Here is a 72089-nt window from a genome sequence, read left to right on the forward strand (position 1 = left end):
TGTATGTATGCATAATTGTTCTTCATTCCCCAATCAAGGAAGGTCACCTAGAAGAAGGGAACACATGTGTCTTTTGAGTCAACATGAGAGAGACCAAAAGAGATCTCAATGCTTTGCATCGTTCTCAAGTAGACAACACTAAGGACAACAAATAGAAGAATGAGAATAACACATAGAAGAAGTAGCAAAAGAGATCAAGAGAGGAGGAGAGAGTCTGCTATGCTAATGAACTAGTCTAGCACGTCATCTACCCCCCAACCTTGCTGATCAATATTTCAGGAAGGTAGGAAACACGCTAGAGGAGGAACATCCAACACAGCAGATGGAGCTATCACAAGATCCAAACAAGGGCTATGTTCATATCCCAAGCCACAGTGTTCTTGTCTAGGAGCTAGGATAAGTGCTTTAGAAAATTCGTTAGATAAATGGTTATCAACATCAACATATTCATATTCACTATCAGAATGAACAGAAGTAACATTTTCATCATGAATAACATTTTCATCTATATCATCATCAAGATTTATAAAAATAGGATCTTTAACTCGCACAGGATCAAGACCATCATGCATCTTATGTTTAGGAGATTTTGGCTCAATCGTCGGCTAAGGAGAAAATGGAATAATACTGGCTGAAGGTGTTTTTGGGGATTGCAAAGTTTGAGAAGCAGCTGCCTGAGCTCTAAGACGACGCTTTCGTTGGTGTTCACGTGCAGAATGATTTCGTCTAGTCTTAGTAGGAAGTTGCGAAGATTGAGGAGGAGGAATATTCTCATCCTTATCACTTGGGTGTTTAGGTTGTGGTCTCTTAGGTTGAACAATAGGAGAAGAGGAAGGTCTCTTCTCTCCATAAGAGGAAGGAGGAGGAACTGCTCCATATAAAGGAGGAAAATTTGGTTTAGGAAGGAGACCAAGTCCATCATGACGAGGAGGTATAGGTCTACTTTTAGGAAGTTTTTTAGTCATAGGCATAGTCATATTCATAGGGATGGGTTGGGAATCTTCTTGAGGAAAGACATTAGTTTTATCTTTCAAAGGAAGAACTTCCTTCTCAAGAACGATAGGAATATCAAGTTTGGGTGTTCTAGGTTCACTTAGAGATAGGATCATATCTTTTTTCCACTTTTGATAAGATTTGAAAAGATGATCACTTCGCGGAGGAAGAGATTGGAATTGTTTAGGCCAAAAATAATCAATAGGAAGGAAGGTCACCAAAAATAATTGTTCTTCATTCCCCAATCAAGGAAGGTCACCTAGAAGAAGGGAACACATGTGTCTTTTGAGTCAACATGAGAGAGACCAAAAGAGATGTCAATGCTTTGCATCGTCCTCAAGTAGACAACACTAAGGACAACAAATAGAAGAATGAGAATAACACATAGAAGAAGTAAAAAAAGAGAGGAGGAGAGAATCTGCTATGCTAATGAACTAGTCTAGCACGTCATCTACCCCCCGATCTTGCTGATCAATATTTCGGGAAGGTAGGAAACATGCTAGAGGAGGAACATCCAACACAGCAGATGGAGCTATCACAAGATCCAAACAAGGGCTATGTTCATGTTTCGAGCCACGTTGTTCTTGTCTAGGAGCTAGGATAAGTGCTTTAGAAAATTCGTTAGATAAATGGTTATCAACATCAACATATTCATATTCACTATCAGAATGAACAGGAGTAACATTTTCATCATGAATAACATTTTCATCTATATCATCATCAAGATTTATAAAAATAGGATCTTTAACTCGCACAGGATCAAGACCATCATGCATCTTATGTTTAGGAGATTTCGGCTCAATCATCAGCTGAGGAGAAAATGGAATAATACTGGCTGAAGGTGTTTTTGGGGATTGCAAAGTTTGAGAAGCAGTTGCCTGAGTTCTAAGATGACGCTTTCGTCAGTGTTCACGTGTAGAACGATTTCATCTAGTCTTAGTAGGAAGTTGCGAAGATTGAGGAGGAGGAATGTTCTCATCCTTATCACTTGGGTGTTTAGGTTGTGGTCTCTTAGGTTGAATAATAGGAGAAGAGGAAGGTCTCTTCTCTCCATAAGAGGAAGGAGGAGGAACTGCTCCATATAAAGGAGGAATATTTGGTTTAGGAAGGAGACCAAGTCCATCATGACGAGGAGGTATAGGTCTACCTTTATAAAGTTTATTAGACATAGACACATCCATAGGGATGGGTTGGGAATCTTCTTGAGGAAAGACATTAGTTTTATCTTTCAAAGGAAGAACCTCCTTCTCAAGAATGATAGGAATGTCAAGTTTGGGTGTTCTAGGTTCACTTAGAGATAGGATCATATCTTTTTTCCACCTTTGATAAGATTTGAAAAGATGATCACTTCGCGGAGGAAGAGATTGGAATTGTTTAGGCCAAAAGTAATCAATAGGAACGCTAGAAGTTCTTTCAGCTGGTTTAAAGAGACTATGATTGATAGTAACAACTTCACCATTATGGGGAAATTTCAAACACTTGTGAATAGGAGAAGCAATAGCTTTCATGGAAGATAGCCAAGGATAGCCTAGCTTCACACGAAATTGTTTAGATGATGGAATAATAGCAAAGTCCACATCAAGGGGTTTGTTATGGACCTCAATAGGTAATGTAATAGAACCAATTGCAGGAGAAGAAAATGCATCAAATAGTTTCACAACCACATTTGTTTCGTCATAGATCACTTGATTCAATTGCAAAGTAAAAAGAAATTCTTCAGTAATGACATTAACCATGCAAGAAGGATCAATAAGCACTCCACGGCAAGGTCTATTTTTTACTTTTGCAACTATATATAAAGGACCATCAGGTGCCCTGATAGTTTCACTAGAATCAAATGTGATGGACACAAGATCATCAGGTGAGACAGAGGAATCAGTAGTATCAATTGCATTAGAGGTATGAGAAGGCAATGGATCAGTGAAAATCTTAAGATTTTGGTTAGGAGGAGCTACAGATGTGTTGCCTTTATCATTCACACTAGAAATAGAGATAGTATTATTATCAATCAAATCTTGAATTTTACCCTTTAAAGCAAAACATTTTTCAGTATCATGCCCAGGATGACGATGAAATTGACAAAAAGATTTGCTATCAAAATAGGGTGAATTAATTTTTGCAGGATCTATTTGCCTTATAGGAGGAAGAGTAAGCACATTTTGTTCCAATAACTTATTCATAATACTATGCAATGATTCATTTAAAGGAGTAAACTTTCTTTCTTTCTTGAAAAACTTAGAAATAGGAGGCACACCTGATGGTGCATTCACATTGTTGTTGATGATGTTTTCATTGAATTTAATGGACTCTCTGTTCGGTTTAAACTTCCCAAATGGTTGTTGACTACTATCACCCTTATCACTTGGAGCCATAGGATTTGCTTGTTCTATTTGACTCACAGTCAGTTGATAATTATGAAGAGTTGCGCACAACTGTTGGAAAGAAGTAAACTCAGAAAACAGAAGTTTTTCTCTAATATCTTTTTGTAAATTAGAAATAAAGATTCTTTGAATATCATTGTCAGGGACTGGAAAGGAAAGTTGAGCATACAAATGCTTATATCTACCAATGAAATCAGTCACTTTTTCTTTAACACCTTGTTTACAATGCATTAAATCAATCAAAGTAACTTTAGGACTTATATTGTTTTGAAATTGTTGAATGAAGGCATTTGCAAGTTGTTCGAAAGAAGCAATAGAATAGGAAGGCAACGAGAAATACCATTGTGGGGCTTTATCTCTTAATGTTCTAGTAAACAGTTTTGCAAGCAACCTTTGGTCATAAGCAAAATCAGTACATATTGTTTGAAAGGTCTTAACATGTGTTAGAGGATCACCCTTACCATTATAAAGCTCCAAATGCGGAATTTCAACATGTTTAGGGGGGATAGCTCGAACAATGTCAAGAGAAAGTGGGCTCGCAACATCAAATGTGGGCACACTAAACTTAGATTGATTCATAGAGGCAATTTGTTGCTGTAAACAAGAGACAATCTGTGCAAGATTGTTGATAGTCGCTTCAGTCGAAGAGTTCATATTAGACGTGTTAGGTTGTGATGGAGGTGTTATGTTATTGAAAGAAGGTAGAGAGTAAGGTGGTGGGACACTATGATAGTTAGTCATAGGAGATGATTGGAAAGGAGGAACACTACAAGGAGGAATGGAAGGGTTAAACAAATTGCCCCCTTGCGTCATGTTCATTTGTGGTGATATAATAGGAACACTTATTGAAGGAATGAATGAAGAAGTTGGATTGAATGAAGGAAGAGGGTTGATTGAAGAAGAAGGGTTGCCCCCATGACTGGTGATCATAGGCAGAATGTCTTGTGTTGAAGTAGTCATTATGTTTGATGTAAAAGTAGGTATACTAGCAATAGGAGTCATCAAAGGAATAGAATGATTAACTTGAGTAGGAGGTTGTGTATAACCTAAGGTTTCGGCACAACTTTTCATAGGCATCACATTCGAATCCACAATGTGTGCAATACCACGCAAAATATCAATTCCATTCTTATCACTTTGAACCATACGTTTTAGACCCTCAATTAAGGAAAGAGCTTGACTATCAGGGTATTCTTGAGACATCCATTGTCGAAAATCATCAAATTGGTTATCCAATTTTGAAAGTTGTTCTACAGAAACCTCGTGGAGAGCTTCTTCATCATTAAGAGGATTAGAGGAATTACCCATGTCCTCGTTAAAAAGGCCATTCAAATTAGGTTCCATCTCCTCGATAATTACACCTTGGAAAGACTTAATTCTAAGGCTTCGTCTAACGGGAATAGTGTAAGTAGGGCTTATTGTTGTAAAACTCATGCACTAAAGAAAGAGAGAAGATTTTGAATTTTAGAGGTAGAAAATTTCAATAAAATCAGCCAATCTCCTAGATTTAAGCTGTTAAATGCAATCAGGACAATCTTCCGAAATTTCAGAAAAAATGTTCGGGACCGTGGCGAACGGAGTGCACATGGTCCTGGCAACTTTTTTCGAAATTTTCAAGGATGAAAGTTATGATGATTTTAAAGCTAATCTGAAAAATTTGAGTGATTTTACGATCTGTAGATAGGCCAAATTAAAGTTGCAATCTCAAAATTGAACCCTACCAAGATTGTTGAAAAATGTAAAATTTGAATTTTGAAAAAGAAAGGGAAACTGAAATTTTGAATTTTATGATTTTAGAGGGAATACTGAAAGCAATGCAAGCTTTGAAATTTAAAAGTTGACTTGATTTCATGCAAAATTCGAATTTGAAAGCGGAAATCAGAGTTGTTGCAATTAAACACTTAATTTCAAAAGTCACAAATTGTAAAAATTTGAATAAAGCACTGAAATTTCGAATGAATGCCAACACACTTTTCAGATTTAGGACAGTAAGAAACACAATTTTGATATGAATTTCAATTTCAATGATTTTTGAATGATTAGAAGCCTCAATCCAAGCAATCGCTAGACCAACATTGACTTTAATTTTGAAAGTGTTAAAATTGATAAAATCAGCCAAAATTCTGGATTTTAGCAGAAAAATACAGTAAGATCTAGCTCCCGAAATTTCGGAAAAAATGTCGGGGACGATAGCGCTCGGGGTGCACACGGTCCTCGCAACTTTTTTCCAAATTTTTAGGGATGAAAGATATTATGATTTTATTGCAGAATCCAAAGTTACAGCCGATTTGGAGGTGTTTTGATCAGTCAAATTATCAGTCAAAGGTTGAATCAAGAAGGTTTTAAAAATTAGGGTTTTGACACTTAACCACTTAATTTTCAGAATTAAAGCACAAATATGAATTGATAATTTGCAATAGAAGGGTAGATCTGAAACAAGCATTAACAATTAAACATTTCACAAGCTTAATTACTAAAAAGAAAATTTTAGGGTTTTTATGCAATTAACCTCTAAAATTTGCAAAAGATCAAACATGAAAATGTAATTAAGGAAGCAAATTTTTTAGATCTAACCATGAATAATCAGAATGAGGATGTTCATGTCGGGTTCACCAAAATGTAAAGCGGAAAAATCGAACCCTAGTTGTTCTCCCCTCCCCAACTTCGAGGAGAGAGAAGGGAGAGTCACTAGGGTTAATGGTTTTCACTTGGGAGAGACTTTACATTCAAAAGAGGGGTTGAAACCCACAAGATCCAATCCCACGCAATGCAAGATTGGATTCTAGATGAGTTTCAAGGGGTAAGACATCAAGGATACCCTCTTTTGTAAAGAAATGTAGATAGAATGATTGAACTAAGAATGCATGTAAAGTAGGAAAGATTCGCTTATAAGCAGAGATAGGGATATGGGATGAAGCTGCGGACCTGGAATTAGCAGTAAAATGTCGAGACGGTGCTGTTCTGCAAATTTGAGTGAAAGTTGAAGGGACGATGGCGCCCGGCGTGCACACAGTCCTCCGAAAAATCCGCGAAACGAAGGTGGATCTGTTCGTCTCTACACAAGGATTCCAGATCTTCAATTATAGCCGCATACCTGCAACCTACACACAAAAAAGAGAGGACGATTGGGGGGTTAGGGATGAGGGGTTTGCCTTTAGGTCAAACCCCAGTTTTGGAATTAACCAAGAAATGAGAATGTTGTAAATGTAAATGTTTGTAATGTAAACAAGTACTGATACCTTGTTGTAAGAATGTTTGTATTCTTACATGCAAAGGTGTAATGTATGTAGTATGTAATGTGTTGTAAGTGATCTCCTCTTCAATGGTTGAATCCTTGTCTTGAATGCATCACTTCGCCTTGAATGGAGACTTAGAATGATCAATTGCTTGAAGGAATGCTTTAATGTTGCTTTCGCGCCTTTGCTCACATATGTCCTCCTCTTTCTCTCCCTTTCTAGGAGAGGAAAAGTAGTTTATATACTTGTCAATTTAGGGTTGATAGACTGATTTTCTTGACCTTAGGCCGACCAGGAAACAATATTTTCCAATTTGCAAACTTAAAGACCCAAAGCCCCATAAGAGACCGGGCCCAAAATAGGGCCAGGGACCAGGGCGCTGGGCGCCATGGTCCTGGGGGACCAGGGCACTGGGCACCCTAGTCCTGAAGGACCAGGGCACTGGGAACCCTAGTCCTGAAGGACCAAGGCACTGGGCGCCATGGTCCCACCTCCAGGGACAGCAGGGTGCAAGGAGGATCAGGCCAGGGTGCTGAAAAATGCAGTTTTTGATGTCATGATCAAGTTTCGGGGTCTCCGTTCAGGTTCCGTGTTGCATCACCATCGTGAAAACCCAAATGTAGTCAAAATTGCAAGTGTCACAATTTTAGGACGCTACACTTATTTACAACTTTACAATCCAAATTAATAAACTGATAAGCAAATAATGGAGTAAAGAGAAACAAAAGAATAAGCATCAATGCACACCATAACACAGATATTTCTGGTGAGGAAACCCAGCAAGGGAAAAACCTTGGTGGGATTTGTGACCCACAATATTTACTCACTGGCCAATATGAATAAATATTACTTAGTACAATAGGGGTCTACACATGCAGGAAGACCAACTGCCTAGAGCTCACTGCTCAATATAAAAATGGAGTCTCACTGACTACACAATTGGATGGTTGAATCCAATAACAATGTACTTATCAAAATAGCATCTACAATACTGAATTTAGTACTGGTTTAAGCTTTGTCTCATACCTCTGTCAAAACCTTGCTTTGATCTACTCTGCTTCTTATTCACTCTCAAGATAAATACATCAAAGTGCATAAACAATTATTCCCTATCATAACCTATCACATATTACCGCTTCCTTACATTACCTATCATATCCTTACTTACATTACAAATGACCTACAAGATCTCATACATATATGAGTCTTTACAATACATCATTTCGGCCATACAAATATAATATTACATTAGAATACATTTCTCATAAATAATATTATTTCCAAGTCGGCTTGGACTGCTAGTATAATCTATTGCCGGTGTAACTGGATGTCGGTGTGAATAAACCTTGTAGTGACTACCGGTGCCGGTAGGTGAAGTTTGTTGCCGATAGAACCTTGTTACCAGTTGGTTGTCATCAATGACAACATCAACCATTCTCATCTGTGTGTATAATGCCAACAATCTACCCGTTTGGCATTGATTGCAACACTCATGACAAAAATAAAAACTGATATCCAAAATTTGAAGTCCAAAAACTAAGAGAACTCCCCCTGAGAAAGTGATCTCCTTCTGTATATTTTTCTCATTACACCACTCCTATTTTGACATCAATGACAAAGGATGTCAAAAGTATAAAAAATTCAAAAATTACTTGGAAACATGTAGCCGGTTATGTACAATCTGAAAGATGTCTGCCAAAACCAAGTTAAGACCTTGCAAAAACTTTGTACTATCAAAAATTATAGTCTCTGTCTGCTAGATCATCCTGGTGAGATAATGCATCTGTTGCTCTGGTGATCTTTCCCCTTGAATAGTATCCTTAGATAGCTCATTCTGATGTGTTAACAAATTATCCAATCTAGGACCAAGTTTGTTCTTTAACTCTCGGGTTTTCATCTTCAACCTTTCTTTCTCTCTTTCCAATTTCTCAATCTTCTCTTCATAAGTAGCCATCTCTTGATCCAGAACTGATGTTAGTTTTGAAGAACCAATCATATTGTCAGCAATGTCATTAATCTCTTTTTGTGTTTTCTTTATTTTCTCATCAATATCTTCTTTTAGATGGTGAGCTTTGCATGCTTCCCTATACAATTCCTTGTCTTCCAGAATGGTGGAATTCAATGTCGGTAACAATGAATCAATCTGTCTTGTAGAATCCTTTCTTGTTTTGTTGAAGAATTCATCCTTCTCCTTATTAACTCTTTCCGTAATGGTCTCCTCATTTATCTCATCTCCAGGTTGAATAATAGAAGAAATGAATTTGGACAATGTGTCCAATTTACCTATAGACCCAACAATGTGATCCACCTTGCACGCCGGTGCAATCATCTACAAAATTGGTAAAGAATCATCAATAGCCTTAAATGCTAAGGCATTGCATTCTGTTATATTCTTTATGGAATCTAATAATACATCAGTAACATTTGTCGGTCTGTAATTCATAGTAAAAGTATTGGGAGGAGAGCTAGGTTCTGCAATAACTTTCTTCTCTTCTCCGGATACCTTAACCACTTCTTTATCCACTTTCTCTTCCTTATTTTCACTCTTATTCTCATTCTTATTTTCTGCTAGTTCATATTGTGTCTATTCTGGTTCTTTTTCTGTTTCAGCCGGTATCTCAATATTCTGCTGAGTGTCAACAGTATTGACCAGTGATTCAGGTTTCTCAACATTTTAGCTTCATATTTCTTCTCCTCTACAGTTTCCTTGTCCAATACAATATTGATGTCCTGAGCGTCAACATTCATTGTGAATAGAATGTTTGACTCATAATCAACATTATCTGTTTTCACTTCCTCTGATATCTCTTCAGGCTCATTTTGCATTTCTGTCGGTGCCTCTGATACTACCAGTGGGGTGTCCAGTGCCGGTGGCAGTAAGTTGTCCTTAACTATGATGTCAAGTACACTGCCAACCTTACTCTTACCTTTATCTATTTTCTGATATAATTTAGTAAATGATTTATCAAATTTCTGTCTATCTTTCTCTTCTCTCTTTTCCTTCTCAACAAAGAATATATCCCACTTATCCGCTATTTCATCTGCAATCTCTTTTACTTTGTCAGCCATAAGACTAACTTGTCAGTGACCACTCACACAAACAGTCTTGTTATCTTCAGATATTAAATCATCTATTTCTTTCTTATAATTAACATGATGAATGGTTAACAGTGCCTAAACCTTTATTTTCTAATCTAACTCCATAACGAACATTCTCTTTGCTTCGAGTCTCAAGTATAAATCATTAGGAAGAACATCTACAACCTTAATAAGAACCTTCTTATATATATCCAGATACAAATAAATTCTCTCCTTAATGGTATCCTTATCATAATCAATAAAAGAATGATAAAACTTACTAACATTATTAAGATTTCCTTCTTGAGTTATTTCATTTATCAGCTCTGCCGGTGAAAGAGTGTCAAGTTCTTGTTTCTTTCTCATGGCCTATTATTTCTTTCTAAGTGTTCTTGATTTCTTTGGAGATGGAGAAGGTGCTGGTGAGGGTTTTCTCTTCTTTCTGTCCACCCTTTTGAATTTTGTAGCCTTATCATTGTCAGAATCAGATAAGGTAGCCACGGGAGAAATATGTGCTACCGGTTGTTGTTCTGATTTTATTTCTTGTTCAGTAACACCTCTCATCGGATCAAGTTTCAACAAGCCCTTCTTAACAACTTCAACGAATTTTGAAGCATCTTTTATTACTTTGTCTCTTTTCTTCCTCTGCTTCTGCATAGTAACATCACTCTCTATAGTTTCAGCATTACCAAAGATATTCTCTGTTGGTTTCGATAGAGCATCTTGGCATAATATTCCAAGATGTGTGAGTCCACTTCATAACCCATCTTTGTTATCCAGACAGTTCTAGCTCTAACTTCCTCCATCCATACTTCATCTGTTTTAATCACAAAGCATATCTATTTGTCATATTTGTCTACAATGCTCTTAGGGATTCTTTCCCTTTGCCTCATTTTCGCTTGAAAGTCCTTGAAATACTCTTTTACCAGTTTGTCACAATCATAACCTATGTCAGTAATAGCCTCCTTAATATATTTTCCAATAGAAATATCATAGGCAAAGTCCTTGTGTCCAGTACCGGGAATCTCCTTTGAGAAATATAGCATTAAGCATACAATTAAATTCCCAAACTTGAATGTTCCCTTCTTATCACCTTTAATTCTATCCAAATTTTGTAACAGTTCATCTTTCAACCATTCACAGATGTCAATTTTAGCATTATTCATAATCATCTCATAGGCACTATGAATGCATAAACTTGAAACAAAATTCACCCTATTAGTATGAGCAAATTTGTATCCAATAACCATACTAGCATATTTGACATTTTTATCAGTTATATCACTAACCCTAAGTGATCTGTTATCTGATGTTGTGCCGGTTAAGTTCATACCCTCTTTATTTGAAATTTTATTTTTCTTGTCAGGCCTAGTGTCGATAGAAGGTAAACCAGTAACAGCCTTAATTGCTTTCTTAGTGATCTTAAAAAATGAATCTAACAACAAAAATTCACCATGAACTCTGCTAAGAACATACCGGACAATCTCATCTGAAAATTTAGGCATGTGAAGGATGTTAGTGAACCCTAAATCTTCAACAACCTTGTGTTCTGGATTGACTTCACCTTGTTTGTCAGTGATAACATTCATGAACATGTTCTTTAAATCCTTGAACCCTAAATCTTCAATGTTATAGTGAATGTATGCCCTAGGGTCTTCACCAAACACAACTCCTTTCAGAATTTTTGAAAATGCACCAATGGAGTCATCCAACTTTTCTATCTTAGGGATTATCTTAAAGACGGGTCTAGGATGCTTGATGTTTTCCACAATAGTAGGGTTTGCAATGAATTCAGGAATAAAGGATGAAGAAGCCATTTCGTAAGATAAATACCTTTGACTGTTGAATGCAAGTGAAAACCTTGGATGCCTTGACAAACCTTTGTTGCTTCACTTCCTGAATGTTGATGCTCAACTCCTGTGTTCTTCGAATGCTTGAATGCTTTGGTAAGTCGAAATGAGAAATTCAAGTGCTTTATAATCAAAAAGTTAACTTACAACCGCATTAAATGATTTGTTGGTGAAGTGAATACTCAACATATGTGTCGCTAAAGAAGAATTGTGACTTCTTACCACCAACTGAGGGTAAATGCATGATCTTCAATTAGTTTCCTTGCCCCTAAGGATTATTCCTTAGTTAGATGAAGAATATCCTGTCGGTGCAGGATTGCTCTGTTATGCCGGTGCAGAGACAGATTCATCATTTCTCTAATCTCTCTTCCCGATCCATTGTTTAGTGAATTCTTTCTTGATTTCATTTACCTTTTCTTTGCCTTTGTCATTATATCCTTTGTTGTTCATCGATACACTCTTGCTTCTATAAAATCTTGCAATATCTATAAAATCTTGCAATATGCCCAATCTTGTTGCATGCATAACAAGTTACATTGTTTCTTTGAATAGCTTTTCCATAACCTTGACCAATTTGAGTTCTACATTGATTAGATAGATGTCCAAATATACCACAAACATAGCATTTCATATTCATTCTACAATTGTCTGAGTTATGACCATTTTTATTGCATTTGGAACATTGACCAGTGGATGAGTTTGTATTCTGATTATTCCTAAATCTGCACTAACTTGCTCTATGACCAAATTTGTTGCAATTTAAACATTTTCCATTGAATTTATAATCATTAGGTTTCCTTACCGATTTATTGTGATCATGATTGTTTGCAGTTCCAGAACTTTCTCCATGTTCAAATCCAAGTCCAACCTTTTCTCCATCAGGTTTTTGAATTTTCAGCATATCATCAAGCTTATCTGAACTTTTCTTGAATTTGTCTTTGTATTAATTTGCAGCAACCAACTCACTTTCCAAAGTACTAACTTGTCTCATAAGTTCCTCTTTGTCATGTTGCATGTGAATCAAATCTATTTTAAGCATATCATTTTCATAACTAAGCCTTAGAGATTCATCTGATCTTTCATTAAGTCTTCTGGCCAAATCTTCCTCATTCCTCTTTCTATCTTCAATATTCTTACATAGTCTCATGGTTAAATCTTGCATGTCATTCCTCATGTTACTATTCTCTTGTCTCATTTTCTCTGCAATATCTCTAAGAGTTTCCTTTTCTTCATCATCTTGGTTTTGCAGTTGCACATGTAATTATTTTCTCTTATTCTTTGCTATAACCAGGTTATCTTGAAGTGAAGATGAATTCCCAAACAGATCTGAGTTCATCTTCCAATTTGATATTCTTTAATTTTTGTATCAAAATATTCAAGAGCTCCTTCCAACTATTGTCTCAAACTTTCCATCGATACCGGTTTCAGAATCTTCCTCAAGTTGTTAGGCTTCTGCAAATAGAGGACCAGACTTTGATACCAATTATTAGATACTTGGTTAGTCCCAAAGACACTGAGAGGGGGGGTGAATCCGTGTCTGACTAGTAGATGAAAGATTTAAACTTATTTGCAACTTTACAATCTAAATTAATATATCGGTAAGAAAATAATAATGCAGTAAAGAGAAACAAAAGAATAAGCATCAATGCACACCATAACACAAATACTTTTGGTAAGGAAACCCGATAAGGGAAAAACCTCGGTGGGATTTGTGACACACAATATTTACTCACTGGCCAATATGAATAAATATTACTTAGTACAATAGGGGCCTGCACATGCCAGAAGGCCAACAGCCTAGAGCTCCCTGCTCAATACAAAAATGGAGTCTCACTGAGTACACAATTAGATGGTTAAATCCAATAACAATGTACTGCTCAAAATAGCATCTGCAATGCTGGATTCAGTACCGGTTTAATCTCTATCTGATACCTCTACCAAAACCTTGCTTTTCTCTGCTCTGCTTCTTATTCTCTCTCAAGATAAATACATCAAAGTGCATATACAATTATTCGCTATCATAACCTATCACATATTACTGCTTCCTTACATTACCTATCATATCCTTACTTACATTACAAATGACCTACAAGATCTCATACATATATGAGTCTTTACAATACATCATGTCATCCATACATATATAATATTACATTACAATACATTTCTCATAAATAATATTATTTCCAAGTCATCTTGGACTGTCGGTATAATTTGTAGCCGGTGTAACTGGATGTTGGTGTGACTAAACCTTGTAGTGACTATAGGTGCTAGTAGCTAAAGTCTATTGCTGGTAGAACCTTTAAACCTTGTTACCAGTTGGTTGCCATCAATGAAAAGATCAACCGTTTTCATCTGAGTGTATAATGCCAACACATTTATCTTTACACCTCTTAATCTTATGCCTCTATTTCTTATAGTGTTCTCTATATAAGAGGATGCTCTCTTCCTTTTCAACCCTAATCAATGTGTCTAATCATCTAATTGTCAAATCAATCCTGTGCAATCAAGCCTTCTTGCGATCAAGCTATCAACCACATTTCCATTCTTTGTTGAGCTCTTGTGCACATATAAAATATGAGAGAAAATATATAAAACAAGATCAATGGAGATAGGAGACAATGGATATTGAAACCCTACTAGACATGTGAATGGTAATATTGTTTTATTTTATTGATTTGCATAGTCTTAGGTATTTCTATTAGTATTGGTGAATGTTTCATTGTAGGACCTATATTGTTTGTGGTTGGATATTTATGGTTTTACAATAGTTTATCATCATCACTTTTTGCCATATACAGTAATAAATTTGGTCATATGGCAAGTCAATGCAGAAATAGAGCTAATCAGAATACTACATCATTCTCTGGTCAATGTTTCAATTGTAATAAATATGGTCATAAGTCAGTAGAATGCAGAAGTGTGGTAAATAGGAGAAATGTAAGATGCTATGCTTTTGAAAGATTTGGACATATTGCTAACCAATGCATATCATACGAAAATCAAGGTAATTTCAGGCCTAATCAGAGAAACAACATTGTTTGTTATGCTTGAAACAAATCCTGTCATATTGCAAAATACTGTAGAAGCAAGAATGCGAACAAGAATGCTTCGATAGACAAGAACAAAGCAAATGAAAAGGGAAAAGTAAAGGTTGAAGAGATAAAAGAGTAGCACAAGAATATGTGGGTTAAAAAGGAAGATTCAAATGCAGTAGAGAAGTCCACACCTAATTCTAGTGTTGGATCTTCATCTAGTAACTAAGGCATTTTGGCCTTAGGGGGAAGTTTTTCATGCAGATCCTTAAAACCCCCCTTTCAGAGATTTGTAATCAGCTATGAATGGTTGCAGATGATTGTAGATGGTTGTGCAAAGGATCCTAAAAGATATCTAGAAGAGTTGATGCTGATTTGATGCTCTGGTACAATGTTCATGAGTTTCAGGGCATCTCGAAGGACTTTAGGGTTGAGCATTTATTGCACCTTAAAGTTAGGTATTCAAACGATAAAAAGGCATTTTAATATTCATTTTTCACATTGTGTACAAAGAGAAAGAGAAGAATAGTGTGGTAAAGAAGTTTGTGTAGCTAAAACAGAACTTGTGAAGATTCGGCGAAGATTCATTGCATCCGGTTGAAGTCAAAAAGGTATTTTCTGAAGTTCAAAGCTATTTGTTCATAACCTATATTGCAATAATGGCATCTTTTGGTTCTAGTGTGATGACACGACTTGTTGTCGAGATAACTGATAGGCTAAGACCTCAATTCAAAAAGTATCCATACAAATCAATGGAAGATGATATAAATGGCACATTCTCATCTGTTTCGTATAGTGTATTGCATGTTGAGGACATTAGGGCATACATCCACTGCAATATTGAGGAGATTGGAAATGCAAAAATTTTGTCACTTTACACCAAGCACATGATTGACGGTATGGGCAATCTTAAATCTGATTTCAAATCTTTGCAGGATAAGGGTTTTATTCAGTTCGTGAACTTTCCGGTTTTCGATGAACCCGAATGGGAGATATATTTTGAGCAAAGTACATGATGAATTCATATGGCTAGAAAAACCATACAAGATTACTAGGAATGTTATCCAGGCGATAACATATTTGAATACAATTGGTGAGGTCCCTGGTCTGAGAAATGTGAAGAACACAATTTTGACAAAGGTAACTGATTCATAACTTGACAATAGATCGATGACAATTAGTGATATCATTGAGTATGATATGAGATCCACGTCCAAAGTAAGAGGATATAAGATATATCAATCTAGCAGAGCTAACTCAGACTTTGGTACAACAATTTATGCAACATATGAAATTCTAAAGGACAAGTTGTATGACTTGTGTGGAGTACTGCTGAGTGAATTGATGAGTAATTTGAAGAAGTTTAAGTAGGATAAGAAGCATGTCCTTAAGTTTGGCACTTTGATTGTCTGTTTGGCCTTCTATTTCATGAATGAGATCCCTGGTGTAGGAAAAATTCATTCGGCATATGATAAACTAGTGGCAGTGTAGATCAAGGAAGCCTTACAAGGATTGGGTGATGCACAAGTACATAAAGTTGTTCTGTGGGGATATTTTAAGTCTTTCCAAGGCATGATGTAGAATAGGGAAAGGATCCCAAAGGAGATTGTGGTGAAATATGAGGACACCATATGCTTCATGGTGGAGATTGACCAATGATTAATGGAAGCTATTGATCCAAGAATAGTATGGATCATGTCCATGGGGTATGAATTTGATGCTAATACTCTTGACATGTACTCTCAACATCTTTTGAGTAAGCCCGTGGATGAGAAGGAAGAAAGATTTGGTACCTATAAGGAGAAAATTTTAAGCTTGCATTCTCAATTTACCAAGATGGGTATGCAGAAGAGAGTTAGGAAAGAAGTTGAACAACTCGCTAAGGATATGGGTATCACTAAGGAAGTTGTTCACAGGGCTAGAGAGCAGAACATCCTGAAAAAGGAAGACATTGTTCAATTAAATAATACTAAACCTGCATCTACTCTGTTATAAGTGTGGTTGTCATTGCACCAAAAGACCGACCTACTAATGCCTGATACAACCACTAATCTTATAGAATCCACAGGAGGTAGTTAAGCCATGTCATAGACCCAAGCGCTATGTTGCACAACACAAGGAGACTAAGGGTGCACACCTTGCAACAATCCCCCCAGCGCAAGCGATGGTTTTGAACTTGTGACCAAGCTCTGATACCACTTGTTAAAAGTGTGGTTGTTCTTGCACCAAAAGATTGACCTGTTAATGCCCGATACAACCACTAGACTTGTAGAATCCATAGGAGGTGGTTCAACCATGTCACAAACCCGAGCACTACATTGCACAACACAAGGAGACCAAGGGCGCTTACCTTGCAACATACTCCTCTAAAGCCAAGGCAAACAAAGTCAAAACCTTCCTCTAGTGCTCAGAAGCCTGTCCCTCCACCTAAACCTCAAACCAAATCATCCAGTGGAGAAGAGAAGACGAAGAAACCGAAGCCTAAGAGAGTCTATGTGGGAACCACTATAGAGGAAGAAACAAAATCTGATGAAGCAGTGCGGGAAGTGAAGAAGATTGCTACCTTTGTCAGGGTAGTCAAGAAGCCACCCTCTAGTCAAGGTCAGCCAAGTAAAAAGCCTAAAGCTGCAGTTGAACAATCCATAGGACCTAGACCTAGCAGGAAGCCTAAGCCTGAGCTTGATGAAGATCTGAAGTCCAAAACGCTAGAAGGTACTTACACTATTATGCCCCCCATTTCATTAAGTGAGATAATTGATGAAGTAGTGAAAGAAGGAAATTTGAAGAATATATCTATATATTATGAAAATTGTGATGAAAATGATCAAAGAGAAATAGAGGAATTCATTTTACAATATATGAATGTATATAAAAAAGAATTGATAGAATTATCATCTATGATTTCGAAGGGTTTATATGAAATTTTGGATGCCAGAATGCATACAGCTAGTTTAGAAGATGAGAGAATAAAAGAGTGTGTATTAGTTAACTTGTGCTTTGTTATTTCAAAGAGTGAAGTAGACAGACTCCTTAAGCTTGTGAAGTGAAAATTTAGAAGTGATAACTCAATGATGAACCAATAGTACCAAACCGGTACTGAGAGGGGGGGGTGAATTAGTACAAACACAAATACAGTCCAAAACTGGTTTGACAGCAAATACTCAAAATGACTGGCAAACAGGGATACTGGTTGAAACAGAGTGCAACCGGTAACACCCAAAACAACTAAAACAATCATAAACCGGTCTCTCACTAAGCTTTCCTCTTAGCTCAATACTATAGTACCATTACACTCTCATGCATGAACAGATAAACTATCATCAGATCTTTACAATAGTTAGTTCAATATGTTTTGTAGGCAAGCATAAAACACAAAACCATCATATGCTCAACAGGTAATAACAAAGAATCACAAGACAAAAGAATCACACATGACACAAATATTTTTCACGTGGAAACCCAGCTGGCAAAAACCACGGTGGGGATGAATACCCACAAGCTGCTTTTTGAACTCTTTAGAAGTCCGCTCTGTTAGGAGCCTTGTCCGGGTAAAGACATTACAATAAGGTTCTGCTAGGAACCGATCCTATTAGGGATCACCCGGTTAAGGGATGGCTACAATACCTAGTTAAGGGTTAAACCCGATTAGGGTTACCTTGTTAGAGGATTTCAAGAACTCAATAGCTAAAGGATCTCCAGAGCTCTATAGCTTCCCAGAACTCATTAACTTTGAGTTACCCTGTTAAGGGATTTGAATCAAGCCGGTTAAAGCTACCCTGTTAAGGGATTTGTATCAAGTCGGTTAAGGCTACCCTGTTAAGGGATTTGACAACTGTTGAAGTGGTTAAAGATCAATAGGAATTACAATGATCTGGTAACAACACTCAATGCTAATGCAGATCCGTTTCGGCTCCTCTTCACCTTCTGCACATTCTCTTTGTAGGTATCTCTTCTTTTCTTTGGTCTGGCAAGAATCACATATCACTTCCCTTGGATACACACACACAACTTTTGCCAACAACCTTAGAAAGAAACACAACATCGACCTTATAGGAAACAGACAGGTCGATAGAAAAAACCCTAAACCCTAAACCTGTTCGGTTAAACAATTCAAGTGGTTCAATCCTGATCGTTGAATCATATTGCATTAAATGCAACAATCTTGAATTGATCTCAAGACATTCTCCATCGTCCATTATCCACTGATTTCATGGCGGCTGATAACCCATCACACGTTATCACCGTTTGACAAACTTCGCACATTCCTGAGGTAGATAGGAATAGTCTTCTTTATGCAAGATCCTTCACGCGCACAAAGCTTACATGGCAACACGACCTATTCTCCGTTATACTGTTAACTCATCACACAAAGATCACTGATTGAGTCACATAGGCTTGAGGTACTCCAGCCAGAAATCCTGAAGTGGAAACTACCGACCAACTGGTAGTCACACAATGCTTCCATGTGTCGGTTCCCATAACTACATGCCGGTTCATCTTGAACATATATGTCGCTTCACTTTGGCATATATACTGGTTCATACATATTTCGGTTCTCTCTTCTCACTTATCACATGTGTCAGTTCACATTAGAAGTGAATTCCCCTCCTTGATCAGTTCTGAGACACTTGATCCTTTTACCTCTTTCCTTCTCCACTAATGCTCTGAAAGCTTTGAATTTCATAAAAGCTTCAAACTTATCTTTCAAGAATGTGACCCACATCATCCTTGAGCAGTCATCAATGAGAATCATGAAGTACCTATCACCCTGCACACTTCTAGTTTTCATAGGACCACACAAATCAGTATGGACAAGATCAAGCATGTTGTCAGTAGTGAAAGATTTACCTTTAAAGGTTGAGGAAGACATTTTCCCCAATTGACACTCTCTACACAAGGTATTATCCAGTTTGCTTAGCACCGGCAACCCTCTAACTGCCTTGATCTTACTAGCCTTCACAATGTTATCAAAGTTTACATGACAGAGTCTCCTATGCCATATCCAGCTATCATCAAGCCTAGCCATAAGACATGTACTTATATTTGCATTCAGATGAAATAGGTTAACTTTGTTCTACATGTCAGTGGCCACCAATTTACCATCTTTTCCTTTGATTCTGCAAACTCCATTCTTGAATTCTAGAGTGAGACCACTGTCATTTAGCTGGGCAACACTTAGAAGGTTGTGTCTGAGACCATCAACCCAGTACACATTGTCAGCACTGCTCTTTCCATTCAAAGAGATGGACCCTCTGCCTTTGACCATGCATGGTGCATCATTGCCAAAGTGAACCACACCACCATCATACTCCTCCAAGGATAGAAACTTGCTCTGGTCACCAGTCATATGGTGAGAACAACCACTGTCAATGATCCACTCATTGGAATTATCAAACCGGGAGACAAAAGCCTTCTTATCTACCACATCTTCCTTTACAGCAACAAACACAATGTCTTCATTCTCTTCATCTTCTGATTCCTCATCTGTGACACCTTCATCAACTGCTACAAAACAGTTTCTCCGGTTTCCTCCTTTGAATTTCCTGAACCTTTCTGGTTTGTCCTTTTTATCGCCATTAGGATAGTTTATAGCAATATGTCTAATCCGGTTACAAGAAAAGCATTTCAAAGGTAGCTTACCTTTGTATTTACCGGTTCCTTTAGGAAGCTTCCTGGCAAGGAGAGCTTCAAATGCCATCAGAATCTCCTCATCATTCATTTCTCTGCTCTGACTAGGTTCCCCACTAGTGCTAGCCTCTTTTCCTTTTTTGGATGGTATAGTAAAGGCTTTAAATGTTGATTCAGTCTTTTGAACACTGCCATCAAAACTATTTAGCTCATAGGCTGTTAACTTGGCTATGATGGAGTCCAAGGATACTTTAGACTTGTCTATTGATCTTAGCTCCTGAATAGCAGGAACCCTTATTGCATAGACCGGCAACAGGGATCTCAGGACTTTGCTTACCACAATGGAATCTTCTATTTTACCACCTGCACTCTTGATTTCTCCAACAAATTTTTTGATTCTTATTCCATACTGCTGAATGGTCTCACCTTCAACCATCTGCATATCTTCAAACTTCCCTCTCAGGCTTTCTTCCTTAGCCTGTTTCACATGTTCATCACCACCATAGATATTTTCAAGAGCATCCCATACCTCTTTCGGATTTACCTTGTCCTGAACATCGATAAACTTAATGTCAGATAGACTGCTAATGAGGGCTTCCATGACTTGCCCATTTTCTTGTATTTCTCTCTTTTGGTCATCGGTGAGAGTACCGGTAGGGACAACATAGACATTCTCAACATAACTCCAATGTTGAACACCCATGCTTTTGATGAATATCTTCATCCTATCTTTCCATATACCGAAAGTTTCCCTATTAAACTTTAGACCTTCCCTCTTCATCATTTGACTGGGATCTTTACCTCAAGCGGTTAAGCTTACAACACAAAGGACCTAGAGAGCTCTGATACCAATTGATAACTCAATGATGAACCAATATTACCAAACTGGTACTAAGAGGGAGGGGGTGAATCAGTACAAACACAAATACAGTCCAAAACTGGTTTGACACCAAATACTCAAAATGTCTGGCAAACAGGGATATTGGTTGAAACAGAGTGCAACCGATAACACCCAGAACAACTAAAACAATCATAAACCGGTCAGTCACTAAGCTTTCCTCTTAGCTCAATACTATAGTACCATTACACTCTCATGCATGAACAGATAAACTATCATCAGATCTTTACAATAGTTAGTTCAGTATGTTTTGTAGGCAGGCATAAAACACAAAACCATCACAAGATAAAAGCATCACACATGACACACATATTTTTCATGTGGAAACCCAACTGGGAAAAACCACGGTGGGGATGAATACCCACAAGCTACTTTTTGAACTCTTTAGAAGTCCGCTCTGTTAGGAGTCATGTCTGATTAAAGACATTACAATAGGTTCTGCTAGGAACCGATCCTGTTAGGGATCACCTAGTTAAGGGATGGCTACAATACCCGGTTAAGGGTTAAACCCGGTCAGGGTTACCTTGTTAGGGGATTTCAAGAACTCAATAGCTAAAGGATCTCCAGAGCTCTATAGCTTCCCAAAACTCATTAACTTTGAGTTACCCTGTTAAGGGATTTGAATCAAGCCGGTTAAAGCTACCCTATTAAGGGATTTGTATCAAGTCGGTTAAGGCTACCCTGTTAAGGGATTTGACAACTGTTGAAGTGGTTAAAGATAAATAAGAATTACAATGATTTAGTAACAACACTCAATGCTAATGCAGATCCGTTTTGGCTCCTCTTCACCTTCTGCACATTCTCTTTGCAGGTATCTCTTCTTTTCTTTGGTCTGGCAAGAATCACGTATCACTTCCCTTGGATACACACACACAACTTTTGCCAACAACCTTAGAAAGAAACACAACATCGATCTTATAGGAAACAGACAGGTCGATAGCAAAAACCCTAAACCCTAAACCTGTTAGGTTAAACAATTCAAGCAGTTCAATCCTGACCGTTGAATCATATTGCATTAAATGCAACAATCTTGAATTTATCTCAAGACATTCTCCATCGTCCATTATCCATCGATTTCATGGCGGTTGATAACCCATCATGCGTTATCGTCATTTGACAAACTTTGCACATTCCCGAGGTAGATAGGAATAGTCTTCTTTATGCAAGATCCTTCACGTGCACAGAGCTTATGTGGCAACATGACCTATTCTTCATTATACTGTTAACTCATCACACAAAGATCACCGATTGAGTCAGACAGGCTTGAGGTACTCCGACCGGAAATCTTGAAGTGGAAACTACCTACCAACCGTAGTCACACAATGCTTCCATGTGTCGGTTCCCATAACTACATGTCAGTTCATCTTGAACAAATATGCCGCTTCACTTTGGCATATATACCAGTTCATACATATGTCGGTTCTCTCTTCTCACCTATCACATGTGCCGGTTCACATCATGTCACATATTGACATCAATGACAACATACAATATCATTATTTCTTCATACTGGTTCACATAATGCCAACAAGAAGTAAAACAAGAGTTAATAAAATCATGCTCAAAAAAGTAGATGAAGTGGCTAAGAAGACAAATAATTTTGAAACATGTTTTGGAAGAAAACATATATGAAGTTAATCCGGCCAAAGTTGGCACCCCTCTGAAAGTACATGTACATGATGATACCTCTGCTTTGGATGTGCAGACAAATGTTCAGATGTAATTGGAGATGAAATTGTTGATGATCAGAAGGTTAATGACTCTGGTGAAGCTGATAAGAATCCTCCGGTGATAAATGTTGAATCTGAGAAGACAACTGAGGATGTTGGAAATGAAAAGAGAGAAGATACTGAGAAGGGTGATGAGATAGAGAAGGAGAAAGATGGAGATAAGATTAAACAGGTGCCAGTGGCAAGAGACACTATGGACAAGGGGAAACAGATTATCTCAGACAAAGATCTCTCTAAAGGACCTATTGATCTTAACTCTCTATCTTTGGTTCAAGCACTGAATCTTGCAACACTTGCACAAACCAAGGTGAGTGAGGACTTATTGAAATATCATTCTGAAGACAAAGAACTAATATATATGGCTACAAATGTGCTGGAGAAAATTTTGCCATCTTTTAAGGAAGATTCAAATGATTCACCTTCTGGTAAGCTGAGGAGTATGCCGAAAGCATTATATTCTCATTTTGTATCTTTGGAGAAAGCGGTTGATGCAAAGGTCCTTAAACAATTCAATGTCATGTGGCTAAGGAAAGTTTTACAAATGGTTGAAGGTGATAGGGTTAGTTTGGTCTCTGGTTTGAAGACTATTCAGGAGGCATTATATGAATGCGGTAAGATATACAAATCATGTATTATTTTGCCTAAGTTTACAATTGAGATAGATAAGAAGATTAAGAAATGTGAAGGAAAGTTAGCCGATATTTCTCAATCTTATGCCCCTCAATTAGTTTTTACCAATAACTATGAAGCTCAGGTAATGAATCTACTAGACATAATCAAGAGCCTTAATCAATAAAAAGATAGAATAGTCGGAAGAGTGGGAGAAATAAGAAATTTAATAACTCCCCGGTTGGACACCTTGTTGAGTAGTTAGCGGGATGCTATGAATGCTCTGAATAAGAGTGTTCCGACAGATCTTAGAGGAGAAAAGATGAATGCTTATATTTTTAGTGCTCTTATAAACATTTTGGCGAATTTGAAGAAAGGTTGGGATGATCACCTACAGTCCCCAAATATAATTTTTGTAGACATCTTTAAATTCATGTAAGATATTGAGTATATCCTTGTACATAAATTTTGGCAGATACCTATTTTTGGCATTGTTGTCAAAGGGGGAGAAAGTGGACTGAAAATTGTTTCATATTCCCAGGTGGAGATTGTTGAGCTTATTGAGTTGTTTCAGTTTTGAACGAAGTTTTGAATGATAGTTTTGCAATGACACTGTCATTTTTCATTAAGTGTTGCCATCAATGCCAAAGTGGGAGATTGTTGGTAAGAGACACTCTATCGATGGAAATTAGTGCTTAAAGATTGTTCCGAGGTTGTCATTGATGGCAACTCAAATTAGAGATTGCATCTGGTATATGTAGATTTGTTCTACTAAAAGTTTTGATATTCATTTATACTTAAGTCTAGAATGTGGAATACAGAGAATGAGTACATTATGTAGATCTCCATTTTGGTTGCATAGTTTTAGTTGCGGTGAAAGAGATAGATGGTTAGATGTTTGAAGTAGCTTGATTCACAGTCCTAGCCTCCGATATTGATTCTTGTACAAGTTAGAAGATTTGGTATCCGATAATTTAGGAAGAACGAAGCTATTTTGGTGTAATGTGTGGTGCAAAATCTTTGGGATGATTTTGGTGATTTTTTTGAGTTCAAGGTGACTGAGTCGACATGTGTGAAGCTTTTTATCAATTTATTTGGGTCTAAATATGGATTGATAATCAGATTGAGCTGACCTATGGTTATATATTTCATGTTGTATGTTATGTGGTTTTAAGAAGCCGACATGGAAATTGATTTAATTTGTTGGTGTGGATATAAAGAATGATTCATTTGAGTATTTTGGCATGAGATGTGAGTGAGAAAAGATTGTATGAGCGATTGTACAAAGTTTTGTGTGTGTGATTGAAGGTTTTTGTACTCCAGTATATGATAGAGCAACATAACAAGGCAAAGAGACAAAACAAAGGAAGAAAACTATTTGTGCTTAATCAGAGCTGCAATCTGGCATATGTAGATTCTATTCTCCAATTCAATCATTCTTTTTATCATTTGTAATCTCTTGCAAGGCAACGAGCCTTCCTCTAGGTTGTAGCCCTCTTTGTAATTGAGCAGTGAGCTCTATGCAGTGTGCCTGAATGCATGTGCATTCACCTCTTGTAATATTTTCATACTCCTAATCACAATATTATAATATTGTGGGTTCCAATCCCACCATGGTTTTTCCCTTTCTAGGTTTCCATGTAAAAATTCCGATGTTATGGTTTTGTATTTGCTTGCATTTATTTTCCACACTTCACTTTTATTCATTTGTATCTGGTAGTTAAAGAATCAATTTAAGAAATTTGTTAATTGCAGAACATTGATCCACCCCCCTCTCAGTTTTCATTGATTCCAACAAAAACTTCAACAATCAAGATGTTATTCTGATGAATTTTGAAATAAAAATTACTGTCAGCAGTAAGCTTCATCAAATATTTATTCAATCTGGCATACCAAGCTCTAGGGGATTGCTTCAATCCATACAATGCTTTCTTCAACCTACAAACCATGTCATTTTCATTTGTTAGCTAAAATCCATCTGGTTGCTCAATGTAGACTTCTTCTTCCAATTTACCATTAAGAAAAGTTGATTTCACAGTTTTTATAAACCTTGAAATCTTTGTGAGCAGCATAGGCAAGAAATAATCTAACAGCTTCAATTCTAGCTATCGGAGAAAAAGTCTCCTCATAATCAATTCCTTCCATCTGAGAGTATACCTTACACACAAGTCTAGCTTTATTCCGAACAACTTCACCATGTTCATTCAACTTATTTTAGAATACCCATTTAGTTCCAATTACATTTTTATCCTTAGGTCTAGGAACAAAAATCCATGTATTATTTTTCTCAATTTGATTCAATTCTTCTCCCATATCTTTAATCCAATTTTCATCTTTACAAGCTTCATCAACATTCTTAGGCTCAATCTTGAAAATCAAACAAATTTCTTCAGCTAATCTTCTTCTAGTCATCACACCTTTATTTTTATCACTAATAATCTAATTTTCTAAATGATTCAACCTCACATACCTAGGAGTTTTAAGATTTTCTTGAATTCTTTCTTCTGCACTAGCATCTGCACCTTCATTCTTAGGCTTTTCTGAAGCAATCTAAACTTGACTTTGAGTTTGCACTAGCTTTCCTCTATCTGAATAGTAATCCTAATCATTAGAATCATATCCGCAAGATTTAATCCATCTTATATTACCTTCATCAACCTTCACATTATCACTTTCAACCATATTTATCAATCTTTTATTATAACACTGGTAGGCCCTACTTTTAGAAGAATAACCAAGAAAGATTCCTTCATCACATCTAGCATCACACTTTCCAAGATCTTCATCTCTTTTGATATAGCATTTACTACCAAAAATTCTAAAATATCTAATAGTAGGAGCATGACCAAACCATAACTCATAAGGAGTCTTACCAGTATCACCTTTGACATTTACCCAATTAATGTTGGCCATTTGGTGGAATTTATTATGTTTTGCATTGATGTTTTGTCATTGATGCCAACACTAGTTGTTTGGATGCTTTACTGACACCCTTCAAGTCCCAGTATGTTGAGTGGTTTCTAGCTAATTTGGATCCAGCATGATCCGGTAGGCTCTGATATAGTTTGTTTATGGAATTGTATTAATCATGATACTCATGTTCATATTTAGTAAGTTGGTTTTGGTCTGGTGATCAGATACTATCTTGTTTGATTATAAGCTTGGTTTCTGGTTCCGACGAGGGTTTCACCGGGATGAAGATCTTTGATAAATTGCATAAGTGGTGTTGGTGCAACTTTTGGTGGAGTTTTAGGATGTTGTTGGTGATCATGTTCGAGACTTGGTGGATGGAGATCATTGTTGTAGCATGTGGACCTATACTGGGTCCGAGTTGATCTAGGTTATGGACCAAATTTAATGTAACATGTGGATTGGACCTCTCGATGTGTTTCTGGGTTTTCTTATGTGTTGGATATTATTTGTTTGGTCTAAGGATGACATGGTTTGTAACTATGTAACTGGTTTATTATCTGGTGGTTGGCCTAATTGTTTATGTTCAAGGGTTTGTATATATAGATGTAAGATCTCATTGTAGATCATATATGGTAGAGATTATAGGAATGGGAAATGGATATGTAATGTGCAAATAATGTAATATCATTCGGGTAGAGGATTTGGTCGATCATTGGAGATCGAATTGGGTTTATGTAAGAGGATTTAGTCCTCCAGTATTGAGCTTAATCGAAACTGTACTCAGGCATAGGAGATGCTATCTTTTGTAGTTCAACGATTCTCCAGATTGTAGTCTAGATTTCTATGTAGTCAGTGAGGCTCCTTTTGTGATGAGTAGTGCGCTCTAGCTTTTGGCCTTCCTGCAAGTGTAGGCCCCTCAATTGTAATTCACATACTTACTGCGGAATTATTATCTCACTATGGGTAGGCTTCCCATCATGGTTTTTCCCTTTACTGGGTTTTCTACGTATAAATATTGGTGTCATGTAGATGGTATTTATTTTGTGATTATTGTTTACTCTTAATTGGTTTAACTGATATTCCAATATTAATGTTTTGGGTTCCGATATTAAAATTTTAATTGCTAACGGTTCTGGTAATCTGTAACAACTGATTCACCCCCCCTCTTAGTTGTCTTCTGGTTATTTGAACTATCTAACAATTGGTATTAGAGCTTTGGTCCTCTCTACAGAAAGCTTAATCGCTTGAAGAAGATCCTATGGTGACTAACAATTCAAGTTCATCCAGTTCTTCTGGAGCTATCTTTCAAAGAGATATTCCTAGGCTTGATGGAACAAATTACACAATATGGATATTCAAATGGAGACTCATCTGAGATGTCTTAGCAAGGAGATTTGGGAGATCACACAGAATGGTGTCACACCTTATAATTCAGGATCTAGCAATCCTCCTCCAACAAACCTGGATAAGGAAATTGAGAATGATTGTAGAGCGATAGAAGCCCTCATATGTGCACTTTCTGATCAGCAAATAATGGGATTAATCGACAAATCATCTGGAAAGGATATATGGGATAAGTTGGAGACTCTTAATGAATGTGACCCTATAGAGAATATTGCTAAACTTGATGGTTACCGGGTGAGATATGAAAACCTGAAGATGGAATAAGATGAAACGGTTACTGCATTCATGGAAAGAGTAAATGAGATTGTTATGGGAATTCAATGTTGTGGTGGAACTTTGAGCAATGATGAAATTGTTTCTAAAGTTTTGAGAGCCCTATCACCAGCTTAAAAAATGAAGGTTACTACTATTAATGAGTTAATAACAATGGCTAATATATCTATCAATAGAGATACTTTGGTTGGGAAACTATCTGCATTTGAGCTTGAAGAATTTGGACCTTCTAGAGCTGTGAAGACTGAACCTGCTTTTCATGCATCTACATTTACAACTGGTAAACAAGATTGGAAAGCTTTGTATGAAAATGAATTGGAAGATATGAAGAGAGAAGATGATGATTTTGAGCAACTTGAAGCACTATTTTCTATTTTCTAAAAGAGTACCTAAAGGACCGATAGGAAGTAAGTATGAAGGAAAAGCACCTTTTAAATGTTTTGCATGTAATAAGATTGGTCATTTTGCATCTAGATGTCCTAAAAGGAATTCAAGATTTGAAGAAAGAGTTAGAAGATCATTTAAGCCTAACCCTGGATATCAGAACAAGTATAAGTACAAGAAAATAATAGACAAATCATGCTATATAGCGGATGAGGAAGGCATTACTGATTCTAATGATGAACTGACAGAAGATTCTGCTAGTGGTTCCGATAATGGGAAGGAATGGGTGTTCCTAGCTATCAAGGAAGATGAGCTGGCACTAGAAGAGAATGTCCTTGAAGAGAAGGCACTTGCTACTAAAATTGAAGACAAGGATGAATGGGTAATTGACAGTGGTTGTTCACATCATATGACTTGAGATAAAGGGAAGTTTCTATCTTTGCAAGAATTAAAGTTTCTATTTATTTTGTGATTATTGTTTATGCTTAATTGGTTTAACTGCTATTATGGTATTAATGTTTTGGGTTCCGATATTAAAGTTTTAATTTCTAATGGTTCCAGTACCTCTGTGACAATCACCCCCCCCCCCATCTCAGTTGTCTTCTGGTTATTTGAACTGTCTAATAGTTAAGAGTGTATACTACAGTACTCACAACTTCTCTCCAAAATACATGCAGAACATTTCCTTCAATCATCATGGTTCTAGCAGCTTCTTGAACTATTATATTCTTCCTCTCTACAACACCATCTTGTTGTGGTGTCCTTGGGGTAGATAATTGTCTCTTAACTCCATGCTCTTCACAATATGCATTAAACTCACCAGCAATGAATTCTCCACCTCTATCACATCTGAGACATTTCAGCTTCAATCTAGTCTCAATTTCAACTCTAGCTTTGAAAATCTTGAACTTCTATAATGCTTCAAACTTCTCCCTTAAAATGGTAACCCATATCATTCTTGAATAATCATCAATCAACAACATGAAATCCCTATCACCCTGCAAGATTCTCACACTAGAAGGACCACGTAGACCAGTATGCACAAGATCCAACAATCCATTAGAATTATACTATTTTCTCTTATAAGTAACTCTTGTCTACTTCCCTAATTGATATTCCTTACATATTGGATTAGAACGCTTGATTAATTTTGGTAGATCTCTCACTACCTGAGTAGAACTTATCTTAACCAAGCAATCAAAATTTACATGACACATCCTTTTATGCCATAACCAACTTTCATCAATCTGAGCAATCGAACAACTTTTACCACCAACATTCAAGTGACAGATATTACCTTTAGTCTTTGTTCCTAATGCAATCTCAGTTTCGAAGCTACTCAAGATTTCACATTTTCCATTTTTGAATTGCAAGTTATCTCTTATCAACCATCTAACCAACACTCAAAAGATTATTCTTTAAACCTTCAACATACAACACATCATCAGTATTGTGCTTACCATCAAGAGAAATAGATCCTCTACCATGGATTACACAAGCTTTGTTATCACCAAATCTTACTATACCACCATCATACTTTTCCAAGTTCACAAATTTACTCGTCACCTATCATATGATGAGAGAAACCACTATCAATTACCCATTCATCTTTCTCCTCAACTTTAGCAACTAAAGCTTTCTCCTCATTAATGCAACTTGTAAAATATGTAGTTATAGGATCATCTTCCTTGATAGCAATGAACAAAAATTCATCTCCTGAATTACCCTTATCTGACTCATCATCTGTTATAACTTCGTTAGCATCATAATAACACTTCTTCTGATACTTAGGATTTCTATCTCTTTCTGGACACCTTGATGCAAAATGTCCTATCTTATTGCATAAAAAACATTTAAGAGGTAACTTTCCTTCATACTTACTGGCACCTTTAGGCAATATTTTGGCAATAAGTGCTTCAAGCTCTCTTTCTTCATCTTCCATCTCTTTCATCTCTTTCATCTCTTTCTCATATCTAGATACTCTTGTATAAATTTCTCTTGGATCATATCTCTGCTTCCTGAAAATAGTAGCTTTGAATGTAGATTCGATCTTATGAAGAGAGTCTCCAAACTCAGTCAGCTCAAAAGCAACAAGCTTACTGATCAGCATGTCTCTTGTCACATTTGTCACAATTTGTATCTCATCAATAGCATCATCTTTATGTTTGTATGCAAGAGGCAAGGATCTCAATACTTTAGCAACAATCTCATATTCTTCTAATACTCTACCGGCACATTTGATTCGACACACAAGCTCATTCACTTTCTGCATAAAAGAAGTAATGTTTTCATCTTCACCCATCTTTAGGTTCTCATATTTACCCTTCAATCTCTTCAACTTAGCAATCTTCACATGGCTATCACCTTAACGCAAGGTCTCTAACTTTATCCAGATCTCATGAGAAGTCTCTAAGTCCATCACATTAGTCATCTCGGAATCTGACAAGGCACTCAACAATGCTTCCTTAGCTCTGATATTGTATTTTGCTTCCTTTATCACATCTAGAGTAGTAGGACCATTCTGAGGAACATTATATAAATTCTTAGCAATCTTCTAGTACTCTTCTCCAATTCATCTCAAATGACATTGCACCCGACTCTTCCAGAGAGTACTTCATTCCATCAAATCTTAGACTATCTTTCTTGAAAGAAAAAGTTATCATCCCAGATCTCCTCAAGCGATCAAGCTTCTTTCATAGGATCTAGCTCTTATACCAATTGTTGGCAACAATGTAGCAAACTGAGAGTGGGGGTGAATCAGTTTGCACAAAAACTCACTACAACTTAAACCACAAAATAGATCTGATAATTAACAATTAAAGCATGGAACAACTCCAAATCAATAACACACATAACACCAAGATTTTTTACATGGAAAACTTAATTAAGGGAAAAACCATGGTGGGAACCTACCCACAATGAGATAATACCCTTTTAGGAGTAAATAAAAATATTACAATGGAGAATGCACATGCATTCAGGCACACTACCTAGAGCTCACTACTTAAAATAAGAAACCCAGAAAGGCTACAACCTTAAGGGAAGGCTCACTGCCTTACAGGAAGTTTCACTGACTTACCAAAGCATTCAGACAAAAATCCGAATTACATGATCTGTGAAGATAACATCTCCATATGCCTGAGTATAGTTTCGGTTAAGCACAAAGACTGCTCTGCAACACTTCTCCTCTCCTTCACACTTCTGAAAGATCAAATGACTTGTTCGCACATTTAATTGATCATACACTTGCAGATACAACACAAACACTTGTAGACATGCATCTTACATGATTATTACATTTATTTATACAAACCCTCAACCTCTATTTCAAGGTCGGATAAATCCTCAATACAAAATACAAAAAAATAACCTCACATGCTACAACATTACATGCGGACCAAAATGATGTCGGGTAAGACATAGTCTGGACCCCAATCAATACCACAAACACAAAACACCTCCAACAATCATGCCTTGATCTTCCACAACATTCTACAGCCATCAAGAATGTTTCATAACACTAAGAACGCCATCGGACAAGGAAAATCTTCAAAAACACGCACAACAATCAATGCAGACCACCAATACGCATAGAACACAATCTAGAGACATTCACAAGCAATGTGAATTACACCACAACAACTCGGATTACAATAATCATCATTATTTCTCTATCAAAGCTTAAGAACACCATCACAACTGACTGTCAACCTAAAAAAAATTCTTGTGGATGTCCAAATCATGAACCAATCAAACTGAGGATACACATCAATTTCCCGAACACATCCCACACATCCGCAACAAAAGATATAAGAATTATGGAGCATAAACCAGAATACTAAATAACATGAAAAATTGCATAACATCCTCAATACTGGATCACAAAGTTCGATCAAAACATCATGCATACCTCTGCAAATGGGAATGAACCATCTACAAACACCATACCAAAAACCCTTTAATCTGCATCACCTCATCTGCAACACAGGCTAAACCAACTCATCCAACCAAACTGTAACACCAGAATACATAGAAGAATATGTTGACATCGATGACAACACATCAGCCAATATCCAATTAAAACAATAACCATTGAATGATGGGTACCTTTGAGTATTAGGTTGACGAACCAGAGGTCTATTTGCAGCAAGTCTTGAATTCCGGACCTTGGTTGAATCTTCAAGCTTCTTCTCAGCTTCCACCTTCTCCTTTCCTTTTCTTTTGTCATTTTGATTCGAACATTCTCTGAAAAAAACTAACCCTTCCTTGTATTTATGATTTTTTTGCATGGTTAAGACTTTATCCAATAATGCATTGATTTTACTGACTTTTGCTTCTAACTTCATCTTCACGATTTTTTGTTCTAGCTTCCCACATTCTTATGACTTCTAATTAATTGTATCCTTCAGACATTCTTCCACCTTCTTTCTTTCTTCAATTTGTTTCTTAAGAATCACAATAGTTTCATTTGCTTTCTTTAGTTCCTTGTTAACTTCATGATGCCTTTCTTTGAACTTCTGAATCTAATCTCTTAACTTCATCATGCATTCATTTGCTACTTTAACATTTTTTTTCAAATCTTTATTTTTTAGATTTCACACTCTCTAGATCTTCAACGGTTGTCTTCAATTCTTCATCCAAATAGTATTATCTTATCATATCCAAAGGATCCATCTGTTCAAATCAAGATCTCCCTCAAGCAATTAAGCTAGTAACAAGGGACCAAGCTCTAATTCCAATTATTCAACAAACTGAAATACTGAGGGGGGGGGGGGAATCAATATTCCCAAAATTGAATCCCAAAATTTAACACACATAATAATGCAGTCAAGGTAGGGAGATCCAATGAAGGACATCCCCGCCTTGTAGCCTATAATACAAAAAATGATGCAAGATACTGGGAAGGGGATCCAATGAAGGACATCCCTAGCCTATGACAAAAAATACCATGCAAGATACCAGAAATAGGTAACACAACACAAGATCTAACCAGTAAACAAGTAAAGAGCAACTTAATCAGTAGAAGCAACACACAATATAGCTGGTAAACAGATAAATCAATCACCATAACCATTTAATGAATTACATAATCCTTTAACGGCTACACATGTTGGACCGTAGCCCAGGATTACAAAAAAACCCATACAACACAAATCTAAGATCCACAGATTTTCTGCTCGATGAATAAGCCTTTGGTAATAGTCTACACTAATCTAGACCTCAGTTCCTCCGGACTTCAGTCCCCCTAGACCAGAATCTCTCTGAAAACTACATCTTTGCTCGATATCTTCCTCCTATCTTTGTCCTGCAAAATGAATCTCTAAACTTTCCCTTTATACCATCCACAAGTGATAACAACTCGATCAAGTTAGCTAAAGACCAACCGGTTCATGATGAAACATGTAAATGATAACATGCCGGCCCAAATCACCAAGAACATCTTCAAATGCATAAAAATTCACACGGTCCTCCAGAAACATCGGACACGGACCAAAAACATCGCTCAACAATCCGCAAGTTTCGGAAACCACCCGCAACCCGATTCATCTTTGCTCCATACATTTCAAAACCAACCAGTAAGAACACACCAATACCGGACTAATACTAGGATCAGTGTCTCACCGGGAATAAATCCAAATGTCGGTTTGAACTACTCCGGTGCTTTTGCATCACATAAATTTTGAAACTATATTTGATTTCAATTAACCTTAGCATGAAATGGAATCCAAAAAAAAACATAATCATAAGAGCGACACCTATGTTTTATACGTGGAAAACCCAAATGAGAAAAACCACAGAGAGGGTTAACTCTCAAGATAATATAACTAGTTATATGTGATTACAAAAGGAGGCTCACTATCAGAGGGCTCACTTCCAAAAAGAAAAATAATGAACTAATAAAATTGTATCTACATATGCATGGGATCAGTTCCTATTAAGCTTAAACAACACATCAACTACTTGCAGTAGATTCGGTTAAGAAAATCTACAACTTAGGCCTACTAAAACTCAAAATACTATTGCACAAACACCATCCTTCTTCTTCGCCTATCTTTCACACTCTATCGCTTATCACCTTCTTCGCTCATACTTTGCTCTTCTCTCATAGTCATGTCTCTTATCTCATATATCCTAACACAATGTAAATATGTATATACATATGTGTATAATAATAAGAATCTACATGTCAAGTTGGCCTTAGACCCAAAATATATTCCAATGGCAGAATCACATGCTACAATCATGTGAGCAAAAACAATAATAAAACCATTCAAGGTCAACCTGATCCAAAATGAACATAATCTCAAACTTCCTCAAGAACATGCTATCAAAGCATGAAGAACACAATCCACATCAACAAAGAAACAATTAAAGACACAAACAATAAATCCATTGGATGTTTGGTGAGATCACTACAAATATATGCTTTGATGATATTTGAGAGATGTGTTGTCATTGATGTCAACATATTTCTTTGTCTGTGATAGTGTTGCAGTGAAGTTCAGAGAGTTGGTTTGTTATGTATGGTGATGATCAGACTTTGTGGATTAAAGGGTTTGTAGAGGGATGTGTATAGATGTTTTAGTGCAATTTTTAGAGGTTCACATGAATATTTGAGTGTATTTTGAATATCTGTGTTGTGGTTGGTTTTCCTGTTGTTCAGTAATGGCAGTGTTCAGTATTTTGATCCATGTTGCTCCACATTGTAATATATTGTCTTACAGATCTGGAGGAGTGTTTGGGATGTTGATGTGTGTCTTCAATTCAGTTGGTTTGTGATTTGGAGCTCCACAAGTTATTTTTCTAGGTTGTTAGTTGTTCCAGTTGACGTTCTTGAGGTTTGATATAATGATGATGTGATTCTAATAATTTGATTTGTTGCAGATATTGCAGTGGTAATTCATGATGCTTGTGGATGTTTCTGGATCATGTGAATTTTGTGTTGATGGTCTGCATTGATCATTGTGAGTGTTATTGATGATTTTCTCTGGTGTGTTCGTGTTCTTCATTGTTTTGGCTGACCAGATACTTGTAGCGTGTTGCAGATGTTCAATGCATAATTCTTGGAGGTGTTTTTGTTGGATATTTTTTAGAGTTTGATGGAATGTGTGTTGTCATTGATGTCAACATACTTCTCTATGTGTTCCAATGTTGCAGTCAGATTAAATGAATTGATTTGGTCAGTGTGTTGCAGATGAGTTGTTGTGGATTAAAGGGTTTTGAGATAAGAATTTCTATGTGATTCAGCTATAGATTCAGTGGTCCACATGAAGATTTGATCGAGTTATGAGATCCAGTATTGTGGTTAGTTTTTTAGTTGTTCGTGTTGATCAATGTTCTAGATTTTTCTTTGCATTTCTCTATTGGCATGTTTGCATAACTGATGGAGATGATGGTGTATCAATAAAGAACTATTGGTGATGATATATTGATGGACTGTTGGTAATGATATAACTATGATATGATGATCAGTTATTTGTGTTGTCATTGGTGGAAACCATATTTGTCCATGTGTGTTTATTTTTTTAAGTCTATCAGTTAATTCTAACTGGTAATGGATTGAAATGGATTCAATTGGAAAGCAAAACTATCAAGTGACAGTGAACCGGTAAGAAGGAACAGAGAAGGAGATGGTTGCAGTAGTGATATGTGTTGAGTCAGGTGTTGCGGTTTGGAATGTGTTCTTATGACATCATAATGAGTCTATGACATGAACCGCATCATGTTTGGAGAACCGGAAGTCAAGTTTTTAATTGACTGTTGTATAATCAGCTAGGATTTGAGAATCGATAACAAGATTTTTGACTGGTGATGATTTATGGTTTGGTGGTGATTCTTTTCATGATCATAAGTTGATCATGATGTGTCAAACTCCATGTGAAAAGATAAGTTGTTTTTTGGTGTGTATAAGAAAAGAATTTCTTGGGAAGTAGCGAAGTTGGTGCAGGAGCACCTATGGAGCACCTATGAAGACCTATGGAGGCAAGGTGCACTAGGGTCACTGATAGGCCCTCATGAAGAATCAATGATAAATGAAGTCTAAAAGGCCTTTAATTTATTAAAACAATGTAATCATGTCCAATAGAGACAATAAATGCAATGAATTGTAATAGAAAGGTCAAAAAGTGTAAAATTGTCAAAATTAGCAATTAGGCCTAGAAAGGTCTAAAATTGGGTTTTGAAGGGTAGAATAGGTTTGTGAGGAATAAAACATGTTTGAAATGTTTATAAGGTCATCTTAAGACCATTTTTATGTGTTGGTAGAGTTAGGGGTCAAGTTGTTTCATATTGACAACTTTGTTTGTCAAATGACAACTTTTTGAGCAACTTTTATTGTCAAAATTGCAAAAAAAGACAAAAATAGGTGGTTAGAGGTAGTTGGGTGGTTATGGTTCGGTCTTGAAGGCAAAAAGTTCTATAAAAGGTTTTAAAACAATGATATTGGGAGATATGGTGAGTTTTTGGTCGAAGGCAATCATTTGGAGCAATAAAAACCATATTTTTTATGTGCATTTTCTGAGTTTTCAATGTGACAGTCAGATCTCTCATTGGTTTTGATGCATTTCATGTTTGTATTATGAGATATTATTGATTAGAGGTGATATAGGAATAAATTAACTCTAATTTGGAGGTGGTGACATTAATTTTCATTGTGTTTTATTAAAGTTATTTGCATTTTCATAAAATCTGCTAGAACCCTGGCTTAGGGTAACCAGTGGCTTCATAAATGTAGTATCTTTTGTTTTGATGCATAACCAATCCTCATTTTTGGAAGGGATGAGGCCAAGGGTGTATAATACCTATCCATTATGTGTGTAGGGTGTCATGCAAGGGTTTTGCACCTGCTACATTATGGTTTTAGACTATTAGGACAGTCACAGGGGCAAATTGACTGTTACAGTCAAGTGAAGAAGGCTTTGCTTGTTATGGCAGAGAATGTTAAGGACAGAAGGGCTTAGGGGAGTGTTTATTGGTGTGTTGAAAACCTTCCTAAGTTGTTGGAGCAAGTAGAGTTCCCAAGGAAGGGATTAAACTAGTGGGTTTCCAAAGATAGAAGCAGACTGTCATAGTGTGACAGAATGACAGTCACAGAAAATGTGGCCTGATGTGGGGGCAATATCTTGGATTTGAACCATTGGATTTGTCTAAATTTTTAATATGTTGTTCTAAATAAAGTTCTTCAAAATCTCACTAGAGCGAGTGAGGATTTTTTGATCCTATTCAAAAGTTATATTTCTCTTTGTATAGGTATATCTAAGAGGATAGCAAGAAGGTAACTTTGGTTTTATTTAATGAAAGTGTTGAGCATTTTTGTTTAGGGGGTTGTAATGTTTTCAAATGAAATGTGGAAAGAGTATACCTTGGTTTTAGGGTATTGAGGAGGCTTAGGAGCCAAGTGTTGATCCTAGAGTTGGGTCCAAGGGAGTGACTAGGTTATCAAAACCTTAAGAGTGCAGCCTTAGGCAATTGATGAAACGATCAATCATGACCAATGGGAGTTGGAAGGGAGAGTGTGTTTCACCTAGCATGTAGAAGGATCCTCTTGTGTGTGTCTCCTTGAGTGACTGAACCCTTGAGAGGTCTAGAGTAGAGGATCCTTTTGCATCAGGAGTGCTTAGTAGAATGTGTTAAGGGTTTGATAGCTTATCAGATCGATGTGCGGTGATGAGTTATGATTATTCAACAACTATAATTGTCTTGTAATTTGTTTTGTAATGATTTGTAATGATCTGATATGATCTATGATGTGGATTCATTATAGGTTAGGTTTTTGTAACCGACGTAATTGTAAAATCTATTTAGGTCAAGTTTGAGAAGGTTACATGTGTTGGTGATCAGAGAAGTGTGTGTGTGTCGAACCATATTGAAATGTTTGCATGAGAGAAGTAGATTGGAGCTGACAAGGATCTATTATATCAACCTATGAAGTGTCAAGTCTAGATCATTTATCTGTTGTTTCCTAACCATTGCAGAAACATTAAAATCCCTTAACCGGGTAGGTCCTAACAAGCCTAATCTTGTAAATCCCTTCACCGGTTGGCTCATTAATTTGGGTTTAAATCCTCTAGCGAGGTTACTCCTAATAGGGTAAAGCTCCTAATAGAGCTAAGTTGTAAAATCCCTTGACCGGGTGACTCCTAATAGAGTCTTCTCTTAACCAAGCATTGTTGTAAAGCTCCTAACTGGGCTAGGCTCCTAACAGGGCGCATTTTGAGAGAGTGCATATTTTGTGGGTACCAATTCCCACCATGGTTTTTCCCATTTTGGTCTCCATGTAAAAAGTCCTTGTGTTCATGTTGTGGATGGATAATTAAGATATGCATTTGATGTCTTTACTATATTTGCTTAATGATGAACACTTAAGTAGCAACCAGTGATGTTTTGGTGAATCTACATTAAGTGATTGTTTGATCAACTACCGATACTAGTTATGAACTATTTTAAGAAGTATTTTGTAGATTGGTGAAAATTTTCAGTTTATCCTTATTACTGATTCACCTCCCCCTCTCAGTAATAACCGGATCCTCACAATAACAATTCATATAAGAGAATTAGGTCCTCTTTTTGTAGAAGCTTAACTGCTTGAGGAAAAGATCCAAGGAAGATGATGAAGAAAGAGGGTCCCAAATTCACTAAGGACAACTACAGAATATGAAGTGATAGAATGAAGATATATATAAGGTATGGGTGGTGAGTTTTGGTAGCATGTTATTACTCATTGTGTACCTCCTATTGGTCCTCTGACTATAGATCAGTTGAAGGAGCAACAAGAAAACATTCAAGCACTAGAAGCCATAGTAAGTACATTGGCTGATACTAAACATATTGATGTCCATGGTTTAGAGACTGATTTTGAAGTTTGGGAAAGTTAGAATTAATCTATGGTGGTGATAAGAATGTCCAAAATTATAGTTTTGATACTTAATATAAGTACAGATCCAATAGCCAACAAGATGAGAGGGGGGGGGGGTGAATCATACAAACTTAATCTTCCACAAAAACATCAGATTCAACCTTGATAACATATATATCAGTAATATAACCAAAACTATTAAACATGCAAACTCAAAAGCATATAAACATCATAAACCTCATAACACCAGATTTAACGTGGAAACCCAAATAGGGAAAAACGACTGTGGGATTTTGGACCCACTAAGAAATATACTCTTCTAGAGCATGCTCGGTTAAAAGCAAATCCTGTTAAAGATTACAAACACATTGCTAGATATGACCCGGTTAAGGGATTTCCCTCAGATCTATTAGGATCTTCACCTTGTTAGAAGTGACCTTGTTAAAGGATTTCAAACACTCAATCAGAATGTCACCTTGCTAGAGGGTTTTACAAATAAGACCGTTAAGTCCACTCGGTTAAGAGATTTTTTGTCACTTTCACAAAATAATAGTAATAAAATCTATCTGCAACTTCACATCTAAAATGCTAAAGTAGATTCCTATTTGTTCAATACAGTCTAGACATAGAATTAATCTTGTCCATCTGCTAGGCTTTATACTCTGTTATTCAAATAGGTCTTCAAGCTTCTGTGCTCGGTAATCACTATGTAGCATCCCTATGCATACACTTGCCCGCATGCATTATTTATCAACAGTTTCCTATTTATAAACAATTAGGTAACCGCTTAATCTCCTTGATCACATTTCCCATGATCAATCATACCCATTAGATCTTCAATCTTGTCCAAGTTCAATGCATCTTTCGATCTGAAAACGTTTTACCCTGCCTTGGAACTTGCATACATTTCTTGGAACTTGTGCCAAGGTATTGCGGTTCAAGCTATGCTGTAGATCTTCATGCCGACTTTTCATTGCCTTAGATTCGTTAACAAACTTCATCCATGGCTCACCAATCATTTAATCAGTTCCAGCTCATCAACTTCCTTCATTAAATAACGCATGTAAACATTTAATGCATTCTGTTATAGCTCGGTTACAACTCGGTAGCAACTCGGTTATAACTTGGTGAATGCTAAACTTCACTCGGTAGACATACTGCCTTCATAAACCGATAGCGATAACCTTAGGGTTTACCGACTAGGTTCCTTAGGGTTTACCGACTAGGTTCTTTGCTTGGTAACATAGTATAGTATTAACCTTTACAATTTACAACATATGTATGATGTTAAAACAATCTAAAACATCATGATCTCATCATTGTCTGACTCGGTAATAGTTGCCCATTGAATACCTTATTCATCATAATCTTTCCTGTGTCTTTTACCGACATCTTTATATTCTTTAAATCATACTTCTCAAGATATGGCAACATCATACTGAATTAGAAAATCAATTTCTTGACATCAATGACAAAATAATAATATCAAGACAGTAAACATCCTTAATTAGTTATATCCATAATCATCAACAACCTTCTCAATATCCTTATGAAATGCCAACAATCTTTCATTGTCTGTTATAATGCTATATTGCCAACAATCTCCCCCTTCGGCATTGATGGCAAAACCAATTGATTTGACCTTAAAAGATTCGGATAGCTGTGATTTTGAAATGTTGAAATGCTCTCCCCCATTCATTAGACTTCTCCTCTTTTCTTCAGTCTTCTTTCCAATCTGTAGTCTGGTCAGTTTTCTTTTGGTCTTCTCCCCCGATGTTAGTATTCTCCCCCTTTGACAACAATGCCAAAAAGTAAAGAACTAAAACATAATTTCTTTCTGTATGAAGTGATTTCCTGTTGTTGTGTATTGACTGAGTCTCGGTCAGAGCATTTTGTCTTTAATTTTTGTTCCCTGTATTGTTTCCTATAATATTTCCTGTACACCTTTAGAAAACACCCTAAAGTGTGTAATACAGCATCAACTCCTAAAAGATATTCAATAGAGTCATCGGATTGATGCTTTCACCGAACTCGGTCAGTGAGTAGAAGATAGGGGTAGGACCCCTAACTTACTTCTGAGATATTTAAAAGTGTCCCTTGGTAGTGGCTTGGTGAAGATATCTGTTATTTGTTCCTTTGTGCTAACATACTCCAACACCACTTTCTTCTCTTGAGCTTCTTGTCTAAGATAATGATATTTGATAGAGATGTGCTTTGTCTTAGAGTGCATATCAGGATTTTTTGAAATATCAATGGCACTAGTATTGTCACAGAATATAGTTACTGGCTCAGTAACTTTCTCATTTATACCTTCCAACAATTGTTTGATCCATGCAATGTTGGTACAATTTAATGTTGCAACAACGTATTCAGCTTCTGTTGTTGACTGTGAAACACATCCTTTTTTCTTGCTAAGCCAACTCACTAGTCTTTCTCCTAAAAAGAAAGCTCCTCCACTTGTGCTTTTTCTGTCATCAATGTTGCCTGCCCAATCAACATCAATATAAACTTTTAAATCAAAATCATTTCCTTTCTGATATACTAAGCCATAATCCTCAGTGCCTTTCAAGTATCTAAAAATTCTTTTGATTGTTGTCATATGTGTTTCCTTAGGATCTGCAGAGAATCTTGCAACTATACCTACTGCATGTGTTATGTTTGGTCTGTTGTGAACAACATATTGTAGCTTTCCAATCATAGATTGGTAAAGTGTCTCATCAACAGATGAAGATTCATCATTCTTTGATAATGTACAGTTGGTAGTCATAGGAGTACTTACTGGTTTTGAATCCTCCATTCCAAATTTCTTCAAGATTTCCTTTATGTACTTGGATTGAGTAATGAAAATCTCATTTTTCATTTGCAGTATCTGTAAACCTATAAAATACTTTATCTCACCGATTAATGACATCTCAAATTCTTTGCTCATTTCATTTCCAAAATTCTTGCATAAAGAGTCATTTCCACAAAATATAATATCATCAACAAATATGGCTGAGATCAGTATTCCATTTTCATCATTCTTCATGTACATGTTGATGTTCTCACTTGTCCTTATAAAACCAATCTTAATCAAATAAGAGTGCAATCTTTCATACCATACTCTAGGTTCTTGTTTCAGACCATATAAAGCTTTGTTCAATTTACATACCTGATCTTTATTATTGTCTTCAACAAATCCTTCAGGTTGTTCAATAAAAACTTCTTCTTCTAATATTCCATTCAGAAATGCAGATTTGACATCCATTTGATGTACCTTGAAGGTTTTGAAAGCAGCATAGGCCAACAATGTTCTTATTCCTTCCAGTCTAGAAACAGGTGCAAAAGTTTCACCATAATCAATTCCTTCTTCTTGAGCATAACCTTTGCAAACTAGTCTTGCTTTGTTTCGAATGACTTCTCCTTTTTCATTTAGCTTGTTTCTGAAAATCAACTTTGTACCCATTACATTTTTGTCCTTTGGTCTTGGGATTAGTGTCCATGTGTCATTCTTCTTGATTTGATCAATCTCCTTTATCATAGCATTTATCCAATCTTCACTGTTAAATGCCTCTTTCACTATTCTCGATTCAAATTCAGATATCAAACATGTGTTTTGTCTCAGTTTGTTCCTTGTCATCACTGGATCATCCTTATCTCCTATAATTTGACCTGGTGCATGATGTCTTCTGACATACTTGGCTAATACAGGCTTGGTAGGCTCTGTATGATCTTCTTCATCACTCGGTAACTGGATATTCTCTTCATTTTCTTCAACAGTCTTCTCGGTAAGACTTCTCGGTTGAACATATACAAATTCATCATAGTCTTCTAGTTCCTTGGAATTTCCTTCATCATTTCTTTCTGTAAATTCATCAATTTTCACATTTGCACTTTCTACTATTTTGTTAGATAATTTGATCAGACATTTAAATGCTTTGCTTCTAGAAGAATAACCTAGAAATGTTCCTTCTTCACTTTTCTGATCAAACTTGCCATTTCTATCATCTTTGTGAACATAGCATCTACTTCCAAAGATTTTAAAATAACTTACATTAGGTTTCTTATCATACCAAATTTCATATGGTGTCTTCAAAGTACCTTTCTTCAGTTGTACTTAGTTCAAGGTGCAAACTTTTGTGCTTATTGCTTCTCTCCAAAATGTTTGTGGCACCTTCTTTCAATCATCAGTGTTCTAGCACAATCCACAATAGATCTATTTCTTCTCTTAGCTATTCCATTCTGCTGTGGAGCTCTTAGTGTAGAGACTTGTCTTTTAATACCATGATCATTGCAAAATAAGTTGAACTCATCAGATGTGAACTCTCCTCCTCTATCTAATCTAAGACATCTCAGTTGTCTTCCTGTTTCATTTTCAACTCTTGTCTTGTACCATTTAAACATTTGAAAAGCTTCTGATTTTTCTTTTAAAAACATTACTGACATCATCCTTGAATAGTCATCCACAAATAATATGAAATATTTATCACCATAATAACTTTGAACTTTGATAGGACCACAAAGATCAGTGTGCACTAGATCTAAAATTCCCTTAAAAGTGTAAGACTTACTTGTAAAGCTTGATCTTGTCATCTTACCCATCTGGCATCCTCGGCACATAGCATTCTTAGGTTTTTCAAGACTCGGTAGACCTCTTACTTGGTGCTTCTTGATTATTTTGATCAGATTATCAAATTTTACATGACAAAACCTTTTATGCCATAACCAGATATCATCTATCTTTGCATACAAACAATTATTACGAGTTGAATCAAGGTGAAATGTGTTACCTTTTGTTTGTGTCCTAGTTGCAACTAACTTTCCATTCTTGTCATGAACTTTGACAATTCCTTTCTGAAATTCTATTCGGTAACCTGTGTTGTTCAGCTGTGCTACACTCAACAAATTATATTTCAAACCTTCAACACAATAAATATCATTGCATCTTGCATTGTCAAGAAGTGTTATAGATCCTTTACCTTTTACCGGACATGGTGCATCATTACCAAATCTAACATAGCCTCCATCATAATCTTCTAATATAACAAACTTGTGTTTATCTCTTGTCATATGATGTGAGCATCCACTATCTATAATCCAAGAATCATTAGTGTTTATGTGATATATTAGGGATTTTTTTTCATACCTTTCTTCATCTGATCCATCTTTGATAGCCACATAAACTACTTCCTCTGTATTAGCTTCATCTGATTTATCATCATTGGATTCCTCATCAATTATTAAGCATGTCTTTCTATCTCTTCTTCTGAAGTCTCGGTGTCCTCTGTAATGATTATCTTTCTGTCTATCATCTCGGTAATCTCTCTTTTTAGTAAAATCTTTGTCAGGACAATTAGAAGCCATATGTCCTATTTTATCACAATTGAAACATTTCAAAGGTAGTTTTCCTTTATACTTACCTTTGCCTCTCGGTAACCTTTTGGCTAATAGTGCTTCAAACTCTTCTCGCTTTCTGATTTCCTCATATAGTTTGTGTACTTCCTCCATGTTCTTACGAAATCTTTCACTTGCTCCACTGTGATCTCCTTCAGAGTACTTATAATTTCTTTCATTGTAATCATTAGATTCATCAAGATGAAAAGAACTAAATGCAAATTCAACTTTATTTACCGAAGATCCATGGTTATCAAAGTTACTTAACTCAAATGCATGTAGCTTACCAATAGTAGCATCTAAAGAAACTGGCATATTAGGTACAAACCTCAATTCATTGATTGCAGAGACTCAGATTGCATAAGCTGGTAGAAGGGTTATCAACAACTTACTTGTTATATCCTTTTCTTCAATAGTTCCACCTGCTCCTTTGATTTGATTGACAATCTCCTTTAGTCTTGTACTGTACTGAGTTATGTTCTCACCTTCATTCATCCTCATAGATTCAAGTTGTCCTCTTAGACTATCTACTTTTTCTCTTTGAACATGTTCATCTCCTCCATATACTGATATGAGCTTATCCCACATTGCCTTTGCATCATTGCAGCCTTCTAGATCATTAAACTCTGAATCGGTCAATGCAGATGTTATTTCAATCATTGCTTGAATATGTTCTTTCTTTGCCTTTATCTCTTCCATAGTCAATGGATAGGTGCTCGATGTAACAAAATCATTCTCCAGATTTTATACAACATATTCTCCAACTCCTGATAGATGTAGCTTCATCCTTTTCTGCCATGTAGAGAAACTTGACTTGTTCAGCTTTGGTGCATCCCTCTTATACATCTTTAGATCTTTAACTCAAGTGCCTTTAAACTTTTCTTTTCGAGTCCAAAGCTCTGATACCAATTGATAGTTCTGATACTTAATATAAGTATAGATCCAATAGCCAACAAGATGAGAGTGGGGGGGGGGGGGGGGGGTGTGAATCATACAAACTTAATCTTCCATAAAAACATCAGATTCAACCTCGGTAACATATATATCAGTAATATAACCAAAATTGTTAAGCATGCAAACTCAAAAGCATATAAACATCATAAACCTCATAACACCAGATTTAACATGGAAACCCAAATAGGGAAAAACCACTGTGGGATTTTGGACCCACTAAGAAATATACTCTTCTAGAGTATGCTCGGTTAAAAGCAAATCCTGTTAAAGATTACAAACACATTGCTAGATGTGACCCGGTTAAGGGATTTCCCTCAGATCTGTTAGGATCTTCACCTTGTTAGAAGTGACCTTGTTAAAGGATTTCAAACACTCAATCAGAATGTCACCTTGCTAGAGGGTTTTACAAATAAGACTGTTAAGTCCACTCGGTTAAGAGATTTTCTGTCACTTTCACAAAATAACAATAATAAAATCTATCTGCAACTTCACATCTAAAATGCTAAAGCAGATTCCTATTTGTTCAATACAATCTAGACATAGAATTAATCTTGTCCATCTGCTGGGCTTCTATACTCTATTATTCAAATAGGTCTTCAAGCTTCTGTGCTCAGTAATCACTATGTAGCATCCCTGTGCATACACTTGCCTGCATGCATTGTTTATCAACAGTTTCCTATTTATAAACAATTAGGTAGCTACTTAATCTCCTTGATCATATTTCCCATGATCAATCATAGCCGTCAAATATTCAATCTTGTCTAGGTTCAATGCATCTTTTGATCTAAAAATGTTTTACCCTGCCTTGGAATTTGCATACATTTCTTGGAACTTGTGCCAAGGTATTGCGGTTCAATCTGCGCTGTAGATCTTCATGCCAACTTTTCATTGCCTTAGATTCGTTAACAAACTTCATCCACGGCTCACCAATAATTTTATCAGTTCTAGCTCATCAGCTTCCTTCATTAAATAATGCATGTAAACATTTAATGCATTCTGTTATAGCTCAGTTACAACTCGGTAGCAACTCGATTATAACTCGGTGAATACTAAACTTCACTCGGTAGACATACTGCCTTCATTAACTGATAGCGATAACCTTAGGGTTTACCGACTAGGTTCTTTGCTTGGTAACATAGTATAGTATTAACCTTTACAATTTACAACATATGTATGATGTTAAAACAATCTAAAACATCATGATCTCATCATTGTCTGACTCGGTAATGGTTGCCCATTGAATACCTTATTCATCCCCTTATTCATCATAATCTTTCCTGTGTCTTTAACCGATATCTTTATATTCTTTAAATCATACTTCTCAAGATATGGCAACATCATACTGAATTAGAAAATCAATTTCTTGACATCAATGACAAAATAATAATATCAAGACAATAAACATCATTAATCAGTTATATCCATAATCATCAACAACCTTCTCAATATCCTTATGAAATGCCAACAATCTTTCATTGTCTGTTATAATGCTATATTGCCAACACAAAAGGCTAAAGAAGAGAGTCTTAGAGGAAAGTTTGATGATATGAGAATGATGGAAGGAGAAAACATTACTCAGTATGGACAGAGGATTAAAGAAGTTGTCAATGGAATCAAAAGTGTTGGTGGTACTATAAAAGAAGACACTGTTGTGAGTAAGATGCTTAGAACCCTATTTCCTACCTATTCCATTAGAGTGTCTTCTATTTAAGAGTTGAGGCCAGTTACTAAGGATAAGGTTAGTGTTGATTCTTTGATTGGTAAGCTGACTAATTTTGAGTTAAATAGTTTTGATAATAGTGTACCTAAGACAGAATATGCTTTTAAAGCATTTGTATCTAGTGTACCGATGAGAAAAGGAAAATATGTTTGTCAAAGTCATGAATGCAGGTCAAGTCATCAGAGATAACTTTAAGAAACCACCCCCCGGGCAACTATGTAAAATTCTGGCGAATCGGACATTATTTTCGGGGGGGAATTTTCATATTGATGGCGAAATTTTTTTTTAAAAGGGGGAAAAAAATTATTTCATATTGGCGATTTTTTTCTAGGGTACGAAAATTCCATAAATTCCTAGCGAATAATACCTTGTTGTATGGGAAAAATATTTATTGTGGGAGGCGAATAATTTTTGTTAAAAGGAACAAATATATAATTGTATGAGCGAAAAAAATTTACTCTAAAGGAAAAATTATTTAAATGTATTGCCGATTTTTATCCACCGCTTGAAAATTATTTAATTTGTTTTGGTGAATATTTTGTTATTTATGGAAAAATATATAATTTATTGGCGATTTCATGAATTCATTACCATTAATAGACAAGGGACATCAGTACATCACATCACATAAATTCATAATACAATGTGTCCGGACTCTGCACGATGTATCAATAAGCACGACCTCTTTGACATGTGAAGGGTGACACATACCTAAAATCTATCAATCACTTTAAACCATTCGATGATCGTAGATCAATGGCTGAACTTTTATTTCGGCCCAATTTTTTGAAGAGAACATAGCTCACTAAAAAGTGCCCAGAATGGAATTGGATTTAATAGACATGTATCAAATGTCACGAATTACGATCTATAATTTCATTCATTTAATAAATATCTTTTCAATAATTGCAATCCACTCTGTCCCCACGACTTCCAATGTGATACTTGCCAACTTGGTACTGGTTTATAGTTGTTTCCATTTTCGCACAATAGTGCATTTATGGGAAAGATTTGCAAAGATAAGAAAGATTTTAAAAAATTTAAAGCAATTAATATGATTAAAGAAGTAATTATTACAATCAAGAGCTTCAACTATTTATATACGATCTTTGCTTCTTTCATCTTCAATTAGCCTTTGCCATTTGGTAGATAAATTGTCGGAGCTGTATTTAAATTCTTCCTTTGGTTTAGGTTTATAGGCTCAAGTTGTTTAATTTGTTAATCAGTTTTCTCAAGATGGACACTCCCATCTACTTGAGAAGCACTTTTGCAAAGGACCAGAGGGCCTTTCTAGGCTCTGTTAGAGACCCAACCCTCCAATTAGTCTACAAGGAGGTTGGGTCGTTCACTAATGAGGCTATGCAGATGGTGCTGGGCAGAGATTTTTTGCGAAACAAAAATAGGTACCGTGTTCACATGGACATTACATCCTATTTCTTAGAGTCTCTTCTAGACCTCGGAGGAGACAAGGTGGATATGCTGATGCTGTTGAGGAAGGTTTTTAAGGAAGACTTCCTTGGAGATGACATTACTGTTGTCATCCTTGCAGAAGTAGGGGTGGGGATCCCTTGGGCGAGTGAATTATCCAAGCTTCTCCTCCCTGACCAAACAGTGCCAATGGCCAAGCAACCGTTTCTCCTGAACCTGAATGGGGAGCAGTTGACGTGTCATAGGAAATGGATGCAGATTGGCAGGGACTTCCTCCGGAAATGGTTGCTCCTAGATGAATTTCCAAACGACATGTGGCTTGAAGATTTCTCTCAGCTTATGTTGTCTAAAGAATTCTACATGGAAGGAGGGCTAGATTCTTAGTGCAAAATTGTAAACAATTCCACTACCTATGCCCTAGCCCCGCCCCCCTGGGCCCCTAGTAGTTTTTTTTTCCTATGTCCTCGAACCCTAATAGGCTTAGTGTCAGTGGCTCACTCATTTTAGCTTTTAAGTTTTTGAGGGACTCAAGTCTCGAATGTAAAAATTGTAAATTTCCAAAGCATAAATATTAATGATAATTTTCCAAATTTCAGTTTGTTTCAGTTTGCCTCTTAGAGTCTTATGGATATAAATATTAAAAATGCTTTCTATAATTCTATTTCATTTTTATTAATTAAAGTTTTTCAAATCCTTTTTGTATATGAGCTACGTTATTTCAAAAATTTAAAATTTATATTTTTATTTAGTTATTTGTTTTATTCTAGAAACTAAGTTTCATGTTTTATACTATTTTCCAATTTCATATTTTTACAAATAATATTAACATTAGATTTAATAGTTATCTCAAACTATTGCACATCTTTAAAATTTAAATTTCTCTTATTATGGGACCGATGACATCTGACAACACTCAACAGGTACCATCGTTCGTTGAATGATCAAAGATCAATAGCTTAGGGTGGATTTAGGCCCAAATGTGGGAAGTGAACACATTTGTGAGAACTTCGCCTGGAATTTAACATTTTAAATTTAATTAAAAATAATTAAAATTTAAGTCTATAAAGCTCTTTTTCGGGCGGAATTTTAAAATGATTAAATAGACTTAAAAAACAGACCCAAAAAGTGACACGAGTATGGTGACGTGCCAAAAAAATGGCAGAATTCATGGGACCCATGACATCTGACAATAGGTACCATCGTCTGTTGGATGAGCAAAGATCAACAGCTTAGGGTGGATTTCGGCCCAAATGTGGGAAGTGAACACATTTGTGAGAACTTTGCTCGGAATTTAACATTTTAAATTTAATTAAATATAATTAAGTCTATAAAGCTCTTTTTCAGTCGGAATTTTAAAATGATTAAATAAACTTAAAAAACAAACCCAAAAAGTGACAGAGTATGGTGACGTGCTAGAAAAATGGCAGAAGTCATGGGACCCACAACATCTGACAACAGGTACCATCATCCGTTGGATGAGCAAAGATCAACGACTTAGGGTGGATTTTGGCCAAATGTGGGAAATGAACACATTTGTGAGAACTTCGCCCAGAATTTAATATTTTTAATTTAATTAAATATAATTAAGTCTATAAAGATCTTTTTCGGGTGGAAGTTTAAATGATTAAATAGACTTAAAAAACAGACCCGAAAAGTGACACGAGTATGGTGACATGCCAAAAAAACGGTTGAAGTCATGGGACCCACGACATTTGACAACAAGTACAATCGCCTGTTGGATGAGCAAAGATCAACGACTTAGGGTGGATTTTGGCCCAAATGTGGGAAGTGAACACATTTGTGAGAACTTCACTCGGAATTGAAACGTTTTAAGTTTAATTAAATATAATTAAGTCTAATATCCTCATAATTTATACTAAAGTAATGAATGTTTGGTCCTTTAACATGGAATAGTTATTAATAATAAATAATAAAATTACAACATGAATCTAGATATATTGCCAATTGCCATCGTCTGTTGGATGAGTTAAGATCAACGACTTAGGGTGGATTTCGGCCTGAATGTGGGAAGTGAACACATTTGTGAGAACTCCACCCGAAATTGAACATTTTACATGTAATGTCCTCAAAATTTATATTGAAGTAATGAATGTTTTGTCCTTTGGCATGGAATAGTTATTAATAATAATTAATAAAATTACAACATGATTCTAGATATTTTGCCCTTTAGGTATTACTTTTCTACTTTTCAGAGTTTTCAAAATAAGAGACTCGTAAATCATAATCATATTTCATTTCATGGACAAACCTGTAAATCGAGGGAGATTCAGAAACAACTACTAGATTGAGGAATGCAAGTTGCAACAGAGACTATCTGCGCCAATCTAGTGAAATAGAAATTCCGAGTAAAATCTAGAACACCTACATCCCGCCTTTTTTTCTTTTGGTAATCTCATGGTCCAATTTGAGGGTTAGCATTTTCAGGTTTTTATCTAGCATTATTTTGAATTATTAACAATAATAGTGATGGGGAAAATGGGAAGCAGTAGTTCAACAAGAAGCCAAGAGAAAAAAAAAATGTACCTAACCGAAATGGTTAAAACACCAGGTTTCACCGATGAATACCATGATATTTATGACCCTGCTATCCATGGTGAAAATTTTATCATAGATATTAGATATGCATTGTCTAGTAAGGCGACAGATCCATACAGGGCAAAATTTATTATTTTCAACCCAATGTTACAACAAAGAACATATAAAATCACATCGTGGGATGTTGGATTGGGAAGCATGGTGTTACCTGAAGTATTCCCTTGCCCTAATTTTGTCATGGTCTACACCAAAAATTATGATGAAGATAAAAAAGAAATTGTCAATAAAAATACAAAAGAGGAAATTCTATCCATAAACGAGGAAGAATTTGCTTGTTTGTTGAACCTAGGTTTTGAAGCCCAAAACTCAAACGTCCAAATTGACCTTGAAAAGCTAGCAGGGAATTATGAGAGTCTTGATCCAAGTCACGGAGATTCACTTATCAAAGGTCTAATAAAGAGTGGTATTGGTATTGTGTTGGATTGGAATCATAAGCCTCCTTATGATTCTAAGATTTTTGTTCCATGGGTTTCGGATACCATTTCCTTGCTGTCATTTTGCCTAGGATTGGAAAATGATAGGGAAGTGGGTGCAAGCCTTCTTGAAATGATTAATAATATCCATTGTGTAGGTCAACAAGTAAGATATAATTTTATTGATCACATTGTAAAATCCATGCAAAAACAATTACTAATGATAAAAAAAGGTTCCTATAAGACATTTAGGTTCTCATCCTACTTGTGCTATCTCCTTCTATCCAAGTATTGTGCAGTATTTGAGACCAACAAGCTTCAAATTGTGAGCTATAAGATTGATTAGAAGACTGGGAAGAGAATAGAGTGTCTAATATATGATTGGACACCAAAGATAAGGATGCATGATAACAGAAGGAACTACAACCATTTTGTAGACTTCTTTTTGGCACCAATGTATAATGAAATTACAAGCACTCCAATGCCTAGGTTGCCTATGCCTTGTAGAGATTGCATTCAAATCGGAAGTCAAATAGAATTGGCTGACTAGTTCTTCATGGAAGAATTCACTGTGTTAAGGTTTTACAGATCGGCAGTAAAACCATACAGACTTCCAATACATGTGACAAAGAGGGTATTTGCATTAGAGTACGTAGGCAATTGGAGAGCACAAATAGGCACTTCCATGGTTAGCAAAAGAAGAGCATATTTCCTTCCTTGCCTTTCTCATGTGGAGGGTTCACATTTGAGAGAAAAGCATTCAATGTGGCGCATGATTTTTTCACAGTTTTTAACTTTGGTGATGAGGGTCTCTGGCAGTATGATCCAATCAGTGTAGTTCAAGCAAGGCTTAAGAAAAATGGGAACTCTTAAGCATTATGTCAACATGAAAGTAAACCATTTCTAGAAAAGCTTAGAAACATGGACTCCTGGGATGAGGTTAAAAAAGAGATGGAGAAAATTGCAGCTGAAATTAACATTTCAACAGAAGAAATTTCATCACAAATTATGGCCTTGCACACACAGAGGACAACAGAGGAGGGGAAGGGCATCCAAAATAGGAGGTCCTACAATTTCTACCTAAAATCATCTAATCCATCTAAGAAAACTATTCCCAAATCAATTCTGCATGAATGTAAAGAGAATTATTAGACTCAAACCAAAATAAATGATTTTTGGACTATGAGGAGGAATCTCGATGAACCAAAGACAAGTGCAGAATTTGAGACCATCGACGAGGATGGAGAGTTTAGCAAATTGTGGAATATGGAGCATCCCACAACAACACATGACAAGAGTGAAGATGATGATCAGTATGAGGTTGAGCCCACTCAAACAACTACTACAATCCCTAAAATATTAGGTGTAGTCCATGAGGCAATGAAAGACAAATATAGCAAAGGGGCAAGCATTGTGAAAAAAATGGGTTTTGAAGGTGGTGGTTTAGGTCCCAGAGGAGAGGGCATTTGGTATCCACTTCAGGTACAACTTCCATCAGGGTCAAAATCAAAAGGTCTTGTTAAACCAGTCATTAGACTTGATTCTTTAGATTCATCACTGATAGGTACTACTCATTACCCTCAGGGTCCACCTACATTTGTTTCAGGTTCAAATCCACAACCACCACCACATCATGGTATTCTCATTGGTGGTGAATCAAGTGCCACTACCAGTGGTGGGGAATCTGGGGATAGTATTCCTATTATTGTTCAGTCAAGTGCCACTGTGATTGGTGGGGTTGGCATGGGTACTACTACTGATACTAGTTGTCTTGGTGTTGGACAAGGGCAACAACAAAAAATCTCTCGCAAGAGGCCACTAGTGGTAGATACTCAATCTCATACTATTGAGAATCCTATATCAAGTGCCACTAACACTACAAATCAATCATTTGTAGATTCAGATCACACACCTCAAAAGATTATGAAAACTACACATGAAAGTGTTAGTGGGAGAGGGATAGGATCAGGAACTGTTGTTGGTAATCCTAGTGAAGCATTAGTTAAAACCATAGGAATAAGTGGAACTGGAGCCTATGGTATTCCTATGTCACCTTTAAAACATTCAATTGCTTCAGCAAGCCCATATTTTCAATTTCATGATTACTATGAAAAATATGAACACACAACAAAAGCAAATAAAGAAAAAAAGAAAGCATTTCATAGGGTTTCCCTGACTGAAGTTGTAAATGAACAACCTGCAAGGAACGGGGTATTTCCAACATATGACCCACAGAAAGAGATGATGGAGTTCGTGGTTGTTATGCCCCCAGCCCCAACTAAAGATTAAAATGCACCACACAGTTAGATAGATCCCTCTGAATTTCAAGTTAGCACCCTCCAAATGGATTTTTCCAATGTACATAATGTGGACAAAATTAGTGTATCAAAAAGGACTAACAAAGTGGTCTACACTTCACTGCTAAAGGTGGAGAGAGAAAAAAATAAACTGGAGAAACAAATAGAAAATTTACAGGCAGACCTGGAAAACGAAAAAATCAAGGAGGAAAGCAGCAGATAGCAAGTGCAATGATTTACAGAAAAGGATAAAAAATTCAGGCTTTGCAGTAGAAATTGCAGAGCAGGAGAAGATGGATGCGAAATTGAAGGACCTGGTATAAAAACTAGCTAAAAGTAGTAAAAAATTTGATGAGGAAAGAGCCAGTTTTCAAAAATTATACAAAAGTTATGAGTCTACTGCTGCTGAAATGAGAAAATTATAGGACCTATTGGATCATGGGAAGGAAAAAGAAAAACATTTGCAAGAGGAAGTAGAGGAAGAAAGAAACAAATGTGCACAAATGAAAGAAGACCTACACAATGCAAATGATAAAATAAAAACTTTGGAGGATAGATTGAAAGATAATATGAAAAATAAAACAAAGTATATACAATAAAACATTTGGTGGCAAATAATGCAGAGGAGTGACAAGTTGTGTGAATGGTTTCAATTGACTGAAAGTCTAAGACTAATTTATATGAAAATCAAAGGGCACTATGAGAAGAGCACACATGTTTATTCAAAAGAGGATATGGCAAAAAATATTCTGAAAGTAGTCTATAGTTCTAGTGACAACTACTTGGCATCCAAGGGAATCAAGAGCCACATTGATGCCATAGTTAAGACATCATCTATTATTCAAAAATGCCAAAAGCTAAGGGAAACATCAGAAGTTATGGAAAATTGTAGAAAAAAGATCTTGAAGCTGCAAGAAAAGAAAAATAATTTGATTAAACTTGGTTTGCCTAAAACCGTTGACCCATCAAATAAATTCATTGGAGAAGAAGCTTACAAAAAAAGCATGGAGATAAAAATGAAGTCTGATTTAGACTTGCTTCCAAAGGACACAAGTCCCCAAAGCTTTATGGAATTCATTCAACCATTTACAACTCTAAATTCAGTATTGGATGAAACAGTGATATGAAGTAAATCTTCTAAATATGGAATGTTGACGAAGTTGGAGTTGACTTTCCATAGTTTATAGAATATTGACCTTCCATCAGATGAAGAGTGGAGCACCCTACAAAAATTGGCACAAAAATCTTAAGAATCATAGTATGTATTCACAATTTTCTTCTTTTACTCTTAATTTCAAGGTTTTATGTTTTTTCTGTTTGCTATTTTGCTAATCCAGCCTATGAATCTATGATGCACTTGCTATTGCTATTTTGCTAATCTAGCCTATGAATCTATTTGATGAATAGGAAAAAACCAGCACTCGCTATTGCTATTTTGCTAATCCAGCCTATGAATCTATGATGCACAGTGCAAAACTTCAGCTAGTAAATTTGTATTCTCAAATTCTCCCTTGCTTTAACATTTATGCATTTCTCTATTTATGATTAGTAGGTTTTAGGCACTGTTATTATCTATGTTTAATTTTTCATGGCGTGAATTCATATTTAATTTTGAACTCTATTTTTTGAATAGGAGACATCAAACATGTAGCAGATGTTTAATTGCTAATACGGCCTGTGATGGCCATATAAATCTATGCTGAGTTTGTGATTTTGATGCTCAGTCTTCACATGTTGCAAACTTGCAATTCGACCTAAATCTATTGTTGCTCCCTTGTTTCTATAAAAGGGAATTCAGGGTCATTTGCAAAGGGTTCTGAAACTTTGGATTCACTTTTGCATGGACATTAGAGAATCACACAGGAGCTATTGTTGCTCTCTTGTTTCTATAAAAGGGAATTCGGGGTCTTTTGCAAAGGGTTCTGAAACTTTGTATTCACTTTTGCAATTTGCATGGAGAATCACACAGATTGGTGTATTACTATTGAATGAATTGTATCATATGGCTATATTTTGAAAGAATTAATGAAAATCTAAGTTCTCGACATGTGTATTACTATTGGATGAATTGTATCATATGGTTCTGAAATGTATCACATAGATTTGAGACTCAAACATGTATAAATAAACAATAAACATCTATGTATCAATAAACACATTATGGTTTTTGTTTATTATGCTATTTTAAATCTGGAAATAGAAAGTTGAAAATACAATTACAAATCAATATTAAATTCTAATTGCAAAAAGTAATATGCTTTTGTAACATGAATGATGAGATACAGTAATAAGATTAATAAATACCAATCTCTTACAATTGCCATTCATCCTCATCAAATTCAGAGCTTTCTTGATTCTTGTCTGTGGTTTGAGTTTCTTCACTCTGAGTCTACATACCTTCATCGAACTGCATCTCAATGCTACTAGTAGGTCCAGTACATGGGGCAATAGTCCCACTGGCACTTTGGTTTGAAGTATTTCCCAAATCTCTTCTTTCACATTTGGACCTCTAGATTTGCAGTGCCCTATCGTAAGGAAAAGTGTGGACATCATACCTAGATGTATAGAGCCTCAAGCAATTTTCCAAATTTTTGTCTAGTTTGTTTCTTAGCTTTGATTTTAGGAACCCCAAAGCACTAAAAACTCTCTCATCTTCCACTGAACCCAATATCATGGTAAGACATAAATCAACAAGCTTCACATATTCAGGCATTGAATCATGCAACGTTTGGTTCTCAGTTATAGTTTTCCAAAGCCTTGTTACTGATCCCTCTTCGCGGGGGTTCTCCATTTTAGCATATTGTTCTCTCATAGTGTATGCAAAATGAGATGATTTCTCTCAAATATGAGTTTCGTCTAATATTCCATTTATAGTTACTCCATTCAATTCTCTAGATGTGCAAAATTGTATTATCAAAATCAGTAGCTTACTTCAAAAATCAGATGCAATGTTGAGGCTCCAATAATGAGGAAACACAATAAACATGGTTTTGAGAAGGTTGTCAGGAGGGAATCTGCTTCTAATTCATGAGGAAAGATCATATGTAATTTTCTTCACAGAAGTAGTTATAGTCTCAACAATCTTGTCAAAATCTTCCCTTGTAATTCTTGCTAGTTGCTTCCTGGGGCGCTTTCCTGGTTCTTTGGGGTCGACTGTGGCATAGAAGTGCATTGGTATCTCAACTCCCTATACATTGGAACATACCTCCCTGTTTGCACCAATTTATAAAAAGCTATCAAGATTGTTCAAATCTCTAAGTGTCCGCCACTTAACAAATTTTTCATCAGATAGTGTTGGTTGATTTCGATAGAGATTGTCGAGGGTCATGCATGTCATCTTACACAGCGTAGCATATTCTGTAATATACAGAGCTCTTTTTTGGGCAGCCTTCATAGTATTCCTCATTTCCTCTAGCATGGGCAAAAGAGCTGCTAAAGTTAAGAGTGTCTCTAAATTACTTAACCTGCGAAGAAGTTCAAGAAATTTTGGTTGATCTGATTCATCGCGAGTTTTGTGAAATAGTCCAATCAAGGATGGATATTCTGAAAACACTCGATGTGCTGGACCATCCAAAGAGATCCATCTGGTATCATTATCCTTGAGAAGCTTGTTCCCATCAGTTATTCCATCGGCAAAGTGTTGAAATTCCATAAATCGCTTGGGACTTCAACAGAAGTGTGAGTAGAGCTCTCTAATTAAAATTTTAATTTTTTTAACTGAAGAAAACTTGCTCACAATTCCAAAAGCTAGATCCATTCTGTGAGCCATGCAATGAATTGTAGTAATGTACAGTGCAAATGAAGTTTCAATCTTTGTACAAAGACCGTTCCTATGACCTTGCATTATTGAAGCTCCATCTGCTCCAACACAAACCAATTTTTTGGCTACCGTCATGTCATCCATACCTCCATATTCAATTAAACTTCTCTTTACTAGTTGAAATAAATTTTCTGCTATCGCACTCTCCTTCATTTTAGCAACAGATAGTAAATGAGGTTGGTGAGTATGATTCTCTATAGTATATACATGCATGCATACCCATGAAGTATTGTAAATTGTCGTAACTTCATCTAAAGAAAATGCAATAAAGTTTGACTCTCTTATTTTCTCCTTTACATCTTCTTTTTCAACCTCAACAAGACAACTTGCCCATTCCTATCCACTGTTTACTAACCAGTGTCTATTAGGATAGTTAGGAACTTTCAAAAAGTCTAATAAACCTCTAATTGATGGGAAATATGTCATAGCACGCCCTCTTCTCAAAATATAAAAAATAATGCTTAACTGAACAGTTTTTCCCAGTTGTTTTATTTGCATTGCTTTTCCAAAAATAGCTTCAATAGAACCTTTAACTTCAGAAGGTTTCGTCTGTATTTTCTCATGAAAATAATACTCTTTGGTATTCCTCGCATGCTTACATTCCTCCTTTGTTTTCCATCTTATCACTGATTTTTCAACCCCATCTATCATTTGTTTTTCATAAACTTTACCCATATGCTTTTCTATGGTGTCAAATTTTAGCTGCAACCTAATTTCCTTGTTATGTTTCCAAGTGCAAATCTTACACCTGCATTCTATTGGAGGCTCGCCTTCAATTGGATTCTCCACTGGTTCAATGAATGGATACTTTGATGCCCAATTAAGTTGAAAATTCCTCACTGACATATCCCACTCTCGATCTTTTTTTGATTGTGGTTCACCCTTTTTTGATATGGCTTTTCTTTTCCCCTTCCGTGCATTATCATCAATGGCATTATCACCCAAGTTGATTATATCACTCTGGCTAACTTGGGTATCTACTAGATAATCTTCTTCAAGATCATCCTAATCTGAGATATTAGGTTCGCTGCCATCTTCAACATGTGGTGTAGGTGGTGAATTTTGTACTTGTACTTGTGATGATGTACCTTGCTAATTTTCACCACAATCTTTTCCAATGCCAAAGTACGAAGACAACATTCTTCTTTTTGTTGGCCTCTCCTGGCCTTCCCCACATTCAGGTTTCCTACCCTTCTTCCAGTTCGACATCTCCAATGAAATAAAGGCTGCCAAAAAAATATCAATTTGTTGAAGAAGCAATAATAGACTATAATGTATAATATACCACTTCAAAAAATTTATCGCTCACCTTTAGGCTTTAGGTCACTAGCAGTCACCAATGCAGTCAACAACAATGATTTTCCTTGGTCTAAAACTTTGCTATTGATCAGAATTCAGAGCCTAGAACCCACCAGATTGTGTTGAGATAGATCTGATCTTTGCATGTATTTATACCAATCCTTATATGGCAAATTCCGCGGGAATTTTATATGGTATACAAATATCTGGCGAATCCCGGGTAACTATAACATGACTTATGTAATTTTCGAGGCGATTATAGGTCGTCCAAATATGACTTATGTAATTTTCGAGGCAATTATAGGTCATCCAAATAATTGGTGAATACAATATAGTTGATGAAAGTTGGGGTGAATGGAAACACGCGTCGGCAAGATGTCAGGCGAATTGGGTCCCATTGTCTAACAAATCTTCACATGCCTATAGGTGAATTAAGGTCATCTATTAAGGCAACCTCAGAGAGTGTAGGCAAAAAAACTAAATTTACCGTGTGTCCACTATATATTTTATTGGCAAAATCATCGCATAGAAACATTTAATTGCATAAAACATATGGCGATCGGGCCGTGACTTTGACAGAAATTGATAATGTTCTAGCAACATGGCCACCCCCAGTTGGTACAAAATATTCGCCATTTCCTAGGTCGCCGACGTGAAAAATTTGCCATTGGCAAATATTTGCCACTAAAGTAATCTCTACAAGTCATATTACGGTAGTAAAGTTGATGTAGATGATGAAGGTAATCTGATGGAGTTTTAAGCTCTATTAGCTTAAAGACTTACTAGAGGCACTAGTAAGTACAAAGGTAAGTTGCCTCTCAAATGTTTCTCTTGTAACTAGATAGGACATATTGTTGCACACTGTCCTAATAATGATCAAAAGGAAAATTTTAGAAAATATAAGGGAAAAGGAAATAAACAATGTTGTGTTGCAGTTGATGAAGGTGCCACTGATGAGGAATCTGAGGATGAAGACAATGAGGAGATTGTTTTTGTTGTTGTTAAGAAAGATTTGTCTGATAAGAAGGCTTTAGTATCTAGCATTGACAACATTGATGAATGGAATATTGATGTAGTGGTTGCTCACACCACATGACCGGTGATAAGAACAAGTTTATTTCTCTTAAAGAATTTGATGGCGGTGTAGTAAGATTTGGAAACAATTCACCTTGTATGGTAAAAGGTAAAGGTTTTATCTCTTTGAATAGTATAAGTAATGTTGATGATGTATTTTGGATTGAAGGTTTAAAACATAACTTGTTGAGTGTTGGTCAGTTGAATGACAAAGGTTATCATCTTGAGTTTAAGAGTGGAGTTTGTAGGATCTAAGGATGCAAAGGAGAATTAATTTCTACCGGTAAGAAAACTAAAGGTAACTTATTCCATCTGAATGCTAATGTGAATAGTTTTTTGGTTGCTAAGGTTGAAGATAGCTGGTTATTGTTGGCAATTGACACTCATTGGATTCATTTTGTTGTCATTAATGGCAACAAGATATGATGGAAGTCATAAACCGGCACTAGGAAGCATATACCGGCAGATACCGGCTTTGGAGCATTCAGGGATACACTGGCACCGACACCGACACCGACATCAATACTTCTTTGGAAGCCGACATGAAGGAGGATTTACTTAAATCATTTTTTAATTAATATTGTCAAGGTTGATATTGAATATCTTTTGTAAATGTATTGTAAGCTGACATAAGGCATATCATTTGTAATAGGGATATAGGCTAGTCTACTAGGTTATTTTTGAGAGAAAAAAAGATATATAAAATGTGTATAGGAGAATATAGAAAAACTGTATGATGTGAAATATATGTATGGAGATAATTTTGTATGCGAATACTATATCATGCAATGATCTATAAATATCTTAAAAACCATTCTTGGAGGAGAAGTGATATCGGTAGCAGTTCAAAGTTAATGAACCGGTACAGAGAAGAACCAGAACCAAAACTCTATTTGGCATAGAAGATGCATTCTTGAGTTCATTTTCAGTAATTTAATTTGGCAGAAAGCTTGTAGTCAGTGAGGCTCTTTAGTGATGAGAAGTATGCTCTAGGCAATGTGCCTTCCTGCAAGTGCAGACCTCTGTTATATGTGTTAGATACTTGATCAGTCCCAAAGACATTGAGAGGGGGGGGTGAATCAATGTCTAACTGGTAGATGAAAGATTTTAACTTGTTTACAACTTTATAACCCAAATTAATATACCGGTAAACAAATCATAATGCAGTAAAGAGAAACAAAAGTATAATCATCAATGCACACCATAACACATATATTTTTGGCGAGGAAACCCGGTAGGGGAAAAACCTCAGTGGGATTTGTGACCTGCATTATTTACTCACTGGCCAATATGAATAAATATTACTTGTACAATAGGGGATTGCACATGCAGGAAGGCCAACAACCTAGAGCTCAGTGCTCAACATAAAATAGAGTCACACTGACTACAATTGGATGGTTAAATCCAATAATAATGTACTGCTCAAAATAGCATCTGCAATGTTGAATTCAGTACCGGCTTAAGCTATGTCAGATACCTCTACCATAAACCTTGCTTCACTCTGCTCTGCTCTTATTCGCTCATAGGATAATTACATCAAAATGCATATACAATTCATTTTCTATCATAACCTATCACATCTCATATATCGCTTCCTTACATTACCTAATTACATTTCAAAATGACCTACAAGATCTCATACATATATGAGTCTTTACAATACATCATGTCAGCTATATAAGTATAATTACAATACAAAACAATATTATTTCAAGTCGGCTTAGAGTGTTGGTATAATCTGTTGTCGGTGTAGACTAGATGTCGGTGTGAATAAAGTTGTAGTGTTTGTCGGTGCGGTTAGATGATGTTTGTTGTTGGTGTAACCTGTGAACTATGTTACCAGTTGGTTGTCATCAATGACAACATCAACTATTCTCATCTGAGTGTATAATACCAACAATCTTCCCCTTTGGCATTGATGGCAACACTCAAGAGAAAAATCCAAAAACTGATATCCAAAATTTAAAGTCCAAAAATTGAGTGTTTTCCCCCTTAGCAAATGATCACATTCTGTACATTTTTCTCATACACCACTATTCCCCCTTTGACATCAATGACAAAGGATGTCAAAAGAATCAAAGAATTCAAAATTTACCTAGAAACCTGTAACTGGTTATGTACAATCTAGAAAATATCTGCCAAAACTAAGTTAAGACCTTGCAAAAACTTAGTATTGTCAGAAATTATGATCTCAGTCTGTCGGATCACACTGGTGAGATAATGCATTTTTTTCTCCGGTGATCTTTCTCCTTGAATAGATGCTTTAGACATCTCATTCTGGTGTGTTAATAAGTTGTCCAATGTAGGACCAAGCTTGTTCAACTCCCGGGTTTTCATTCTCAACCTTGCCTTCTCTCTTTCTAATTTCTCAATTTTTTCCTCATAGGTTGCCATTTCCTGATCTTAAACTAAAGTAAGTTCCGAAGAACCAATCATATTATCAGCTATATCATCAATTTCCTTTTGTTTTTTCCTTATTTCCTTATCAATGTCCTCTGTTAAATGGCGAGGCTTACATGCTTCCCTATACAAGTCTTTGTATTCTAGAATGGTGGAATTTAGTGTCGGTAGCAAAGAATAAATCTGTCTTGTACAGTCTTTAATTGTCCTGTCAAAGAATTCATCTTTCTCCTTATTCACTCTTTCCTTAATGGTCTCTTCATTTATTTTATCCATAGTTTGAATGTTAGAAGTAATGAATTTGGACAATGTATCCAATTTACCTATAGATCCATCAATATGATCAACTTTACATGTCGGTGCAATCATTTGCAAATTTGGTAAACTATCATCAATGGCCTTAAATGCTAAGGCATTGCATTTTGTAATCCTCTTTATTGAATCTAAAAGTACATCTGTAACATTCGTTGGTCTATAATCCATAGTAGAGGTGCTAGGTGGAGTACTTGGTTCTGCAATTGGTTTCTTTTCTTCTCTAGATGTCTGCACAGTTATCTTAACCACTTCTTCTTCATTGCTTCCATCCTTAACCTCTTCTTTATCAACTTTTTCTTCCTTCTTATCTTCATTCTTATCCTCATTCTTATTTTCAACCTTACTTTCTATCTTACTATCTGTCGGTTCAGATATATTTTTTTCATGTCACTTTTATGCTTTTGCTTCTTCTTCCGCCGGTATTTCAGTGTTAAGCTGAGAGTCAACAGTGTTCATTGGTGACTTAGAGATCACATCATTTGTAGCTTCGGCTTTCTTTACCTTTGCAGTTTCCTTATCAAATACAATATTGATATCATGAGTGTCTATAGTCATGGTAAAAAGAATGTCTGACTCCAGATTAATGTCATCTTTTGTTACTTCCTCTAACTTCTCTTCTTCAGGCTGACTATCTATTTGTGTCGGTGCCTCTGAGATTATTGGTGGGGTGTCCTGTGTCGGTGGAGGTAGATTATCCTTAATTGTAATATCCGGTATATTGCCAATCTTACCCTTACCCTTATCTGTCTTCTGATATACCTTAGTAAATGGCTTATCAATATTTTGTATGTCTTTCTCTTCTTTCTTCTCTCTCTCAACAAAAAATATGTCTCATCTATCAGCCATTTCATCTTCAATTTCTTTCACTCCGTCAGCCATAAGACTAACTTGTCGATGACCACTCACAAAAATAGTTCTATTGGCTTCAGATATAAGGTCATCAATTTCCTACTTGGAATTAATAGGATGCAAAGCTAATAGAGCTTCTACCTTAAATTTCTTATCAAGTTCCATAACAGACATTCTCTTTGCTTCTAATCTTAGGTACAAATCATTAGGTAGAACATCTACAACTTCAATAAGAACCTTCTTGTATATGTCTAGATATAAAATAATTCTTTCCTCTATAGTATCCTTATCTAAATCCTTAAAAGAATGATAGAATTTATTTACATTACTAAGATTACCATCTTGAGTGATTTCATTGACTAACTCTTCCAATGAAAGAGTATCTGGTTCCTTTGGTTCAGATTTCTTCTTTGGAGTAACTTTCTTCTTAGGACCAATAGGCTCTCTTATAGCCTGTTGCTTCTTTCTGAGTGTCATTGATTTCTTAGGAGATGGAGCAGGTGTTGATGAGGGTTTTCTTTTCTTTCTTTCCACTCTTTTGAATTCAACTGCCCTATCATTGTCAGAATCAGATGAGGTAGCCACAGGAGAGATATGTGCTACCGGTTCCTGTTCTATTCTTCTTTCTTGTTCAGCAACACCTTTCATCGGATCTAGTTTCAATAATCCTTTCTTAACAATTTCAACAAATGTCGAAGCATTTTTCATTACCTTGTCTATTATCTTCTTCTGCTTCTTAACTTCAACACCTTTCTCAATTGTTTCAGAATTTCCAAATATCTCCTCTGTTGGTTCTGGTGGAGCATCTAGGAGTATTTTAGCATATGAATCCAAGATGTGTGAATCCACCTCATAGCCCATCTTTATAATCCAGACAATTCTAGGTCTAACTGCCTCCATCCATACTTCATCTCTTTTGATCACAAAGCATATTTGTTTGTCATACTTATCAACAATGCTTTGGGGAATCATTTCCCTTTGTCTCATTTTTTCTTGAAAATTTTTGAAACACTCTTTTACCAATTTGTCACTATCAGATCGCATGTTGGTAATTGCCTCCTTTATCTATTTTCCAACATAAATATCATAGGCAAAATCCTTATGTCCAATACCGAGAATCTCCTTTGAGAAGTAAAGCATTAAACTCACAATAAGATTTCCAAATTTAAAGGTTCCCTTCTTATCTCCTTTTATCTTGCTCAAATTCTCTAGTAATTCATCCTTTAACCATTCACAAATGTCAATTTTAGCATTATTCAAGATCATCTCATGAGCACTATGAATGCATAAACTAGATACAGAATCCAGTCTGTTATTATGAGCAACTTTATAACCAATGATCATACTTGCAAATTTAACATTGTTATCTTTTATATCATTAACCCTAAGTGACCTATTGTCAAATGTAGCTCCGGTTAAGCTCATAACTTCCTTGTTTGGAATTTTCTTTTTCTTGCCAGGCTTAGTGCCAATCGAGGGTAAACTAGTAACAACCCTTATAGCTTCCTTAGTGATCTTAAAAAATGAATCTAACCACATGAATTCACCGTGAAACCTGCTAAGAACATAGCGGACGGTTTCATCTGAGAATTTCAGTATATAGAGGATGTTAATGAAGCCTAAATCCTCAATAACCTTGTGTTCCAGTTTAACTACCTCATGTTTGTCAGTGATAACATTTATGAACATCTTCTTCAAATATTTAGACCCTAAACTTTCAATGTAGCAATGTATGTATGCCCTAGGGTCTTCAGGAAACGCGACTCCCTTCAGGATTTTAGAAAATGCACTAATGGAGTCATCCAGTTTTGTCATCTTAGGAATTATCTTGAAAATGGGTCTAGGTTGTTTTATGTTCTCCACAATGGTAGGGTTTGCAACGAATTCAAGAATGAAGGATGAAGAAGCCATTGCGTAAGATAAATACCTTTTAGCTGAGAAATCCTTGAATGCTCTGAAAAACATTTTGGGATGCCTTTTCTCAATTTCGCTCTTCTTTGAATGCTTGAATGCTTTGGTGAGTTGAAATGAGAAGTTACCGTGCTTTATAACCAAAAATTTTAACTTACAACCACAATAAATGCTTTGCCGGTGAAGTGAAAACTCCACATATATGTCGGTAAAGAAGAAATATAACTTCTTACCACCAACCGAGGGTAGATGCATGATTTTCAATTAGTTGCCTTACCCCTAAGGATTATTCCTTAGTTAGATGAAGAATCTCCTACCGGTGTAGGATTGCTTTGTTATGTCGGTGCAGAGACGAATTCATCATTCCTCTAATCTCTATTCCTGATCCATTGTTTAGTGAATTCTTGCTTAATTTTATTTACCTTTTCTTTTCCTTTGTTGTTCGTCGGTACACTCTTGCTTCTACAAAATTTTGCAATATGCCCAATCTTGTTACATGCATAACAAGTTATATTGTTTCTCTAAATAGCTTTTCCATAACCTTGACCAGTTTGAGTTCTGCATTGATAAGATAAATGTCCAAATCTACCACAAATATAGCATTTCACATTCATTCTGCAATTGTCTGAGTTATGACCATTTTTATTGCATTTGGAACATTGACCGATGGATGAGTTTGTATTCTGATTATTCCTAAATCTACATTGATTTGCTCTATGACCAAATTTGTTGCAATTAAAACATTTCCCATTGAATTTATAAACATTAGATTGCCTTACTGGTTTGTTGTGATCATGATTGTTTGTAGTCCCGAAACTTTATCGATGTTCAAATCCAAGTCCAATTGTTTCTCCATCAGGTTTCTGACTTTTCAGGATATCATCAAGCTTCTCTGAACTATTATTGAATTTGTCTTTGTATTCATTTGCAATGACCAACTCACTTTCCAAAGTGCTAACTTGTCTCATAAGTTCATCTTTGTCATGTTGCATGTGAATCAAATTTGTTTTAAGCGTATCATTTTCATAACTAAGCCTTAGAGATTCATCTGATCTTTCATTAAGTCTTCTGGCCAAATCTTCTTCATTCCTCTTTCTATCTTCAATATCCTTGCATAATCTCATGGTTAAATCTTGCATCTCATTCTTCATGTTACTGTTCTCTTGTCTCAATTTCTTTGCAATATCTCTGAGAGTTTCCTTTTCTTCATCATCTTGATTTTGCAATTGCACATGTAATTCTTTTCTCTTATTCTTTGCTATAACCAGGTTATTTTGAAGTGCTTTGATAAATTCTCGAGCAGTTCTGAGTTCATCTTCTAGTTTGATATTCTTCAATTTTTCTGCATCAAAATCTTCAAGAGCTCCTTCACACTGTTGTCTCAAACTTTCAATCGGTGTCAGTTTTTGAATCTTCCTCAAGCTATTAGGCTTCTGTAAATAGAGGACTAGGCTCTAATACCAATTGTTAGATACTTGATCAGTGTCTAACCGGTAGATGAAAGATTTTAACTTGTTTGCAACTTTATAACCCAAATTAATATATCGATAAACAAATAATAATGCAGTAAAGAGAAAAAAAAGTATAATCATCAATGCACACCATAACATAGATATTTTTGACGAGGAAACCCGGTAGGGGAAAACCTTGGTGGGATTTGTGACCCACAATATTTACTCACCGGCCAATATGAATAAATATTACTTGTACAATAGGGGCCTGCACATGCAGGAAGGCCAACAGCCTAGATCTCACTGCTCAACACAAAATGGAGTCACAACTAAAATTGGATGGTTAAATCCAATAACAATGTATTGCTCAAAATAGAGTCTGCAATGCTGGATTCAGTATTGGTTTAAGCTCTGTCAAATACCTTTACCATGAACCTGGCTTTGCTCTGCTCTGCTCTTATTCTCTCATAGGATAATTACATCAAAATGCATATACAATTCATTTTCTATCATAACCTATCACATCTCATATATCGCTTCCTTACATTACCTAATTACATTTCAAAATGACCTACAAGACCTCATACATATATGAGTCTTTACAATACATCATGTCAGCTATACAAATGTAATTACAATACAAAAAAATATTATTTCAAGTTGGCTTAGAGTGTCGGTATAATCTGTTGTCGGTGTAGACTGGATGTCAGTCTGAATAAACTTGTAGTGTATGACGGTGCTGATAGATGATGTCTGTTGCCGGTGTAACTTGTGAACTATGTTACCAGTTGGTTGCCATTAATGACAACATCAACTATTCTCATCTGAGTGTATAATGCCCACAATATGTAATATCTTTTCATATGGCCAGTGAACTGATATTGTGGGTCACAAATCCCACTGTGGTTTTTCCTCATCGAGGTTTTCCACATATAAATTTTGTGTGTTATGGTGTTCATTTATGTAGATGGTTTATTTGCTTCTTGTTGTATGCTTATTTGTTTACCAGTTTATATATGCATGGTCTAGAAAGTTAAAAACTATTCATTCCGGCATAACACTGATTCACCCCCCCCCCCCTCTCAGTGTTCTTGGATCCTAACAATCGGTATTAGAGCTTGGTACCTTGGAAGAAGTTTAACAGCTTGAGGAAGATCCTAAAACCATAATCTTTGAACATGGCTATGGAGAAGCAACTTGAGATGGCTCTTGAGGATTATGATGCTAAAAGGATGAACAACTTGAAATTGCAAGAAGAATTGAATTCTGCAAATGAATTCATTCTTATCTTGCAAGAAAGGTTATCATCTACTCAAGCCAAGAGAAAAGAACTTTTACAGAAAATGGATGATGAGGAGAAGAATGCTCTTAAGGAACAATGTCAGAAACTAAGTCAAGCAAACATGCTCATGAAGAATGAAATGCAAGGTCTGACTATGAGGTTATCAAAAGATATTGAGGATAGAAAGAAGAAGGAAGATAATCTTGTTATATCTTTGAAGAACAAATTTGATGAATGTGGCAGATTGACTCATGAGAATAATTTGTTGAGAAATGATTTGACACACTCCCAGAACAATGAACAAGAAATTGAAAGAAAAGTAACCACTCTAAGAGATGATCTGACTACTGCAAGTGAGTATAAAGAAAAATTTAGGATCAGTGTTGCACAGTTGGATGACTTATTGAAAAGACAAAGACAAATTGATGATTCTAGAGGACTTGGATTTGTAAAAGGTGAAAGCTTCGGTACTGTAAATGAAGATCAGAAAACTGGTATGCAAAAATCATTAGAATAGAGGAAACTAGTAAGGCAATCTAATGCTTATAAATTCAATGGTAGATGTTTTGTTTGCACTAAATTTGGGCATATGGCTAAACAATGTAGAAATAAGGTAAATCAAAACTACAATTTTGTTCCCGGTCAATGCACAAACTACAAGAAATATAATCATAGATCAGAAGATTGCAGAATGAATGTTAAATGTCATGCATGTGGAAAGTTTGGACATTTTGCTAATCATTGTAGGTCAATAAATGATACCGGATATGTCAAAGCAATTTAGAGGAACAATGTTACATATTATGCATGCAACAAAATAGGTCATATTGCTAAGGATTGCAGAAGCAAGAATCAACTGGTTAATAATGATAAAGATAATGAGAAAGGAAAGCAAAAAGGTAGATGAAATACAACAAGATCACACCAAGAGATGGATTAGAAAATTTGAAGAACCAAGTGGAGATGGATCTATACCGGTAACTCCACCGGTACAACAGAGTATTCCTCCACCGGCAGGAAATTCCACTGGTAACTGAGGCATAAACCTTAGGGGTTGGCAAAGTCATTGCTAAATTTTGCATATTACCTAGAAGAGATCTAAGGAGATCTAGAAAGAAATCTGAAGAATTATGTTCATCTTCGATGAAGGTTCACCCGACACATAACTGTGAAACTGACATCCATAGGGTGGTTGGTGAAGTATTTATTACAGAAAACTAGGGTTTTATTCGCTGATAAAAGAGGGTAAGAGAATTCATTTTCACTCACCGAGCATTCAAGCATTCAAAGCGAAGTAAAGGCCAATCAAGAGTGAGCAGAAGCATTGTGAAAAGCTTTCGAGCAGTTATCAAACTTCCACCGGCATTCTTTCAGGTATTTTTTGACATGGCATCTGGATCTTTAGCTCCTACTTTTATTGCAAATCCCACCATTGTCAAAATCAAGGATAGGTTAAGGCTAGTATTTAAGGAGGTTCCCAAAATTGCTAAAATGAAAGACTCTGCGGGAGCTTTTTCTAGGGTTCCTGAGAGCGTAATGTATGTTGAATATGTGAGGGCATACATTCACTGCACCCTTGAGGATTTGGGCACTGAAGACATCAAAAGCATGTATCAATCTGTGACACAGGGAGACTCCGAAACCATCAAAATTGAATTCAAAGCAATTAAGGATCTAGGGTTAACCGATATTCTGTACATACCAGAATTCAAAGATGAGGTGATCAGATACGTTCTGAGCAGGGTTCACAATGAATTTATTTGGCTAGATAGGCCTTACATGATCACGAAGGAGGCAATTCAAGCTATCACCATCTTGCCCAGGGTCGAACAAGAACCTGCAAAGAAAATTTCCAAGACAGAGGTTGAAAAACTCACTGGTGCTACACCTGATAGCAGATCAATGAGGATAAGCACAATCACCGACATGGATATAAAGTTTGCAAGCATGATCATAGGTTACAAGGTAACTCAATCCAACCAATTGAATTTTGTTGCTAGTTCATGCATTCATGCTGCATATCAGATGTTGAGGAATAATGTGAAGTATGATTTATGTGAGTGGATGAGGAGTGAGTTGATGTTAAACCTTGGAAAGATCAAAGGAATCAAGAAAGGCACCTTTAGATATGGAAACTTGATTATTTGTTTAATGCTTTACTTCCTAAATGAGCTACCCGATCTAGCGAAGAAGCATTTGGCTCATGACATACCATTAGGTATGCAAATAAAGGAACCTATCACTGGTCTTGGTACCGGCAGAGATGAGCAAATTTGGGGGTATTTTAAGAATTTTCAAGAAAACATGAGGCAAAGGGAGATAATTTCAAATAACATTGTGGAGAAGTATTCCACTAATATATGTTTCATGGTAAAAACTAATGAATTTCTTATGGAAGCAGTTGAACCTAGGCGAATTTGGATTACTGAGCTTGGATATGAGGTGGATGATAGCATTTTTGAACTCTATGCAAAGATGTTGTTAGATGCCCCATTGGATGATAAGACACAAAATTTTGGTACAATAGGAGAGAAGGCTCTTGAAGTGAAAACCAATTTTAACAAGAATAGAAAAGAGAAGAATTTGCAAGGGCAACAACTTCCACCATTCCTGACAAATCAAAAGGGAAAGGTATTTTGGGCAGTTCAACTCTAGTTTTGACACAACCAGGAGTAACTATAGATACTCAAATACAATCGACAGCTAAGGAGAGTGTATACTCTGTACCGACACAAACCATTTTTGAGCAAGGCAATGTACAAGACACTGAAAATTCTGTGGATAATACTCCACCGGCAGTAACAAACACTGCACCAAGTGGCGAAGCCACCGGTGCAATAAAGGTTGAGATGGATAAAGTAAAAGCCACTGAGTCCATACCGGTAGGTAAAACTAATTTCCCAGCAAAGGTTTTGGCAATTGACACTTCTCAAGCTGAGAAGAAATCAGTCTTTGAGTTGAGTCCAACAAAATTAATATGATGGCTACTCAGAAATTACTGAAGGAAGGTACTGTAGATAAAGGATTAATTGATCAATCAGTCTCTATGTTGCATAGATTATTAACTGACTATCAGATTGAAGATGGAGCAAGCCCTTTCGGTAAACTCAAGACTCTAATAGAGCACATATCCAACAATTTTCAATCTCTGAGGCAGATTGCAAACTGACAGGCTTTGGATAATTTCACAACAGCAAAAAGAACAACTTTTGATCAGCTTATAGAAACAGGGAAGAAGAAAATTGAGGACAAACTTATCCCTATTGAGGTTTGTTTAAAACATTGTACAAATATCTATAGAGTGTATTGTAACATAGAAAGTCTTACAACTAATATAGATAGAAGATTGAAGGAGTTATATGATAAGATGGCTAAAATTGCTAACTCTTTTGATGGATTGACTACACTAACCACATCTATTGATGGACAAATTTTGTCCTTGGAGAACCAATTTTTTTCTTTTGAGAAGGAGAGAGATAAATTCATGAGAAGAGCAAGAAATCTAAGAGGATCGGTAAGTCCTAGACTAGATTCATTGGGTGTTCACAAGAAAGAGCGCATGGATATGATAGCTAAACCCACACCGACAAATATCCAGGAGAAAGAAACAATTGCCCACT

Source organism: Cryptomeria japonica, chromosome 2 (genome assembly GCF_030272615.1).
Source record: "Cryptomeria japonica chromosome 2, Sugi_1.0, whole genome shotgun sequence".
NCBI lineage: Eukaryota > Viridiplantae > Streptophyta > Pinopsida > Cupressales > Cupressaceae > Cryptomeria > Cryptomeria japonica.